This window comes from Porites lutea, chromosome 5 (genome assembly GCF_958299795.1).
Source record: "Porites lutea chromosome 5, jaPorLute2.1, whole genome shotgun sequence".
NCBI classification, from domain to species: domain Eukaryota; kingdom Metazoa; phylum Cnidaria; class Anthozoa; order Scleractinia; family Poritidae; genus Porites; species Porites lutea.
In genome coordinates this window covers 16,466,239-16,537,383 of record NC_133205.1, presented here as the reverse complement: position 1 = coordinate 16,537,383, position 71,145 = coordinate 16,466,239, and the positions used below count along the sequence as shown (strand labels likewise).

The window sequence follows — 71,145 nt, the reverse complement described above, 5'->3', positions numbered from 1 at the left end:
AATTCTTCCCAAGCAGCGTTAGCGCTGAATATTTCACTCGGTGAAAATCACCATGAGACCGCTTGACAAAAACTGTAGCCTAGGGGACTTTCCTAATGGCCTTTTCAAGTGTTTAATCGGTTCCTTTTATTTAGTGGGAATATATCAAAAGATCATTTTAGAGTGTATTTTCTTTTCCCATTTCTCCGAATTGTTGCCCTATCCAAATGCAAGTGTGTGCATAAGGGCCTCTGCAATAATTATTAGCAAGGAGAGGTTCTGAAATGAGCGAAATGTGGCTAAACGTTTACTCCAACCCTTGTAAAATAGCTGAAATAACTTCTTACACTCCCTGTTAAGGATCCCTTAATTCCACCACGGCCCTATAAATGGCTTATTTCCAGCAAACTCTAGCGTTGCCGCCGCGCATGCATTGGGCCGAAAAACACTGGCAGAAACAATACACTGAATTCTACTTTTAAACATTCACTTGTTCGAGATCTTTGTCTTCAATGGGAATTGACAAACGAGCATACAACACTGATAGAAGAGGAATCAGTATTTTAGTGTAAAGTCAACTGCGATTGTGAGGAATATGAAAACCCCAAATAATCAACAATACAACTGATGAGCAATTGTGCTTATTGCTGTGGCAGCCCACCTGCAAGATAAAGACAAGATGACTCTGACGGTGTAAAATCCTCTGCTTTCTCAACAACCTTCGAAATTTTTGCCACATCCACCTCACCACCGTTCGCTATGGTCGTACCCTACTGCGCAGGAAAAGTTAAATGGTATATATAAACTACTACGTGTCAGATGAGAAAAAGAATTCAGCTTAATTTGGAAACGAGCAGAGCTATACGTAAACTTGGCTTCTTAGTTTAATAAAGAAATGTTCCTGAAATGAACATTTAGGAAATTAAATGCAATTTAAAAAGTGACATAATCAGTTCCACATCTGTAACTTTGAAATATGTTTTCCTGCTGTATTTTTCATATTTGAATTGTTGTTGAAAATTACCTATATCATCCCCACTTTCCACTAAATAATTTAGACACCGCCCCCCTCCTCTCTTGGTGTATCACTTTACACTCTCCCCCCTCCCCACCTCCTTGCATTTTGTAGTCCCTAATTGATATAATTTATGAATTCCCTCTATGAAGTCAAGTTCCCTTTAAACTCAGGCACGCGTGTTTTCATTTACTCATTATTTTTTGCGAAAGCAACGAGAGGGCGAATGCACCTCCCATTTATTTCAATTCGTTATCGAAAAGAAAGTGTTAGAGAAACGATTAAAAGGACTTGTTCAGTGTCACGATTGTAAAAAATAGCGACCCACGCGGCCGTGCAACATTCTTGAAGAGCATTAGCAATTTTTGAATACCCTTGTGCCCTAACTCAAAGAAGAAACAGTTCACAGTTTTTGTTGTTGTTTTGTTTGTTTGTTTATTTGTTTGTTTTATTTAAGTTCATCATTGTTGCAAGGAGAGCGATACTGTAAAACTTTGTTTTAACATCATCGGTTTTTCATAGTTAGAGGTTGGGGAGGGTGGAAACCATATCTTTAATGACAAGATGTTTTGTAGCATACAAAATTAAGACCTTATAAGCCGTAAGTTTCTGTGAAGGGGAGCGGGGAAAGGTTGCAGGAGGCGATAAAAACACTTCATATTGCAAGCTCTAAGACATTATGATACTTTTATCATAACGTAGTCAGTAGTATAAAGTTGTCATCTTTTGCTCAAACAATGTTTAAACAATCTCATGTTGAGATGCAACCTCGTCATCAGGGCTCAACCTGGGAACGAAGTTACTCAGGGCTTTTCCCTTTGATGATAAAATTACGTCATACATTATCAAAAAGTTATGGTCCGCAGGCCAGTGGGTCCACAATAAACTTTGACGTGTTATATGACGTAATTGTCAGTTCACCATTGAGAGGAAAGACAAATTAAAAAGGTGTCGATTTGTTAGATATCAAAAATATTTCGACATTCTTTCTCAGTGATCCAGTATATAATGCATATATATAATCTTCCAGCGTTTATTCTCTCTTGTACAAGACCAGAACTTCTCCTGCTGTGCAGTCAGAAATTAAAATGCGACCCCCGGCATTGTGGTTACACCCCATGACCATGTTAGTTTATTAAAGGTTTTCCCAGTGTCCTTCAACGGTGAACTGCTTCACATGACCACTAAATGGGTCACTGACCAAGATATTTCCATGTTTGTCTACACACAATCCCCACGGGTTTTCAAGCTCTCTGCCTGCATTGCTTCTTTCTCCAGTCATACGCAAAAAAGTCCCTGATGAATCGAATACTTTTAAACAGCCGTTTCCACTGTCAGTAACAACAAACACGTTCTTGTAATAGACACAACCTATAGGATAGTGCAGTTTTTCTAGGTCATTGTCTCCAAATTCTAACGTAGGTACACCATCCCGTGTCAAAACCTGAACTCGGTAATTGTTAAAATCAACTACAATAATGTGTGCTTCGCCATCCGTACAAACACTGGCTGGATTCTTAAACTCCCCATACCCTGCCCCATATCGCCCAAAGCTGTTCACATGTTTACCTGAATGCACGTTGAACTGCTGTATTGAAACTCAATCACAAAGGGGCAACTCTAATTTCTTCATAGATCAGTGAAATAGCTGTTATGATGGCATAGGCTGTGACGCTATTCCTGTTCGGTAAAGAACAGCACATTTATAAGCATAGTCAACCTGAACTTCTGTAAAAGAAGCTCTATATTAGAAGAGAAATTATAGGCTACTATGTAAGGCAAAACTCTGAACCAATGCCGGAAAAAATGTTTCCAACTTTGCATTTACTCGATTTTAGTTCAATTGATAGAGCTTAATTCCATAGTGCTAGTGTCAAACGTGAACCGAACTGTAAATTTCCGCGTTGATAATCCGCAAAAACAATACTCGCTGATAGGGTTAACGTCATGGAAACTTAGCAACTGAGGTCGCGAGGTCATGTTAACTGTTGCAAACGAAATTAAAAACTGCCATCAGGCAAAGTCTGTTGGGCGTTTCGAGATGGAGACTCTGCTAAAAAACCTCAAAAAGTACGTTGAGTGTTCGATTTGCTTAGAAAGTTTCACCGAGCCGAAAACCATAGCGTGTCTTCACACTTTCTGCTGTGAATGTCTGAAGAAACACGCGCTTACGAGTCAGAGAGATGGTCAGTTTCGCTGCCCTGAATGCCAGACACAAATAGCCATTCCCAAAGGAAACAGATTCGATCAGTTACCGACCAGTTTTCTGCACAATAGCTTATTAAGCCTTCTCGCTTTTCAACAAAGTGGCGATGGAAGTCAGATCAGCTGCAAAGTTTGCACAAAAAAGAGCGCTGAATTAAGTTATTGTTTCGGGTGCGAGATGTTGCTTTGTCAAGTGTGTCTCCAGGCGCATGAGATGTTTCAAACTACAGCTTTCTCAGGACACAAGGTGACGTCGGTCAAACAGTTTCAAGTAGAAGATTACGAAGCTTTGCTAAAGAAAAAGGCATTCTGCGCTGAGAAGTACCACGAGAAAGAGGTAACAAGGTTTTACTGTCGCGTATGCGAAACTTGTATTTGTCAAATATGCTTAAGTATGGAACACAAGACTCATGAAATAGAGCTGCTCGACAAGGCAGCGGATGAAGAAAGAGCCAAAATTTTGGCGGGAGTTGAATCAATACGACAAAAACACCAAATGTGCAGCGATATTATCCCTCAATTCGAGGAGACAGCCGCCAATCTTGAAGCTAATATCGCAAGGGCTAAACGCCAAGTGTCTCAATCAGCCGAGCAAATGATCGCTGTGATTCGCGAACGCGAACGCGAGGCAATTACCACGCTCGAGAACACACGCGTGTCCCGAATGCAGAAGTTGGATGGCGTGAAGAAACAAGTTCAACAGCTAGAAAAACAGATCAAACAAGCAGCAAAGTTTGCAAGTGAACTAGCTCAGAGAAGCTCGAGTGCAGACATTATAGGAAACAGAAAGAATTTACAGGAAAGATTTGAAGAGCTTCGCAAAACTGAAATGCCCGATCTGCCTGCTGGTTCGTTTGTAAAGTTCGTGTCAACTTGTAAGCTAGATACTTTGAGTCTCGGCATAATAAAATCAACCGAGACAGACCCAAACAAATCAACAATTGAAGGACTGAAACAAACTTTTCAAGCTGGCGTTGAAGCAGAGATTTCGGTTTGCCCAAAGACAAGCGAAGAACAGATCAGTAACAAACAACATGGGGATCACGTTGAGGTTCAAGTGGAACCTGCTGACCAACTGGCAAGTTTGATCGTCAACGAAGGGAACGATGAAGCAGGCGGAAATTTCCAAGTGAAATTTGTTCCTAAACTGCCGGGTTTTTACCACATCTCAGCAAAAATAAATGGCGACAGCCTTTCTCAAAGTCCCTTCACTATCGAGGTACAGGAACGAAAGCTGGAAGTTGATGATGAGTTACACTTGCAAAATCAAACTCTGCAAAAGCCAACTGGTGTTGCAGTGAGTAGTAAAGGATTAATCGCCATAGCAGACTACGAGAAGAACTGTATTCTAATATGTGATAAAGACGGAAAGATTGTGCGACAACTGGGTTGCAAGGGAGAGAAACCTGGGCAGCTTCACTGTCCAACTGACGTGACATTCATCAATGATGATGAGATTTTAGTGGCAGATGAATTGAATCACCGAGTACAGCAGTTCAACGTGCACTCGGCGCAGAACTTTGTAAACAGCTTTGGACGGTATGGGAAAGGAGATGGGAATTTTCACAGTCCAACAAGTGTTTGTATGGATGATGAAGGAGGCATAATTGTATCTGACTTTAACAACCACCGCGTTCAGGTTTTGACAAGGGATGGTGCACCCATTTTGATATTTGGAGATAGCGGCCCGGAAAAACTTAACAATCCTGTGGGCTGTGTCTGTTACAAAAACATGTTTATAGTTGCTGATAGTTTGAACAGCTGTTTGAAAGTATTTAATTCTTCAGGGAACTTTTTGCGTAAGATTGGAGAAAAAGGCAATGCAGACGGACAGTTTTTAACGCCGTATGGAGTGTGTGTAGACCAACATGGAAATATTTTGGTCAGTGACAAAGACAGTGGTCGCGTGCAACAGTTCACTATAGAGGGTCAATTTATTGGGAAAACTGTTACCAAGTTAACATGGCCATGGGGTATGGCTACAATGCCTGATGGTCGTATTTTAGTTTGTGACTTCAGTGCCAAAAAGGTTATTTTCTTGAAATAAGACTGACCTTGAAAACATCCTATTGATATGTTAAGAAAAGACGTCAGACTTTTTATCCAAACTGTATTGATATCCAAGTCTATCAGTTTTAAATGTTTGTATGTTCATTTGAAGGAAAGGTTCGATGCTCTCTGTTTAAATTGTTTAAATAATATCTCAGTCATGAGAGTGATCTAAAACAAATATAAAAAATAGGCAGTGTATGACTGCACGTGGCTTACTGTATAGCTTCAAGTCACACTGTCTTAAATAAGCAGGCCCGTAGGAAGGGAGGGTTCGACGGGTGCCCTCGCACCCCCTCCCCCCCCCCCCTCACAGGCGCCAGAGGTCCACCTTTTTTATTTACTGATTGTGTAGTAAAATGCTGTAAAAGAGGTCACAAGCCTCATTCACCCTTTCCACAAAACGGGTAGTAAGCCACAAAATCTCAAGCAGCATTATTTTTTTTGTAAGTTTCCTATACGTCGCGAGATTTTCAATTGTACATTCAAAAACACAAATAAAGTTTCAACTTGTAAGGAGATAGAAGAAAGGTTAAAAAAGAAGTTGGATATAGGGTTCTTTTTCAGCATTTTAGTGAGGCAAAAGCATTATATATTAAATGAGCATTTTACTGTGAAGTTTTCCCGGAAAATTCCTTTTTTTGTTCGGAGAAAATGAAAATGAATCCTACTTTTAAGAAAAATGACCACTTCAATCCTATTTTAAAAATGACAAATTGATGCCACTCACAGCCGTTTAGAGGATTATCGTTTGCTGTAATAAAACCACTGACTTGTTTTCAGAGGGTTTTTGGTTTTCGTTCCCTTTTTCGCGCGGCCAAAACTGAAAATCCTGTTCTTCAATCTTTCTTTGCTCTGAAACCACACAGAAACGCTTGCTACTCAGGCTAATCCACGAGAACAAGTATATTTCAGTTAAAAGTTCTACGATTTCTTCATACGTAAAAAAAATCAATTTTCAAGTGCAGCATACGTCAAATGAAGTTACAAAAACGGTAAATCAGCAGTGAATCAGTTTGCTCCTCCATTTATTTTCTAGCCTATTCAGGCGTTCATGATTCGTGGGGAAGGCGAAACGAGAAGTGAGTAGAAAAAAAGAGCGGGGGGGGGGAGGGTTAGGGGTGAGAGCGAGCGAAATTAAAGTCCCACGAAAATTAAAGCCGCGAAATTTAATTAGTGACCTATCTAAAAACCTCAGTGTCTGCTTGGAGTCGAGTATACATACGAGTATGATGGTTCAAATTTCAGTTCAACGCATGTCCTTTAATATTGCTCATCATCTGACTCATCTTGCGGAATTTAGTTCCTTTAACACTTCCTCTGTACAGTCTTCAAATTTGCCATTAAAATATATCGTTCAAAAAGCGCAGATATGTTTACAACTTGGAATTCGGCCGAAGTTCAGAAACAAATGGAGTCGGGAAACAGCACTAATAAGATTGAGGCTATCTGTGCTGAAGGACCTGAAGTCCTTACATGCCACCTGGCTGGTGAGCCTTAACAACCACTTGGCAGGCAGTGTGGGAAAGCGGAACATTGCAAAAGGATGGAGCAAAGCGGGAATACCCGAACTTTTTCAAGGGAAGACAACCTTATCACCTGAAGATCCATTTGAAAACATTGCGGCGATCATTATCTAAAAGCTAATTGGCAGCGCCATCGAGTTTATAATTGAGCATTTCAGCCAGTTGCTTGTTGCGTTTCTATTCCGTTATGGTTGAATGAAATGCAGAAATGGAAATTCAAAAAACGAGCCAGTGACGAGCATCAGTGTACTTGATTCGCGAAATTTAATTACCTTGTAAAACAGTGATTGGTCAAAATCGCGAAACTTAAGTCCTGCGAAATATTTTATTCGAGCGACGAAGTCCCGCGCCATATGAAATCCGACGAAGGACTTTTTTGAAAGTCTAAGGCTTCAACTGTCTTACACACAGTCTTCATCAGCGAACTGACAATTTTCAAAGTGGTCAGGTGATAAACTCGTAATGGGTCACTTGACATCAAGGGAGAAAAAATAGCGGGTCTAGTTCACAGTCCTCGATTGGGCAACGGCGTCTGCTGATCAACTGTTGATTTGCTATTGCGGTGACGTAACGTAGACGAAACGCGTGACCCGAAACGCATCGGCCGCGCATAATAATGAGGCCTACGGACTAGGCAAGATTTGCTACACCAGGACATCAGACGTCATCATCCACAGCACGTTGATCACGTAATAACGTGACAATTCAGTTTGCTGGAGAATACTGAGTGGGACAGTCAAAACTTTTTTTGATTTTTGATTGTTTTAAAAAATTTGAGACCTTACGAAAAGCGTTTTTTGTTTTAAACATGACGGGCTTTGCTCACCCAAAAAAATTATGCAAATTAGGCTAAGGGTAGATTGAATCTACCCATGGCTTATGATTAACTGAAACGGGAGATCACAATTCGCGCCTTCATACGACTGAGGTGTTACTTTGGAATCCTCGGTAATTACTTTTTTCGCACTTGCCGACATCCAAAAACACCCGGCGTGGGAATCACGAGACGTGTAAATAAGACATTTCTTGACATAATAAAAAAGTTTTCCAGATACGGACGCGCATTTGTTGCCTTTACTCGCGTGGAGACACACGTCAACTGTTACTTCTCACGCGAAATAGTATTCAAGGCATGGCTCTACCGTAAAAAAACCCAGCTCCTTATTGATCGCACAACCATAATTATAAAAGGCGATAGCAACGAAAATAACTATCACTCTAATGGGATAATCGAAGATCAAGAACCAAACCTTAACGAGAGCGGGGTTTATATCTGTTACTAAAGAGAAAATGGAAATGAAACATAAACCCTTTGCCGACTCAGAAAATATTACGAGAAGCTAAAGTTTACCACCCGAGAAACATTTTAATGACGGCCTATAATCTCTTCTTACGGAAGGAATGAAATTATTTGCAATTATGTCGATCTAAAAGTATACTATCTTCTGTCTATTACTGTGTAGTCGGCAGGAACATTACACAAAACGGCGTCAGCAACGAGGTTCGATGTGATAAATTAAGTTCATTTACTTACCTGTGATAAATTAATGTTTACTCAATGAGAATGATTTAATCCCAGAGAAACTACGATTCCCGAAACAGGAGCATTTGGAATTCTTGGACATCAGTAACTACAACCGACTTATAACAGCTTCATTTTAATAGCGACTTGATTCTGAAATAATAAACCGTGAGATCTAACGCAAAGCTCAAAGGGCACGGCAAAGGGAAGGCAACCAGAGGGTTTGAAGTAATCTGGTGGCCCAATCTTTTCTCCGGCACTAGCCACAGCTGTAGCCACGGGAAGTTAACCCTAAGATTCTATTTTGCTAAAGTAATGCTTTGATTTATTTAACGTACGAATATTGACTCGGTTGTGTTTTACAAACACATTTTTTTGCAACCCAAGCTTCTTAATTAAGCCAGAGAAGAGAAATTTTTGTCGTCGATTTTCATTGACAAAATCATTTGTAAGAACTAATAGACATGTGAGTGTTATAACTTTTCATTTGCCGTTTTACAGTACGGATAGCTCTGTAACAAGCGGCAAGATAATTTCATTTTTACATACATATATTAGCATCGTTTGAAATTAACGAATCATACTAATAATAAAAACGTTTTGATGGTGCTTTCATGATTTTGGTTAAAAGAATTTTGTCACACTGTCGCTGAAAGTTTATCTCAGTACCCAAGCAATAATTGTAACTAAAGTAAATTCTATGTGAATTTCTGAAAGAAAACTAAAGCAAAGCAGACATGTACACTCCATCACCTGCTGCAAGTTATAGCCCTGTATCAAAGAAAAATAATTTTAAATCACTCAATAATGATGTTGATAATAATAGCAATAACAATAATAATAATAATCCGTCATCAGGTAACAATAGCCCATAAATGAACTGACCACCCAAGAGAAACAGAACCAGTTAGTACAAAATCAAAATGATGAAAATTAGGTCCTGTCATCAGATAACAACAGCCCACAAATGAACTGACTACCCAAGAGAAACAGAACCAGTTAGTACAAAATGAAAATGATGAAAATTAGGTCCTGTCATCAGATAACAACAGCCCACAAATGAACTGACTACCCAAGAGAAACAGAACCAGTTAGTACAAAATGAAAATGATGAAAATTAGGTCCTGTCATCAGATAACAACAACCCACAAATGAACTGACTACCCAAGAGAAGCAGAACCAGTTAGTACAAAATGAAAATGATGAAAATTAGGTCCTGTCATCAGATAACAACAGTCCACAAATGAACAGACTACCCAAGAGAAACAGAACCAGTTAGTACGAAATGAAAATGATGAAAATTAGGTCCTGTCATCAGATAACAACAGCCCACAAATGAACTGACTACCCAAGAGAAACAGAACCAGTTAGTACGAAATGAAAAAAAATTATGATAAAAATTAGGTCCTGTCATCAGATAACAACAATCCACAAATGAACTGACTACCCAAGAGAAACAAAACCAGTTAGTACAAAATAATAATGATAAAAATTAGATTTTGCCATTAGATAACAAAAGCCCATAAATAAACTGACTACCCAAGAGAAACAGAATAATAAAGCTAAATGTTTTCTTTAAATTGAAGTGACGAGAAAACAGAAATACCTCACTGTATTGGGAATAATTTGACTAAAAACAAACTTACCTCAAGTCTAATATCACTAATATGTAACTTAAGTCCGTTTTAGTCTGACCTCTACCTTAAAGAAACACAGAATTTACAAGGCCATCCGGTGGAATGCTTTTCTGGCGAAGAAGACCAGTGATCAAACGCACGTGGAAGCGACGTAGACAGTAGCTGGCATCATGCTGAATTCCACTACGGCATCATGAGGCCGATTTGGCGGGTTCAAGTTCCCGCGTTGCCACGTCTTTCAGGAAATCTCCTAAATATTTCATTTTTGGAGAAACCCGTCGGACGGACTCCACATATTTTTTTTTTGAGTGCATGCCAATGCTTTTGGGGGTTGTAACCCTCGACAGACTCGAAATGGGAAACGAAGACTCATACCGTCGACGGTCGCCTTCACTTCAAATGGTTTCGAAATCAAAACCACAGCGCTTTTGAACTTTGAAATTCTAAGGTAGAATATTAATTAATTAGTAAGAATTTAACTCGTTTACATCGCATGATCGCTGCCTGACCCTCAAAAACAAAAAAAATCGTACATGTAGTACGCTGCCGTCCATTCATTTGAGCGGCACTGGAAACAAGTTTTTGCGGCGCTTTGTCACACACGTCACGTCATGTTTCTGACTCGGGCACTCGAGTATTTAATATTTCCTCATGAAATATGGGTCGCTCCTTCAAAAATTTTATCAAAGTGACAAACGAAACATAAATTGCTTTAACGTAATGTCTTTTAAGCCTGGCGTGCCCCGTCCAAATCACCGGCAGTCCGATCTGGATTTGTTTATCGGTTTTACAGACAAACAGTAAGTCTAAATTCATGTAAATTACTTTCTACGAGTAGATGAAGCGAGCTTTTATTTTTAAGAAGGTACATTTCGAATGATCAAAATCTTTTTTATTTTAAACAGAAAGGTCACGCCGCAAAAAAACCGTTGCGTGGGATGCTGGCTCCTCGCCTCTTGCCTCGCGCTCAAATGACGCGTCCCTCGCGGATACTTGGCATCTGGTTTACTTATTATGTTCCGGTCTTAATTAATTTTATGACACCAAGCAAACACCTTTCTATCGCGTACCAGGGCATCAATTTACGGCGCCTGCTGAGATTTTTTTTCTTGAGCAAAGCTCCTCATGTTAACATGTTTGTAACGAAGCTTAAGCCAAAGTTATTTCAGCTACATTTCTATTTCAGAATGAACTTTTTCTGAAATTTAAACGGAACTTACAAAGGGAGCTTTGAAGTGTAACTGACAGAGAGTGCTTCCTGAATGCATTGAATGACAGTCTTTTGTGGGTTAGGTCATGGAAACTTGGCAACTGAGCCCAACAAGGTCAAGCAGAAATCTTCTGGTTGGTCAGTTAAAATAAACTGCTACGTGTTGTTATGAATAACAAGGCTAAAGATTCTAGGAATCGACTAACAATAGAATCCAAGGGTGTGTTTCACAAATTGCTCTCTGCAAGGCATACAAGGCATAGTTTGCTTTGTATTTAATTTTGCGATGGAATCTCTCCTAAAAAACCTCCAAAAACATGTTGAATGTTCGATTTGCCTGGATAATTTTAAGGAGCCAAAAACCATAGCGTGTCTTCACACCTTCTGCTGTGAGTGTCTGAAGAAACATGCGCTTATGAGTCAGAGACATGGCCAGTTTCGCTGCCCCGAATGCCAGACACAAATTGCCATCCCCGAAGGAAACTTATTCGATGAGTTACCGACCAGTTTTCTTCATAACAGCTTGCTGAGTCTTCTTACTGTTCAACAAAGTGACGATAGAGGTGAGATAAGTTGCGGACTTTGCAAGAAAAAGAGCGCTGAAGCAAGCTATTGTTTCGACTGCGAGAAGTTCCTGTGTGGCACTTGTGTAAACGCTCACGAGCTGTTTAGAGATGCCGCGTTCGCAGGACACAAGGTGACCAAAGTCAAACAGTTTCAAGCAGAAGATTACGAAGCCTTGTTAAAGCGAAAGGCGTTCTGCACTAAAAAGTACCACGATAAAGAAGTAACCAGATTTTACTGTCGCGTCTGCCAAACTTGTATTTGCCAAATATGTTTTAATATGAATCACAAGACTCATGAAATTGAGCTGCTAGAAACTGCAGCGGATGAAGAAAGAGCTAAAATTTTGGCGGGAGTTGAGTCGATGAAGCAAAAACACCAAACATGCAGAGACATTATCCGTCGATTAGAGGAGACAGCCGCCAATCTTGAAGCTAACATCACAATCGCTAAACGCCAAGTGTCTCAATCAGCCGAGCAAATAATGGCTTTGATTCGCGAACGCGAGCGCGAGGCAATTACCACGCTCGAGAACATACGCGTGTCTCGAATACAGGAACTGGATGCCGTAAAGAAACAAGTTCAACAGCTAGAAAAACAGATCAAACAAGCGGCAGAGTTTGCAAGTGAAGTAGCTCAGAGAAGCTCGAGTGCAGACATAATAGGAAACAGAAAGAATTTACAGGAAAGATTTGAAGAGCTTCGCAAAACTGAAATGCCCGATCTGCCTGCTGGTTCGTTTGTAAAGTTCGTGTCAACTTGTAAGCTAGATACTTTGAGTCTCGGCATAATAAAATCAACCGAGACTGACCCAAAAAAATCAACAATTGAAGGACTGAAACAAACTTTTCAAGCTGGCGTTGAAGTAGAGATATCGATTTGCCCGAAGACAAGCGAAGGACAGATCAGTAACAAACAATATGACGATGACGTAGAGGTTCAAGTGGAACCTGCTGACCAACTAGCAAGTTTGATCATCAACGAAGGGAACGATGAAGCAGGCGGAAATTTCCAAGTGAAATTTGTTCCTAAACTGCCGGGTGTCTACCACATCTCAGCAAAGGTAAACGGCGACAACCTTGCTCAGAGTCCCTCTAATATCGAGGTACAGGAACGAAAGCTTGAAGTTGTAGGCGAGCTGCAAAGTGACACTACGATTAAGCCAGCCGGCATTGCTGTGAACTCAATGGGAATGATCGCCGTAGCGAACCAAGATAAGCACTGTATTTTTATATTTGATAAAGAAGGAAAGTTTTTGAGACAGTTGGGCTGGTATGGAGAGAATCCTGGAGAGCTGAACACACCAGGTGATGTGACATTTGTGAACGAAGATCAGATTTTAGTGATAGACGTGCGTAATAACCGAATACAGCAATTTAATGTGCACTCAGGGAACTTCATAAACAGCTTTGGACGATTTGGGTACGGATTTGGACAGTTTAACACTCCAAGGAGTGTTTGTGTGGATTGTAAAGGACACATCATTGTAGCTGATTACAACCACCGAGTTCAAGTGTTAACAAAGGATGGTGTCCCTATATTGAAATTTGGAGACAGAGGTCCAGAAAAACTGCAGTTTCCTGTAGGCTGCGCCTATTACAAGGACATGTTTGTAGTTGCTGACAGCGGGAATGGCTGTTTAAAGGTGTTTGACTCTTCAGGGAGGTTTCTACGCAAGATTGGTGAGAAAGGCAATGAAGACGGACAGTTTACAAACCCGTGGAGATTGTATATTGACATACACGGAAATATCTTGGTCGGTGACAAAGACTGTGGTCACGTGCAACAATTCACTATGGAAGGTCGCTTCACTGGGAGAGCTGTTACTAAACTAAATTGGCCAAGTGGTATAGCACAAATGCCGGATGGTCGCATTTTAATTTCCGATTTCGAAGCAGGAAAGGTTTTTTTCCTTAAATAGAACTGTTTTCGAATTAAGAGGCCCTGGACATAAGAAACGTTCGATTATTTCCGGCTAACAAATGATAATATCAGTCAATTTTGATCTGTTAGGTTAAGGCTGCCAAACGTTAATTTAAAACATAATATCGTGGGTGACAAATTTATCCTAAATTTTGGCTCGAAATTTCAGCGATAATTAGTAATTTCAAGTGTGCAATAACGTTCCGTACGTGGCGTCAAAGTTTTAAAATGTTATGAAATTCAATGAAGTGCAGCCAACTCTCTCTTATAGGACACCTCTATCAGACAGACACTTCTCTAGCTAAGATAGCCTGTTCCAGGCTCCGAGATAGTGGTGAAAACTCGTTCAGTAAAAAGAAATGCGAAAAACGCGCGGAAAAATATTTCACTCGTTCGCTGCGCTCACTCGTGAAGTATTTTTCAACACTCACTGGAAAGGTTATTTTCTTAAAATAAGGCTCTTATTGAAAACACCCAGTTTTAAGTTTAGGATCTGTTGCGAAAGAGCTTTAGAATTTTTCTCAACCTATGTTGACATTCAAGTCTATCAATTTTGTTGTTTAATAGGTTCATTAGAAAAGCTCGTTATACTCAGTTGAAGTAAGTGATCAGACCCGATCACGGTGATATACTAGGTGTATCAAATCAAAGGGTGGCCATTAAAAAACAAAATGGTTAAAAATTCTGGAAACTGTTATGAAACAACAAAATCTTTCATGTAAAGAATCACAAATGGAAGTCTGGAAATTCAGTTCTGAGGGGGGTGAATAGGCCAACGGATCGGCAGGTTTTGAAAATAGTTTCGCCTGGATTTCGAATTCAGAGCGAAATTTTAACGAATTTGAAGAACCCGGGCAATGGCAGCGGATTGCGGACTCATCCATTTTTGGGGCCCGGATTTTGGACTTTGCATTTCTTGGGAAGAGAGTTTATAATCTCGTTGCGCTTGCGCGTGGACTTAGCCAGGTGCAAAATTGGTTGCCCTATGCATGAACATTGTTGTTATACCACTTAAATAAATGAATAAAAAGAGCCTCTGTATGATGAACATTATCGAGCATTTTAGTGATTTTAGTGACTTTTTTTGGGAGAGACCAAGCTTTTTGATGGAAAAATGGAGCATTAAGGAAGAGCATTTTAGAGGGGATACAAATACATAATGAACAAAAGCCTGGTTAAATATCGTCTATCTCTCGCAAATACTACAAGCTCAGTTTAAATTTTGAAAAAACTCACAACTCCCTTTCCAGTTATTTTCTTTTTATTTTAATTGCACTTAAAATCTATTTATCGAAGGTCTATCTTTTGACAAAATGCAAAAATGCGGAGAACTAGGGCGAAAGAACAAAAATGGAAATGTTATGTACGATTAGGAATTTGTAACACCTCCTTGGTGAACTAGTACTTTTAACAGTAGTTAAGTTCAATACGGAGGTATATCCCTGATCCCTGTGTGAATAATGATACTCACTGGGATCTATAACAGAATGAGGGAATATCTTTTTCCTCTGTTACGCCTCTTTTATTCACTCAGACAATGTTTCCAAGCCAAATGAGTTGATGGATTGACCTGGTGTTCTCAGATAAGGGAACAGAGGCAAGAGGGCCACTTTTCTAGCCCTTCAGGAAAAAGATTGTGTACAGATAACGAAACTAATGAATTCTCTGTTGTCAACCCTGAATGGGAATATCTTGCTCCACCCTTTGAGCACATCATCTTTGATGATGCCACAGTTGAAGAGAGACACTTTGTGAATGAGGATCAAAGCATACAGGACATACGTGGTACTATGATAGGACTATTTTTAGCTTGTTTCATAAATCAAAGGAAATCTATCACCAACCGACCTCCGAGCTCTAGAAATGACCAACATCTAGTTTCTTCTTATATAATACACCGTTTTCTCAAACATAAAGGTTACAAGAATGGAATAAGGGCAATGGTCACTAGGGGGAAAATGGCATACACATTTTAAAAAAGCCCTTCAACAGTACAGTGAAATACAACCATATGATCACAACAGTCACACGATCACCTCCATATTTAGGCTTAGTCTCCAGCCCTGGCTGTCTCGATGTGCCCGCGGCACTCCCCACCCGACGGCTGGGCGCACGGGCTTGGCTATTGTTAAAATTGACCAACCAGAAGACAGCCCGCAGAATTCTTTGGGCTGGCTTCTGATTGGTCAATTGTAATGGGTGTGGGGAGTACCGCGGGCGCATCGAGACACGAAGGCTGGAGACTGAGCCTACTCCTTATTAAGACCAAAGAAATTTTTTGTCCCAAGCCCAAACAATAGTCTAGTCATTTTCTTGTTGAACTAAGACCGGCATCTGCCATTACAAGAACGACTGCCTTTTGAAATATTCCAACGGCTGCCTTTTTCACAATTTAGCCTTATTGAAATGACCGAGTGAAAGCCTGGTAATGTATTAAAGCATGAAGCAATGAATCGATAATCATAACTGTAACAAAATTCTCTTCACCTGATTAGCTATCAGCAGCCTTAATTCTAGGAATTCCAGAGTAACAGGACGGTAAGTGCCACGACCAAGGAATTGGTCATCATGCACTGGTACTTGATTTTTTTTTCTGGGAAAAAAAGCTCGGAAGATCTTGTGTTTTAATTTTAAAAAAGCTTAAATTATCACAAATTTGGTTATAGTTCCAATTAATAACTGTTAACAGGACTTCATGTTCTACCACCCATGCGGTCTGTGATCATCATCTAGATTAAACAAACTGGACTCTTTCTAAGCAGTCATCTGATTTTGTTAATCAATTATTGCATGACTGCGAACCAAATTGTATTCTACTCAGTCAAGATTACTACCATTATTTATCAGGAAGTCTTGTTAGCAAAGGTTGCTGATTAAAGTGTGTAAGCATTGAAGTGATAAGTGTGATTCCTAGAAGGTTACTTGTCAGAATCAAGTTCTTCTTGTCATTTCACAATGTTTTGGTTTGGCATTTTCCCATTTTTTTAGCCCAGGGCTGGTACAGCTATGTAGAGGGTTTCACTGTACCATATTATAAGAAGTACACATAGAAAAGGTTTGAGGATAACGAGAGTTGTTATAAGAGCTTTAAGGGTCAATGGTGAACTATGTACACCACAAGTGAACTTTTTTTAGAAAATATCCCATGCAAACAGCAGCCCATGCACTAGAAATTACAAATCTAATATTAACAATAATATTTTAAGTCAGCCTTCATGTTTAGGTGGAGTATACCATCCTAAAAATGAGAATAAAACAAAAAAGCCAAATAAATTAATTTATAACAACTGGTATCTGTCCCTGGCTACCATGTTGACAAGCTGTCAATCTACAAATGAACTGAACCGTGAAACACTAATGGTTGTTTAATAATTTGTTTGCTTGTGTGTTTGTTTGTTTTTTTTTCATTTAAGAATTGTAGGGCTTGCAGGAAAGCATTTATTTTCTTTTAGTCCCTCTTGTTCTAGCTTTCTCAACAAATATGCATTGACATGCTTGCTACACAGGCTAGTAACACAGAGGCAGGTGTCAGGGTTTCAAGCAATGGGGGAAGAGAGGCAAGAAAAATAGGGATCTTGCTTCATTCCCACCCAACCCCCTACCCCTTAGTAGATTTGATACTCTTCTCCGAGTTACACAAACAATTGAAACCAAGATGGCCACCTCATACAGTAAGCACTTGATCTTGAAGATCTTACAGGAAAGTAGGGGACTAAACTGAGTATTCTCAGGGACAAACAAAAAGGTTCTTTTCATATGATTGTATACATACAAATTGAAGATCATTCTTACCATTTTTTTCATGGATCTGTACTAAAGACTTAAAGGATTGTTGGGCTCTTACAAGGCTGTAGACACCAGGCTGTTAAAGCAAAGTGAGGAAAAATATTATTAACTTAAAGAGGCAGTGTAACAAAATTTATCAAAATTCAAACAGCGGAAACTCCCACCAAATTGAGTGAAACATAAAAAGCAATGCTCAAAACATTAAAAGAAGGTATAAATTAATCAAGCCTTTAACCAGCAAATTTTTGGGGAAATTTTTTGCACTGCCACTGTCTTGTGAAAATATGCTCACAACTTCTATACTATATACCCCAGGATCATTAACTATAATTATATCAAAATGTTCATCACGGATTTTACCAAGTTTCCAATTTCAACTCTCAGAAGGGCACTTGACTTCCAAAGTTGCTTCATACTATCGAGTCAATCGCCATTACTAGTCATACAAACTTGTTTTCCTTTGCTGGGACATTTATCTTCAGAATTGCAAGTTTTGATCCATGTTGAAGGTCAGGTGAAGAGAATCACACTCAATGCAATTCCTTAAAGCTCCACAGATGACAAAAACTGGATCAAATCTTACAGTTAAAAAGTTCAGTAGACTTGATGCAAGCTACTGCCAAAATCCACTCACAAGTCACAACAACTACTTCATGTAAAAAGCATTGAAGCAGTCCAGGGGTCAAATCACTGAACTGTAGAGAGTGTTTATGCCAAGAGGGTCCTTGCGTACATATACACTATATGTACGATTGCCGGTTAAAGGGTTACCACAGCAAATGCAAAAGGAGGCACAGATGGACAAATTTGAAGTACACTGAAATGGATTGCAATTTTTTATTGTGGTTTTAGAAAACATGGTAGCCTAACAGCAGAGTTTTTCAAAGATCATTTTATTTTTGTTGTTTTTAACAATTGAAATTATTCTAGGGCGATATATTTTGTTTGACACAAAGCTATGATTTTGTCGTTCACAGGTAATTTTTCAAGTTTCATAGCAAAAAATGATGCATAACTAACGTTATAAACAAAAATATATGAACTAGCCAGCCCTGACAAAGCTCCTTTAAGTTTATATTATTTATACACCTGACGCTAGTTGTTCAAAAGGTGGATAGTGCTATCCAATGGATAAATCACTATCCACTGGATAGTGCAATATTGATTTCCCTAATACTTATCCAATGGATAGCGATTTATTTGGTGGATAGTGCTATCCAGCCTTTGAACAACGGGGCCTGGTCCCTGTGGTTTGAAAGGTGGATAACACTATCCACCGGATAAATCTCTATCTAGTGGATAATACAGTTGGACTCCCTAACGCTTATCTGCTGGATAGGGATTTATCCAATGGATAGTGCTATCCACCATTTCAACAGCTGGGGCAGGTTGCAGTTTTAGCTACCTGGGATGACTTCAGAAATTATCTATATTGGGAACTTAAACCGAACAAAAAGACAATTGGCATGGTTTAGTAAAATTAGAAATACACCTCATAGCTAAGAAGATAACAATATTAAGAACATGACACTACTCCTTAAGCAATGCTTATAATGTTGCAGGTATAAAAATCCCATTTACAAAGAGCTTCTATGCAAGCAGTTGACTACTGGGCAGATTACCTTTTTATTATCCTGGAAGTTAATCCTTGCTTTTCCTTTCACAAGTGTAGCAGCTATTTGCATGATAACGGCTTCTACTGTATAGGCACTGCTCCACCCCTACATGGTAAAAGTTAACACCAAACCTTAACAAAAGTGGCAAGGGTTATGAATAAGTATGACTACCTTTGAAGTGTATCTGCAGAACTTAACATCCCCTTATCTACTGATCTAAACATCCCTTTATCTCCTGAATTGGACTTGCTGAGAAACAGGCAATTGAAGACGATGAAATAAAAATTGAACAATGAATGAGAAGGTAGGTATGTTTAGCTTGTTTTAAAACTAGCAATCATTTTGAATGAATAATAAATTATAACAATTATTGGATTTAGCTTTCGCACAATTTGAAGAATAATAATGGTCAGAGCTCCAAAGGGCGTAATCCGTCTTGGCCAACACCCTCCTCAATCTGCATAACTCTTCATTTGATACTAAGCCTCATTTAATTATTCAATTATTAATAATGAAAAATGTATCACGCAATGTTGTGCCACTGTTCGATGTACATGAACCTGTTTAAGAAACCATTGACAAACACCCCAACTTTGAATAAAGGGATGGAAGAGGGGTGCACTGACTGTTCTGTCTCTGAAATAAACCTCATAATTGCATTGTTTGACAAGAGCTCCTCCACAACTTTGTCGCTAAATTCTGATTTTAATTAGTTTAAAATTAATCATTGCCTTATAGCCATACGGATGTCACACAGAAGAGTAAAATCCAGGTTAATGTAACTTGCATACCTGAGGTGTAAGAAGTTCCATGCAAAGTGCTCCTCCACTAAGAACATAACTAAAGAGGAAATGAGAGTAAAAATTTTGCATCATGTACTGAATGCTACAAACTTGCACAAAAACAGGACAAATTAATAACGTGTGTTTTTAGGTGGTGTGGAAAATTATCTATTTAGTTAGCTACTGTGTTGTCCAAAGTACAAAGAAAGTCAGATTTACAGCTTGCCATTCACATTGGTTGTTGGCATGTAGGAAATTTGCCACCATAAAAAAATGGCATATATGTATGTACATTAACGTAGTTGATGTGACACATACACACTACACTGATAAACATAATAAATGTTAATAATAAGTTTCAGCATGGCATTCAGCAATTTCTTTTTCTTTTTGTTTTTACTTTTCTCTTTACGTCAAAGGTTACTTACCCAGCAGTTAAAACTGGATAAATGACTCTGACAAAAGGAGGATCAAATGGAAATTTGTCCTGAAATAAGGAAACACAAGAATGATCATTGTAAAAACATATCACAATAACTTCAAAGATTTTCAATGAATTTGGACAAGGGAAAAAATGTTTGAAGGAAGCTGGGGAACATGCTGTAATGGTACAATGTATTTGTAAAACCTAGACAATAGCAGTAGTCATTCGTAATACTGATTTTTCACCTCTAAAAGGCAAGAAACTGATTACAGTACTTTTAAACCATGAATTGGGAGTTGCTAGTGATAGGTACACTCAATCACTACAATCAATACAACAGTGTAATAGGGCAACATGTAACTTAGGGGAAATTTCCAGGTGTACATTGAATCAAACTTCCTTTATCTACAGATGCTGGATTAAAAAAACAAACATTAAAGTCACTGCAAGGAAATACCAGTGATTTTCACCATTAGTGATATTCCTGGAATTTGATTAAATGCACCACTAGGAGCAAAGATTATTCAATGATGTTACTCACTGTAAATGTCATATTTAGTAAGACATGATCTGTTTCTTCCTGTGCTTTTAACTGCATCAGATCTTTGTGTAAAGTACTATCAGGGTCAACTCTACAGGAAATAAATGCAAATTATAGATTTTTGTTGTAGTATTAAGACATCAAACAGATCTACATGTATGGCATTCATGATTGTTATAAATGTAGGTATTTCAAAATCAAGAAACCAAGGATGCTTCAGAAGGCCTGAAAATAATGTTTTCTTTTAAGAATTTAAAAAGGACATAATGTACAACCATGTGCAATAATGATGAAGTAAATGTAAGACAAACCAGAAAGTAGCCTGCGAAAACATCCGTTTCTCCTTGCTCTTCGCCGCTGGGAACGTTTCACGAGGAGGAATGTCTGCGACTCAGCGACAGAAATTCCATACTGATGACATATAATCTGTACAGAATCCGGTCAGAAGAGCTGATTGGTCGACGGAGTAGTTACATTGTTTTAGCTATTGTTTATGAATGACAGACAAAAGACAAGAGGCCACAAAGGTCAAATGTAAACACGAAGAATCTCCAGCAAAACAGTCAATATTTGTGGAATAAACTCTTCTCTGGAAGAAGCGTTTGAGTTTTGCAGGAGATCGTTGGCAGATGAACACAACACTTTACCAAAATCGACCAATTTGTATTTGGAACCCCATGACTACTGGATTCATTATGTAAACATTGATTTGCGTCATCAGTATGGAATTTCTGCCGCCGAGTCGCAGAGGTTCCTCCGCGCAAAACGTCCTCAGAGGCGAAGGGCGAGGAGAAAAGGATGTTTTCGCAGGCTAACCAGAAAGGTTATTGGACATACATCATGTTCACTTGTAATTTTGGTAATTACTGATGCAAATCTTCAAATATCACATGCAAATGACAGTCGTTAGTCTCTGAAGTCTATCAGTGCCACTTAAATATCTGAAGATTTGTGCATCAAAGAAATATAAGTCAAAAAAATGTACTTGTGTGTCCAGACATGCACAGATCAATTTGTCATGTCTGGTTACTATGTTTGACTGCAGTTGAGTTGCAGGTTTCTCAGAATTCATAGGCCATTGTGTTTTAACTCTACATTGTAGACCACTGTGCCTCTAATGACAGTGATCTACAATTTACAGTTAAAACACAATGGCCTATGAATTCTGAGAAAACCTGCAACTCAACTGAAGTCAAACATAGTAACCAGACATGATCAAAATTTACCAGAGCCACCTTAAAGGGTACAATACACGTTTCACACACCTGATAATCTTTATTGTCCAGTCATATAAATTATCATTGTTGAGAGAGACAGAGTATGTCCCTAGAGAGAAAAGTTCAGTGCTTAGTTCATTGTTTCTTGCTATGGTGGATCACCACCCTGATAGGGGATAAAATAGGACTTGTGTACCTTACTGATACAAGGCAAGAAAAAAATATTTGAGTGGGAAAATAAATTTCAGTTTTCACTTGCCCCCCACTTTATAATATAATAAATTTAACATAATGCATGTAAGTCATAGATTATAACAAAGAGTACATGTATAAGATTAATACAAAATGCTGTGCCAGATACTGTACAGATTAACTATTGGATTTGACCTATGGTGACTGGAGGAATAACACAAGTAAGGAAACATGCACTTGGATTTTACATAAATTCATGCTTTCAACAGTTACTACAGTTGTAATTGTCACTAATCTTGCAGTGTTCAGTTTTGAAATAATTTCTGTCTGGAAATTGTCATTTATCTACACAGACACACTCAGTCAGGGACCAATTGATGCTAATTTCACTTGTCCACTGGGTCCAGCAAACTTCTATTTTTACTTGCCCAAGATCAAAGTTTAGATGCACTTGCCCTAGAAAATCAGACCTGGGATTTTCTTGCCCTGCAATGATATCAACCCCTTTCCCCCTGCCAACCCATGAAGCAAACAGTGGACCACAATAATACTGTGGTCTACTTGTACAGGTATGTATGTCCACCACTCTAATAAGCTACAGGAGTGTGGGATCTTTTACATGCCACAAAAGACCTAGATCAATGAAATGACATGAAACAAAGAACTTAGGCCTATCACTTCTACAGTGTAAGAATCACATTTCAGTGGAAATCACAGTCATAACAGTATACAGAGGAACCTTGATACATTGTATAACGAAGGGCCAAGGGGCTGGCAAAATTTTTTCACAATAACAAGGTTTCCTTAGATCAAGGTTCTTTTTCATATATTATTTCACTATTACTCCAGGGTAAAGAAAATCGTTTGTTATACCAAGGACTTGTTATATAGAGGTTCATTATATTGAAGTTCCACTGCACATATATTCGCAATTTTCAAAATTCACGTAACTACAATATACATGTACAAGTATGTACAGAGGATGTAAATTACTGAGATACATCATAACCTAAGGTACCTCTTTTGAAACTGTCAGACCTGTACACATCCCTCAGTTCTTTCATTAACCTGTCAGTTGCTTGAACTGAACCACATACTGTTCCCTAATGTAAAAGAAACAACAAAAAAATTTGAAATAAACAATCCATAACTTTTAAATGATCTCTTCTTATACGGTTGTATTACAGTTCTTTTGGATAACAAGCAACCTGTGTTTTTATTGTTTCAGAACTTAAGGTTTTTCTTAGACGTCAATCAAACCATTACCATAGCATCCAATCACGGCTTGTCAAATATTGGGTACATTTCCACCAACATTTAATAAATTTTATTATTAAATGTTGGTGGAAATGTACCAATTTGTTTTCATCCTCCTATATCTGAGTTTCTTCTGGATTTGGAAGCTCTATATGAACAATTTCACCTTGGCAATCTAAATTTGCCTTGTTTCGGTAATAAGAAGGGAAAAAAACTTGAGAGCTAAAACTCTGAAGCTCAAAAGCAATGAATCTTGGAACAAAGAAACACCCAAAATGGATCAAAATCCACCAATCCCAAATCACATGACCTTTTTAACCTGTTGAAGTAATTTTCTGTTTCCTAAGAGCTCGGCAAAGATCTGTCTGAATCAGGCAGAACAAAATCTGGACAGAACAAACTCAAGTGCAAATTTACGACTGTTGACTAAACATTCTGAACCACTGGGCAGAGCTTCTTTTATGTTGTTGTAAATTCAATAAGTTTTTTTAACAGTGTTCTAGGCCGAAATAACTGATGGAGAAATCAGAGAATAAAATTTACTTGCAACACAAAGTCGGCCCATTTTTGTGCCAGACTGTTGCCTACTGGAAATCCTGCAAAATTTCCTAATTCATCTTCTTACACTCTGTCAGTTGAAAGACTGTTTATTGCACTGACTAACCTTGAGATGGTCTTCTCTCCTGTTCACTCTTATCCTTTCCAATACTGCATAGTTAGCTGCACCAATCTCCTGAAGATCTTTGTTAGAATCTGTCCTGTTTAACATCAAAATAATGCATCAGTAACTAATAATTTGTATATTTACATGACTGACATGACAACAGTCTTTTCAACACTTTCTTGTCACTAGGGAGCTTTTTCTATTGGTCAAGCTAGCTTTTTCCTCAATTGCACCTTCAAAATTACCCTGACATGAGCTGGTGGAAAGGTCTCTTTCAGTTGATAGCCAGCTCTTAGCAACATATCCATGGTCAAATACATGTATCTGAGTGCATGTAGTTTGAAAGTTACATAATGAGCTTTCAATGTAGTGCACAAAAGAAAATACTGTCATTACAAATATACAATAAAACTTACTCTGTGTCTTCCTCCATTTCATAGTTATCAGAATCTTCACTGTCCTCATGCCCCTAAAAAAGATGGCTAAAATTGTCATTCCATGTATACAATCTGCAGCTGTACATGTATGTATACAAGTACACTACATACTACAGTAGTACTACACTAGATACACTGTACTGCATTACTCAAGGCATTCAACAAACCCTGGAATTTGAAAAGAGTACGCATGTTGACTCAAACTTTTTTAAAAGCTCCTTTGGTTTACAGATTATTGTGTTGATATTAAACAGCATGACCACAAATGATATTGACAGGCTAATACTGAATCATGCTGTGCGGGGTAAGGCTTGAGTAATGTTGCATCTCTGTCAGACGTTTCCCTTTACTCTCGCTCTCCATTTTGATTTTCTCTTCGCCCTTCCCCCCAGAAACGCCAGAAACTAATACCAGAAACTCAGGGTACTTGATTCCAAGCATTCATTTATAGTACCGCTACCACTAATAATAATAATAATAATAATAATAATAATAATAATAATAATAATAATTATTATTATTATTATTATTATTATTATTATTATTAATTACCTTATTAAAAGGGGTGGATACATGTAGCTCGGTACTGTGTATGAACAGTTGTATCTTATACAGCACCAGGAGCCAGGAGCAAGAGACTTTCATGTACTTGTGTCAAGGCGTTTATTTTAAGAATGATTTGATGCAAATTTAGAATATCTTTTGAGTTCCGGAGGAACCAGTCTGACAGCCAAACCTTCAGACCCAAAAATTGTATTACAATGTATTTGCTCTTGTATTGACGTTTTGTTTCCTTTTTCACATCTTATACAATTATAACTTTGAATGTACTCAAAGATGACACGGAGGAATCCCATCCATTTTCGCAGGAAAAGGTGCTGTTATTCAAGTGTATCTAAAAATAAACTGGTCTGTAGAAACACCATGACATAGGCTTAGAATGAGAGTTGCTTGCTCCAGGTTATAAGCTCCTGACAGTACCTCTTCTAAGCCTTCATCTTCGCTTTCATCATCCTCTTGTGACGTTGTAGAGTCTTTCATCTCTACATCTTCCTGAAAATGACATTTTAAGGAAAATGAGTGAAAACAAGACAACAAAATTAGAGCACTTAAACCTGTGACCAGGCATATAAATGTTCAACTGGAAGGTCATACATGCACCTTCCAAGTTAGGATAGGAGTGTGTACAATGCATACGTACCCTCGAAGCTAAAATAACACCTAGAGTATGATAGGCCATTTCAGAGTTCTGAATTATTTCTCTCACTTCAAAACGAGGTTAAGTGCAAAGCCTTTCTTGTAAAAATTTTGCTTGCATGGGAATAAAGAAACATTTTCATATCAATAGCATCGTACTTAGCCTCCCTTTGAAACAGATCCTTGGGGCAACTTTGAAAGGGCATGTATACATCCTGGGGAGGGGGGGGGGGGGGCGGGTACTCCCCTATAAAAGTGACGGGGTGCTTGTCGTACCTGTTAGGGGTTTAAATTTGTGGATTGGTTTCAAAAAGTCCTTGAGAAGAAAGTGTTAGAAAGTTGTTGTTTACCAATTGAAATTTGCAGTGCCAGTTTTATGTGGTTGTTGTTGAATTGGTAGCTCTTAGGGGTGAAAATGAACTTGGGACATGCCCATGAAACAAGATTCTGGTACATTTTACAGGGCTTGATGTTGCGACCTGTGGGGTTGTCAATGCGACCAGCTTTTACTCAGTGGTGACTAAATTTTCATGCCTGGTCGCCACCCTGGCCCCCAAGATAGGTGACTTTCCTCTTTGGGAAAACGTAAACTAATGATAATCTGTTATCGTTTACAAAACAAATGAATAGCTAACAGTTTTTCTAACGCTCTTACATTTTGCCCAAACGCTCTAACGGTTAGGCCTAACCCTCTAACAATTTGTCTAAATGCTTTACCGATTTTTTCGAACACTCTAACCAAGTGTTGTTATGATCTAACAGTTGGTCTGTCTAACGTTTGATTTTTACTTGAAAGAGGATAGTGACTAAATCACAAGTGATGAATTTGACGGAAGTCTTCTCAACTTCCGGGCAAATTGATCGCAATTCTCAACAGGTCGTTCCGTGTTTCTCCGTGAATGACTTTTAGCACATCAATTTAAAACAATTTCTTTATGTCAAACATGTATCTCGATTTTGGACTTGATAGCAGATTAGTCTGATAAAAATTAAGTCAATCGAGAACGAATGGCGCTTACCTCTTGAGCTTCTTGTAAACATGCAAATTTCTGTTGAGCGTAACGACCCAAATAAAAGCTCTGCCATATTTTATTGACTTCTTATGAGGTACCGTTGAAAGTCATGAGAAGCACCCAATGTCAATTTTCGGAAAATATCTGTTTGGAAGACGATTTGAGATCTAGAATTTTCGGAACATTTATTGAAAAAATTTCTTGCTTGCCGGCCTCTCCTAGGATTTGCGACCAGCTGAAACCTAGTATAATTACCCATTTTTAATGCATTTTTACCCTAGAAAGGTCACCTGGAATTTTCGGGAGCCTTTTTTCTGGCTGAAATTTTCCAGAGGTAAGTTTTGACCCACATAATTTTCGGATCACTAGACTTTCAGCTAGGAAATCCGAAGAGATGAAAAATTTTTAGGGGATAAAAATATGCCCATATCTACCGTTTAAATACTAAGATACATTCAACAATGCTATGTTTAAGTGGTTTTGAACTACATTCTCGATGGGTACCCCTGAGTCATGCTGTTTGTCTAGCAGACTTGCAAAATCAACTTCTTTGCCCGAAAACATTAGCAATGTTTCCTTTTTCTTGAGACTTTCCATCATGTGCTAGGCAACGAAATAGATCAAGTTTCACTGATGTTCATTTCTGAACATGCAAATACATGGGACGCAAAACAGATGTTTGCAGATTTTGTTCTTTAATAACCCAAATAAGTTTTTTTGTGATTCTTAAAGTTTTTTTTTCTCTCAATGTGTATTCCACTGCGTGATTTACACTTGAGAGTGGACTCATTTTCCCAAACACCAGCTGGTAATTGAGCCCCGAGGGAAAACTGTTCGAAAGAAAGTTCAAAGGAAGTCTAAAGCATTTTTTTGTTAAAGCTAAATAAAAGATGTTTAATTAAATTGTATACCATTAATTCTTGAATATAATTCTTGGTGACTAGAATACTTGTTCTGGTGACCAAAAAAAAGTTGCGCACTGTTTTAGGGGTGTTCTCAAAATTTTCTGACAAACATTCCCATCACTTTATAGGGGAGTACCCCATTGGGATATGCATTGAACAGTGTAGCTGTAGTTTTTCTCTTGTTTTGGTTACTAAAGATGAGCCCCAATACAAAATTAATAGAACAAGGAAGCTTAAACTACACTGTAGGAAACAATGCAAAAAAGCAAAGAAAAAAGACATAGACAACTCCCTTTAAGTTGAGGTATGCAAGGCTACAACCAGACATTATTTAAGTTTGCAGGACTCCAAAATGGTATGCAACAATTTCACTAGGAAAGATAAATGGGAAAAATCTCAGAGGGTCCCTCGTATTTAAAAAATTACTTCCTCTGAAGCATGTTGCTTTGTGGTCCTTTCTTTTGTGGGAAGAAGGAAACTGCAACTAATGCAGTTTTATTTTCTTAATTAGCAGATTATTTTAGCTGTTTATTCATTTGTTTATCTATTTATTTTCATTCATTTTATTGATTTTGACGCAATGGGCAACCTTTGCTGAGTACAGCCACAAATAAATGTAAATACTAGAATGCTAGAAATGGTTTAGATGTCTGTATAAAACTAATGATGCAATAAATTTTTATTGTATCATTTTGAAAAAGTCACAAGTATCCCTCCAGTAATTACAAATCAATAAAATTTCAGAAAAACTACATTACAACTGTGTGTACATTTTTAAAAATGCATGAATGGATATGTTGTAGAAAGGTGTTCAAAATTAAACAAGCTTTTATTTAGTGCAACAATACAAGCCAACATTATGTATGCAAGCACACAAAATTATGCATGTTAGTATGGCACCACATAATGAACGTCAAGCCGAGTCATTCAATGCTTGTAAATAGCCATTTAAATTTCTCAGTTTGATCAGTGCATTTGCAAATATCTCGGTGCATAAAAGCCTCTTTTGATGCTTCTGCCTCGAAAAAATATAGTTACTTATTTGCGTTCTGTGGCTCACTTCCGGTTAAACACAATTTAATCCTTTCTTTTGTGCTGCCGTCGGGACAAAATGCCTCGTTTCCACACGGTTTTTCACGCTATTTTTGGCACGCTGTACCACTGTCGCGTCAATATAAACAGCACTTTTCCTTTTCACTTTCTCGGGAAATCAAGTACCAATTAACAAGAAAGGAAATACAAAACCTACCTGTATAAGCTGAACCAGATCTAGACTTTCAATATGCGGTGGTATTGGTACATTTTGCCATTTGAATAGCTCCTTGACCAAGTGCTTTGTCGAGCGAAGTAACTGCAAACCAGATGGGAAATGAAAGCAAACGTCACATAGCCAAGTCATTGAGAACTAAGCTTCGAAACATTTAAATAAAAAAGATCATTTGAAGCAGTAAAATCAAAGCAGGCTTACCAAATTCGGCGCAGAGGGCTCAATACAGCTCAAAGACTCGACAATTTGAGTGATTTTCGCGTCTTCACTCTCCGCAAACCACATCGGCGGCGGGTTGGGATAAGATTCCTTTTGGCAAATGATAAATTCGATTACAATAAATCTCAATGACACTATTCAATACCTTAAAGAACCACTAGCAAGTACAAAACATAAACGAACGACTTACATAGATATTGCAGTGAACTACGTGCTCGCCATTGGGTGCGAGAAATCGGTATGTCACTTCATCCAAACCATTGGCTTCTACACGGAGATGTTCGTGGTCCGAGCCAAAGGTTTTCTCTAGGATACTAAGCTCCCTTTTGAGCTCTTGAAACTTGGACATTTGCCCTGCCCAGGCAACAGCAAGAGCTACTTTATACTGGGAACAGTTTCCATCAACAATCAACTTCCATCCCGCAAAAATGAAAATTCGCGTCTTTGCGAGAGCCGCTGTGTACAACCGCTGACCAGTTATTGATACGGAAAAAACAGGGAAGGAGGGACATGGGCGGAGTCACTGAGGGCTAATCGGAGGGGTGCATTGCCCAGAGGGAAAAACACAATTTCGGGTAGAGGTATGTGCTTCCCTGATCTTGTTTACGAAACATTACCCCTGCTTAGTCATACAATAAGAGCTGAAGAGCCTTAATCTGTCCTTGATTCACTGCTGTCGATAACAACTGTTATTTGTAGGATTGCCATTTTCTCATTCAGTAGCCGAGAGAGCTCTCGTTTGACGCTGAGGGCGAGTATTATCAACAGTACAGTGTGTGAAAACGAAGTGATAGTATAAGAGAAAGAAGCATGAAGACAGAGACTTCAGCAGTTTTCTAAAAAATCAAAGTTAATTTACAAAATACAAAACTTGGCAAGTTCAAGTGAATTTATTACTGCTAAAAATACTGTATATCAACACAAAAGCAATTAACATATCTAAGCTGCAACTAGGACTGGATTCCCTTGAAACCAAAAGGAGATTTCTGGCATATACCAGATACTATACTTTTTCGAAAACTCGTTTTTTTTGTTTTGTTTGTTTGTTTTGTTTTGTTTTTTTTTTTTTTTTGCACTCTTAACTAGAAGCTGGGTAACTTTCCTAACTTAATCCGTCCTTTCTCACTGAAAATTGTGTTAGACGGTCCTTTATAATCAAAAACAAAGAAGCAAAATTACTGAATGAGCCCCTATGGACGGGCTCATAAGACCCCGTTCACTAAAATATTTTTAGTGTGGGAGTTACTATTTCGGTATGATGGATAATAGTCAACAGCCAGATCTAACATCTCTTAGTTTATCGCCTTAAAAAAACGGCCTTGATCAAAGCTGCCTGTCCGCAGACCGCATAGGCGATAAGCGAAAGGTAAAACTTTGGAAACAACTAAATCAGATTCGGGGATGTAAAAAAGCGAACTAATAAAACTGAAAAATATTCTGTAACTGAACTTTGGAAGCGTAACTGACAAGGAACTAACTGTATGCGGCAGGCCTGAACAGCGCTTAATAACAATACGCAAACAGCTCAGTGTTTCGCTCTTACGCGAGTTCGTACTATTGACTACCCCGGGTGACTACCGTTGACTATTGCTGTTATTCTATAAGTTTCAACCTGTGATAATTATATTCCACAAAACCTCTAGGGCTAACCAAATTGGGTCCTTATGTTTGTATTCAAAAACTGTAAAGCGCTTTTCAATTAGGTGAAGAAATTGATCGATTTAATTCTTCCTTTTGTTGTTGTTGCATAATCGGGTAAAACAAAACTCATGCCAGTTGAATCCAATATGACCAAAAGCTGAACCCGTTTCAAGACTGAAAACAATTCCAGGAGGCTAGAATCAGTATTTAGGAGAAACGCTGTAAAGTAATTAGAAATTCTGACTGCCTTTTAGCTTCGTCCAGAGCTTCTTTTTGAAACCTTTCTTAACTGCTGGGTATTACTTATGAGTCAATGCCCCGGGTTCAGAGCCTGGCTTGAGGTACAGACTTCCCAATGATTCGTTCATTGGATCGCCGCGTCTGTTTTGATTGGACAGGGCAACCTATCATCTTTTCACTCAGTTGAAAAGCGCTTTTCTGAATTATATGAATTCTATATATTGGTGATATATAATACTGCACAGCAGTAATACGAGTAGCGTCCAAAAAAAGTCGGACTTCTGATCTGTCGAGAACAATTTAAAGGGCTCATAACTTCCGATCGTATTTCGGAGCTTTCGGTTTCGCTTCGTTACCGAGGACTCTTCTCACCGATTTTCACCGCCTGTTTCTAGGACAGAAGCCTGCGAACCTAGACGTATTTCTGGCCGTCACTTCAACGGAAATACGTCCGCACTCACAAGCTACAACGACAGAAGTTCAACATTTTACTGATGTTTGGACTTAGCTACAGTTAACAAGTAAACAGATATATGATATCTAACGCAACACCTTATCCAGCCAATGAGCTGCTAAGATGGTACTAACATGCCACCTCAACATGTTTTTTCTGTTCACACACATGAACCAGGGAAGAAACACCCCTGGAGATAAGGTAGTATGTGCCACCCAAGAAGGGTATGGTGTATGACCCCCGTTGATCTGAAAACACGTATAGATTTTGTCAGCTTATGATTGCCTAATTTTGCCCATCATGATGGTCTAAAAATGGTTAAGGTTTTTGAATCAAAATATGACATTCGAGTTCAAATTTTAAAAAAGTACATATATATATATTGCTTTGTTGCCGTTCTAACCAACGCGAAGATGACATCATTTAGGCCTACGTAAACTTCAGTCGTCGCGAAGAAATGGATGTGGAAAATGGCACGTTTTGGTCTGAAATCAGGGTATGGATTTGGAAAACCCAGGTGGCACAGCCTCACCAAAAATTCCGAAGGGCAGAACCTCCCCGGCAAAAAGAGGAAACTGAGTTACATTGTATGAACTTAAATCTAGCTGATTTTTTTTAAAAGGAAAACCAAAAATACATATGTGTCATTCCTGATTTCATCTGATTGTGCTCTCCACACAACAACTTTTATGCAACTCCTAAAAACCTGTTTGCTAGATTTTAACGCTAAAGATTCCTTGACCTAAAAGACACGCTACTTATTCTTCATAAATGCATGTTACGAATACTTAGGTTAAATAATCAAAGTACCCAAAGGCGGGAAACATACAGTGCAGTAATAATGAAACTGGCAGCATATAGCCGCCGAGGGCTAAATCACGCCTATTATAGGTGATTATAGCCAATAACACAGACCGCCAGTGCCTGAAAAGAACTTTAAAAAAATGCTGTATCGAATTTAAACATACATGCATTTGCATCGGACAAGTATGAAAATCAGATATATGGATAGAATTGTTCGTTGAGAGCATGTATCAGCAAAGAAGTTTCGGATAACTCTTCCCATTTGGTCCTTGTTCATCTAAGCCGCTTATTTAGCGCTAGAGTGTTTCTGTTTTGTCAGCTAGTCCGTTGAAAATTAATATCTAATAATGGAATGGAAGGAATACTATGACAATTGATATCATGACAAGAAAATAACGATTTAGTAGTCATACGTAATAAGCCTCGTGCAAACGTCAACGCGACGCCCAAAGCAAGTTGGATGAACATGGGTTTTTAAATCACGGTTAAAGGAGCTCTGTCACGATTAAAATAATGGGAAGTGTCAAAATATTTTTTTCGTAAAATGTAAAACACTCGAGAGTCAGCACAGTCGAATCACTCTGCAACGGCCACTTTGCAAAGATAGCGGGCCCGGTAGTACTGAAGTGACGTGGTGCGTTGTAGAGCAGTGGCCATTATGGGGACCAAGAGAGGTGAAATATGGAATGAATGTTTTTCGTAAAAGGGTAGGTCAATTTTTTGTTTTATTTATTTTTTTTTTAGTGGCATACTATCATGTAAGACAATGAAAATATGTGATGGAATACGAACCAAATGGCTCGACAAAGCAAGTAAGGCATAGTTAGCATACATTGTTTTTACATCTTCGCTTAGGGTCTCTTACGAAGAGGTTATTTTAGAAGGAAGGTGTGTATAATTGACCGGGTTATGGAGAAGTGGCTGTTGTAGAGTAAATATATGGACTGGCTGGCGAAACAAAAAAAGCTACAACTAATTAAGTACATTAGCATAGACTTAAAAGGACAATCATGGAAAGTTTATACTAAATTTTCCAATTAACTCAAAGATGCACGAATCGTGAATTAGCTCCTGTAAGTAAATTTAAAGTGACAGGCTTCTAAACCTTCCTCCTGGCTTGCTCCGCAAACGAAATGACTGGCTGATAAACTCCTTGCTTCGAGTATCATCAATCAGAATGACGATAACAACCAGGCGGAACTTGTTTCGTCTCTGGGAGTCCACTGTGGACAGTTTGTATACTGGTACACCATGCTTTGTGGGTGACTCGTAGATGGAGTCTAGATCTACTGTGAAAAAGTGCTGCAAGGAAAATTTAAGTGAAAGTTAAACGGAGGAAGATTCGGCCTGAGAAACAGCAGACATTTCGTGACTCCACCACTAGTTTCCCCGCGAAGTCTGAGAAACGAGCGTAGAAAAATTCCTTACTGACGATAACGCGGCACTTTACAAAGATCTGGGTAGTGTTTCTGATTTGTGGAAGCCAATTTTCAGGCAATCTGAAGCACTACCAAGATCTGGGCATAGTGACACGTCATCAGTATGGAATTTCTGCGCTCGTTTCTCAGACGTCATTTCGCGGGGAAACCAGTGATGGCGTCGCCAAATGTCTGCCGTTTTCTCAGGCTAAGGAACCCAAGATTGGAAGAAGAAAATTTCCCTCTTTTTGCCGTCTTTAGAGTATATGGAAACTTTTTAAGCTGCTACTAAAACTCTTCACAACGATAAAAGAAATCTCCGGAGCGGGGCCGCGCGATGGATCAAACAAATGTCTTTCATAACAGATAACTTGAATGAGCTCTGAAATGAGGTGATCCATTTTTTCCTGTTTGCATAAAGACAATTAACCTGAGTCGAAACTTCAACTTGAAGTTTGCTATTTGATTTTCAAATTTTCTCGTTACTGTAATTCAGATCATTGATATTACATCTCTTCTAGGCTTGGTTCACTAATTATGATGGGCCGTCAACCGTTTACGAAAGGAAATATTCTGCTTCGACAAAGAAAAAGCGTATAAGGCTAACAAAAACTGAGTGAGAAAAGCAAGTGTTCAACAGTAAACCACGCTGCGAATGAGAAGCAATACAAACAAACAAAAGTAGTTGTGCAGGGTTCTCTCTCCCTCTCTCTTGCCTCGAGGCACGAAAGAGAGCCCTAGGGACGAGGTTGAAGAAGAACGTGCGCGCTCACGAGTCTCAGATTTTAATCTTATTTCCAGGGTCTCCCTTCTTCCAAAATGACGAGACACCCTGGGGACGAAGTTGTCTTGATTTCTTTCTTGGTAGGATATCGATTGACCAGTATTCCTTTTTCTGAGCTGCTTCTTACTCCTACGCTTCAGCCGTATTTACGTTATTTGACAGCTGTCACGTGATCTTACGTTCGATCGCCCGTCCCGTCCACTAGTTAAGTGTTGACTGGATATGAGACCTCACACTTACCCAGGCGCATACGCGTTGCACAAGAATCTAATCACAGTGCTGACAGGGAGGCTCGGATGGCTAAAAGTTAGTTTTCAAGTCATGCCGATTAAGCGTGTATTGATGAACGTTTAGTCATTCAATTTTCTTCAAGTCTGACTTGAAGTTGTATTATATTGCTCCCCAGGAAGCCCAGGATAGCGCACTCGTGGAGTAAGTTCAATTTCCGACCGCGCCCTCGGGTCTGTCCGCTGCTTCCTCGGGTCTGGGCTCGTTCTGGCGTGGTGTCAGTTCCCGAACAGCTGCTGGTAACTGAGCCTTAGCCTCGTTCCCAGAGTCTTCTCCTACCTGTTTCTGATTGGGCCCTGGGAACAAGGTTAATTGAGCGTAGCATTGGCGATGACGCAGACAAACTAAAATTCATGAGAGCGTAAACAATTTGATGAAGTAACAACAAAATTGATAAGAGCCCAAAGAAGATGACCAAGGCATAGAAGATGGAGTGTGACGAGAGAAAACCCCGGCAGGCCTTGTTCATTACACTAAACACACCTGAAAATTAAAGAGGGCAAGAAGCATGTGCGGGGGGGGGGGGGGGGGGGGGGGGGAGGAGGGAGGGCATTATTTTTACGAGAGAGTTGACAGCACTCATCTCAGAAGCCACTGTCGCTGTTGTAGCTAAAATATCAAAAGATAAAATACTCGCTTCATCACGTTTTACTCCCGAGAAGGTCGGAAGCTTCCGCAATAGAGACATAAAATAACAGCATATGACAAATCTAACTTAATGACTAAACCACACTGAGAAAACCTAATCAATCATGCTCGCATTTTATTTTATCTAAGGTTAGGTAAACGCCCATTGCTATATTTTACTATCGTCTTCCGCTCGTGGCTAATTGGTAGCCTTTCTTCCTTTAGTGCTGTCACGTGCTTCAAGTCAGCGAACAAGATTTTGTAAGAAATCGAATCTGAATAAAAATAAATTATTCTGTTTTTAGCTTTTCTCTATTTTCCTAACAAAAACTGCTTTGAAACCACTGTTCATTTAAAACTAATGTCAATCGCCACTACTACTAAGAGAATTGAAGGCAATGTTACACGAGACGATTTGCAAAGATTTTTAGCCGTTGGAACAATGTTGTGACTACTCGAGGAAATGTCAAAACAATATTGCAACGCTGTGTCAGGCTGTGTTACGCTGAAATGTACGCTATGAATTATTCCGTGTAACAGCGCCTTTACCAACTTACAACCACGATTTTTAGGGCAACAATGTTGGAACAATATGTTGGAACAATTTGAAACACTGTTGAGTGGCAGTGTTGCGCTGAAAATCGTAGTTGTGGGTATGTCCCGTGTAACATTGATTAAGGTATTACAATATGTCCATTACCTGATGCGGTAGATACTTTCCTGGTTGAGACTTGAGGCTGACCCTTCCACACCTGTCCCCAACCAGGACAGCAGCATCAGGGGTCCTTTCCACGTATACTTCAATGGACTGGACTTGCGGACCTGCGGTGTACACTCGAATCTTGATTTTACCGTTCTCTACTCTCTGCCTCGACTGCCGGTTTGCACGTGACTGAGTTTTCTGATAGACAGGCTTGAGATCCGGGAACGTGACACTGATGTCGCTGTCCTCGATAGGTCGCCATGGTGACTGAGAACTACAACTGGTGGGGGACGTGGGCTCAGACTTAGTGCCTCCTTCAAATATTGAGTCTTCAACTATGTCTCCTACAAAAGGCAAGGATCATGTTTAACTTATTACTCACGGTGGCCGGGATCTAAGGAGCTCCAATTGTAAGATACTTGGAGAAAAACTTGACGGCCAAGAAGGATACCAAAAATGCTAAATACAGAATGAGGAATTGGGAATCTAACGATTTTCAATTGAAAGGATATAGCTCTGTATTATAATGAGCAACATCATGCCCCGAAATTGCTTCCGCAAAACATTGCAAGTGCACGATTAAAATAAAAACGTAAAGAACAAAGAATAACAAAGACGATGATTTTTTTTATAACTGATTTTACTCGACTTCATTTGAATCAGAGGCTTTCACCTTTAAATGCCACCGTCAACACTCAGTTTTCCTTTTCCTTTGTATACCGTTATTGATGCTTTGAGTGTAGAGGGGGAGTGGGAGGTGATAATTAGAAGAGAGCCTCTTCTTTGAAATGGGAGCTTAGTTACTACATTAAGCCTCAAGGCGCTAAATCGCAGGGAGGAGTTTATTTAAAGAGGGCGCTAATTTGAGCATTTACTGTAACAACAAACCAACTATGCGTAAGGGTCTCTCTCAAAGTCCTTTTCGTCTAAGATCTAGAAAGTTGTGGTAATTTCAAATCCTTTTTACTTCTACACCGTACATTCATTTATTTTCTCTCAATTGAAGAACGATTGGGGGCTGCGCTTATTTAATTTTTTCCGCCTCGAGAAGCCGCTTAAAAATCCGAGGATTTAAGGAACCGCACGGTTAATACTATTAAGTAAACGCACACACATGGGGTGGAGCTTGGACTTCTCTCGCGGGATTATTGCCAAGTATGCTTCATAATAAGTCTTAAAATAACATGGACTGTGAAATCATTGTGACATAACCTTAAAGTACGAATTGCTTGCTCCTGGCCATTAAAGGGCTCCCGATTCTAGTAACAACTCGAACGATGCAAAAGAAGACCGCTTTTGAATAACAGCTGCCTGCACTTCGAAGAGTGTGTCATTTTATTTACCCTACCCCACGTCGTTTCACCAGGGGTGCCTAGCTAGTTGTGGCTTAGTTTGTGGTTTCTATGTCGCAAAATGACCGTAAGCCAAAATTTCTGATTGAAGGAGATGAGGAAATAAATTGGTTTTGAATTGAGAGAAAACTTGATCAGTATTTTTTTTTTACGTTTGTGGTTCTTTGTGCTAAAAGCTCGTTAGCGTATGTCTCGTAGCAAAAGTAACTACATTACTGAGCTTAACTTACTGAGCTTACTATATTACGCACAATCTGATCGCTGGACGGTCATATTGTCCACAGTTATCGAAGGCACCTAAAGTGATGAATATCTCTATGGAATTTTTAACTACCTTCTAAATTGATTTCTTATTTTTAAACCAGAACTTTCTAAAGAAACTTGAGAATGTTAGGATATTGGACGACCACTTTTTCGAGAGATATTTCAATTAAGATAAAAAAAAAAAGAAATTCGGCCCAGATAGTTCTTTGGTCTCATCTGTCAGTCAAGTAAAAATGGATAATGGAAAACTGGTGCAATTCCGTAAATGATATGAATTCATAGCTATTGATTTTATTGTGTTTATCGTGATAGTTAACCCTCCGAGTATACATCAGTGGAGTCATTACGTATTATTCCATTTTCTTTTGGAAAGGAAATTAAAAAAAGGAAAATAGCACAATCATCAGTATATCTTAAAGTGCATTTAAAGGGGCTGTGTAACGGCAGTCCAGTTCATAAATGTCCCCTGAGCATTATTTTTGAAGCTGCAAACAGCAGAGATAAACTTTGAAAAACTGTTAGGCTGAACAGTTTTCAAAAATCCTAATTTCATTCTGTTTCAGTCTTCTTCAGTTTTGCCCATCCGTGGCATCTGTTGCATCTGTTGTGTTATTTTAACCTTCCTTTAATGTTTTAAGCGGTTATTTTTATGTTTCTTTTAATTTAACGGGCATTTTGCAATAGCCTAATTTGGCTGAATTTCGTGACACAGCTCCTTTAAGTACTTTTCGATCCATGACATGAATTGTTGCTGATCGGATGATATAAAGTGATAGACGAGGCATCAGCCAACCTTTTAATGGCTTATTATCATCATTACCGGCCCTCTCAAAACGATTCTATAGATTTCATGTTATAGAGTTTTAGCCAATTTTTAATACAGCCATTTATAATACAATTTGATCACTATTATCCATTAATTTTAATTTCAATAGTTTAAAAAGACTTCCACGATGTTGCTAAAAATAGACAAGACTGCCCGTTTTTAAACAAATCCAGTCTTGATTGAGTCGAAGCTACTTTTCGTGAAACTTCTATGAGGGACCTAACTGCAGTTGTGGTACTCGGAATAGACAAATTACAATTCAATCCGCCAAGGTACCTTGATTCTAAAATATACTTCTAAAATGGAGATGAAAAGTTGGAAAAGCAAGGATCTTTTAACGGCTTTTTTGCAAGAGATTGTTTTCAAGGAGTTGTTCCGAAATGACAAATAAGTTGAGTGATTTTCGAGAACTGAATTAACTTTTTAGAGTAAACTGAGCCCAAAATAAGTATGGGATTTAATTTCACTTCCCTCGTTCTGTCAATATGGTTAGATGTCATGCCAGTTAAAAAAAAAAAAGGAAATTCGCTGTAGTCACCTTTCATTTCAAAATTTGGAAACTCAGTCGCGGCCAGCTTTGCTTCTGATTGGATGGTAGAATTAAGCTGACCCCAGTGGGAATAATTTTGCTTTTCGCTGGTCCAGCTTCATTGTTGCCTTGAAATTCTTATGAAGTTATATAGCGTGATTTCAACTGCTTGTCACGTGACTTATAACTTCCTGTCTCGCTGAAACGCCTAATGTTTTGCGCGAGAAAATAATTCAAGGATAGGCAGTGAGGCATAAACGTTTCAAAATGCTTCCATTAAATTCAGCTTCCATTACAGTAATCCCCGCAATTCACAATTTTTCTTCCGTTCTTTTGAGCCTGAACGAACAACTTACCGGTGTAGATCTTTAGTTTTGTAATCTTCCGGTGATGAAAAAAAGGCGCATCTTGATCCCTGACCCACTACAATCTGTATATAGTTTTTGTCTTTTAACAGTCTGTTTTATCTTCCTTCCTTACGTTCGGTCTGAATAATTGAAGTTTGTTTATTAAATTTAATTTGCCGCAAACAAGCATAAGCTACGCTTTACAAAGGCATGAATTCTTCCGAAACACGTCCCTAGCGCAATCAACTTTGATGATTCTATGCTAATTAACATGCGCCATGTTTTGGGTCCTACAATTATTCCTTTTGCATTTCTTTGCATATTGCATCCGTAGAAAATTAGCTCATAACAGCTTACCTTCTAGCTTCCAAGGCAAACCTTGTGAAATTAATTGAAAAAATAATTGCAGCTTGAAATCTAAACATTCCGTCTCTCCCACGAGGCTAGATTCCGCAGTTTTCAGCGTATATTTTTCCATGTCTGTAAGATGCAAAGAAAAAGTCTGTCTCTAGTCCAACGAATGCTGCAACCAAGTCTTTCACTCCAGATTTGCTGCGATGGCAAACGTTAGTCGGAATTAATTGTTTAAAATGTCAATTTTGCAGATTTTTGCCATAAGCTTTATCTACCTTCCAAGTGTCGTTGACGTAAATACCAGCTCAAATAGTTTGTGGCTTTTTCCTTCCGTGTATTTTATGTCCATTAACTCTTCGTTTATAATTAACTCTCACATAATTCCCCAGCATCAAGTGTAGCAATTATTATTACAGCTCAGTGGAGAGCCACAGTGGGTGGGAACTATCTAACTAGATGTAGAAAAGATTATTGATTGACACCTGTGAACTGTGGACTGCTCCTTACGATTGGCTCATTTGTATAAAAAGTGAATTTTTTAGAACAAGTTTGAAAACATTGTGAGCTAAACTGATCGATCGATATGAAGTTTGTCACCATAGAAACTATTCAGGGTTTTTCCCTCTTAAGTCTTCCGTTCAAAATGACTGAAGGCTCGCAGTTTTTTTATAAACTGAGCACAACTTATGCAATGTTCAAGCAAATGCCATTCAAGGTGATCTATAGCATTTTAATATCAAAATATCAATTGGAAAATATTTTGGGTAATCGAGAATTCACCTCGGTCAAGATTTTGAACTCGCGCCCTTAGTGAAAAATAACGGCAAAATCAACAGTGGCCTTTTCATGACAGATAAACACCTCATTAATGCAACCGCGGTTACGTCACACTTTTCACGGTTCATGTAGCACATACAACACAATCTAGACTTGTGAAATAAACGGATTGAAAAGGGACTTTAAAAGTTTTTGAATAAAAGATTATTATATCTCACTAAACGAAATCTCGATTATGAAGCAAATAGATACCGACTGTTATAAGGCAAACGTGAGCCAATGAGAGAAGGATCGGGAAATAACACAGTTTGTGCTATTTTAATTACGACTTCCCGTTTCAGCAGTGTAAACAATGCTGGAGCGCTGTAAAGAGGTCTTGGGGTCAAACCTCCCTTCGTTCAGCCGAAGCCAAGAACAAAATTTGCACTCTTTGTGCATTTGAAATGGCGCGTGGATCTTTTCCTGGTACATTAAAGGATTTAACGAATTACTTCTGGTACAGATAGACTAGTAGACTCTTACATGAAAGAACGAGGTTTGCCAAACACAGGGCAAAGAAAATTGTAAAAAAAAAAAAAAAAAAAAAAAAAAAACCTATGTAATTCAAATTGAAAAGTTATGATCGAAACTAATTGTTTAGTCCTCTGACTAGCTTTTTCAGTTCAGTAATATTTTAAGCCATGATCCCTTTTTTTTTAAACTCTGGTTGATTTACTTTATGTGTCAGAAAAAAACTAGGAGTTAAAGAACTCACGGTGTATGTCACGCTCGTCCAATTTAACAAATGTACTTTGAGTCAGCGTCAGCGGGATGGCCAAGAATTGAAGCTCTTGTTAAAGGAGCTGTGTCACGAAATTCAGCCAAATTACGTAATTACAAAATGCCCGTTAAATTGAGAGAAACGTAAAAAGAACCGCTTAAAACATTAAAGGAAGGTTAAAATAACACAACAGATGCCCCGGATGGGCAAAACTGAAGAAGATTGAAATGGATTGAAATTAGGGTTTTTGAAAACTGCCAGTTTTCAGCCTAACAGTTTTTCAAAGATAATGCTCAGGAGACATTTGTTTGTCTCGAATCTCTGATTTTGTCATTTCCATGTAATTTCTTTGCTGACTTTAAGTTCCATAGCGATTGAGGGCGAGTAATTAGCAAATTAAACATAATGAACTAGACTGCCGTGACACAGCTCCTTTAAAGAAATGAGAAATGACACGATTCATGTCTGCTTTTTTTAAAAAAATATTTGTAAATACAATGTAAAACAGGAAGATGTTAAAAGTTTCAATGTCTTCTGATTTGGTGCCGCGGCGTTTATTGAAGGGGGCATTTAATCAAAAGCGACGTTTAATCGAATAAATACTGTATATGTATAGAATAAGATAGATAAACTAAATTTCAGGAAGCTGAGTGCAAAGAATCGCCGTCAAATTGAAGTTCATCTGTTAATCTCTTACCCAGACCTCTCGCGGCCAAGAGATTTTCAGTGTAAGACAGAGGGAGATCTGGGTACGAGATCGACTATAAGCTTTTTTTTTTTACCCTGTGAGAATTTTTGGCGGGGAGGGGTAAATTGTTTGATAATCCACACGCTAGTGTGGAAAGAAGCTAAGATATACGTCTCCGTACTGGGACTAATCCGTGTTTATTCAGAGCCTCATGATACTAACGTACAGAGGACTGCTGATGTGTTGTGTGGCATGGTGTTCATTTTGCTATGATTCATGAAGTTATCAACATATTCTTTTTGTCACCTATTGAAAAAATAACTTTTTCAAGTTAAAATCATACTTCAATGAAATGTGATGTTCCGCGCCATCAGTTCTGTGTTATGCGCCGGCAGCCTTCGAACAGGCTTCCGCTTGTTCGAGTCGAAGCCTGCTCGCAAGCTAATGAACTTAACTGGTTACAAAAAGACCGAAGCATGAAGTATGATTGCCAGAGAGCTAAATCTAATGATCTCTTGTCCGACTTGTTTTGAATTGTTGGTTGCTAGTCGTGCACACGGTGCTTAACTTTTCTTCCCAAAAAGCCTAATTATGTCAAAATCACACCCAACTACCAGGACCTACCAAACAGTTCCCCATTGACCATCCTTGCAGAAAGGAAAACCAATCACAGCACTTGTTCGATCAGATTATTACCGATTCTGACTTCTTCATCTAAGACGAAGTGCTGGTCTTGACTGTCAGATCACATACTGACAAAAGCACAACAACACTGACGCTAGATATTTATCGTTGTGTTGATTCCGTTAGTGCTGAATCTCTGCGACTTTCTTCCCACTCATATTTTTATTTCTAGCACGCTCGGAATCCATAAGCTTAAATTCTTATATAAATAGTGATATATTATACTGCATCAGAAATCAACCTCAGTCGCCACACATTGAAATTAAAGTTACCGAAATACCGCTTGAAAAAAGGCTCAATACCGCAATACCGTAAACCTCAATGTCTCCCCTCCTCCTCTTGTACCTCGTTGGGCAGCTCACACTGTGGTAATATATATATATATATATATATTTAGTATATACACACTCAGTGATCTTGGTAATTCAAGCAATCTGATTGGTTAGCTATCTCGGACTATGACGTTATATTCACCGCGCTAGGCGGTGAATATAAAGCCGAACAAAATCGCTGTCGTGAACTGGGTGTTTTGCCAAAGTTTCAAAGTAAAACCTTTTTGAAAATACACGAATATCCAAGTGCTGATGACTTTGAAGGCAAGAAAGGACTTCATGGTGTTTAAACAGCGTGATTTATTGTGAAGTGGTTTACTTTAGCTGACTTTTTGTACGCTCGAAGCTATGTTTACCACTTCAGAGGAAAACGAGGTCGCTTTGTCACTGTTTTGTGATTTCGGGATTTTCTCGCAAGACCAATTTTGCCTATAAATAGAAGTTAATTTATGGAGAAGAGAGGAAGGCAAATAGTTTCGAAAATTGTACGTGCCAGCAAGTTAACAAGGCAAAGAACTTTGGAGATAAACAACGCTCACCTTGATCGCAGCCGCTGTTGACAGCATTTGCAAGAAGCGACGAAGAAAACTTTCTCATTCACGGTGAGTTGACAGAAACAAATAAAGCTCTAGATACTTTTCTTCTCAGAATTAGGTAGTAATTTAAATTTTCGGCGTTTTCTTTTAAACTGTTGATGCTAAAGCTTACAAAACTCGATACAAAAGGATTAAAACTATCATTTGCCATGTTTGAAGATACTGTAAAGATCTAACTTTTGCGCATCCACTGTTTACGGCTTCGTGTTCACGCATGAATTTTCACCCGTCAATCAAACTAATCGTTTTTGAATGGTTTCCTTTCTGATTCTGTTTAGATCACTTCGTGTGAATATACTAAAACAATTATTCACCTCAGGCTCAGTTAATATTGTTGAATAATCCCCTCGACTTCGTCTCGGGGATTATTCAACAATATTAACTACGCCTTCGGCGAATAATTGTTAAATATATATATTTAGTATATACACACTCAGTGATCTTGGTAATTCAAGCAATCTGATTGGTTAGCTATCTCGGACTATGACGTTATATTCACCGCGCTAGGCGGTGAATATAAAGCCGAACAAAATCGCTGTCGTGAACTGGGTGTTTTGCCAAAGTTTCAAAGTAAAACCTTTTTGAAAATACACGAATATCCAAGTGCTGATGACTTTGAAGGCAAGAAAAGACTTCATGGTGTTTAAACAGCGTGATTTATTGTGAAGTGGTTTACTTTAGCTGACTTTTTGTACGCTCGAAGCTATGTTTACCACTTCAGAGGAAAACGAGGTCGCTTTGTCACTGTTTTGTGATTTCGGGATTTTCTCGCAAGACCAATTTTGCCTATAAATAGAAGTTAATTTATGGAGAAGAGAGGAAGGCAAATAGTTTCGAAAATTGTACGTGCCAGCAAGTTAACAAGGCAAAGAACTTTGGAGATAAACAACGCTCACCTTGATCGCAGCCGCTGTTGACAGCATTTGCAAGAAGCGACGAAGAAAACTTTCTCATTCACGGTGAGTTGACAGAAACAAATAAAGCTCTAGATACTTTTCTTCTCAGAATTGGGTAGTAATTTAAATTTTCGGCGTTTTCTTTTAAACGGTTGATGCTAAAGCTTACAAAACTCGATACAAAAGGATTAAAACTATCATTTGCCATGTTTGAAGATACTGTAAAGATCTAACTTTTGCGCATCCACTGTTTACGGCTTCGTGTTCACGCATGAATTTTCACCCGTCAATCAAACTAATCGTTTTTGAATGGTTTCCTTTCTGATTCTGTTTAGATCACTTCGTGTGAATATACTAAAACAATTATTCACCTCAGGCTCAGTTAATATTGTTGAATAATCCCCTCGACTTCGTCTCGGGGATTATTCAACAATATTAACTTCGCCTTCGGCGAATAATTGTTAAATATATATATATCAGTATATATTTTATTTTAAAAGTTAAGCAACACTGCAGCCGATTGTGAGTAGGAAAGTTACTGATACAAATTTCTTGGATTCTGACTAAAATTATACAACCTCTTCCCCAACCTCGTCCCTCATCCTCGTCCCTCGTCCCCCTTCGGGGAGGGAAAATCCCTGGGGACCAGAGATCTCATCCACACGCATCGGGATATTTTTGAAAACGGAGATTTTCTTCACCGTTTTCGAAAAAAAAAAAAAACGCTTCCACAGAGTCTTGCGGTCGCGTTTGCAGTTGGCAGTTCACGTTTGAACGGCAGGAAGCGCTTCCAGCCGTAAGTGATTTACTTCAAGGTTTTTGCCACTAAAAATTGTACAGCCTCACGTTTAAAGGCACGAAGTAGCTTTCTATATCCGACTGCGACGTGCTAGTTAGATTTTTGAAACCGAAACAATGAAATTTCACACTTTTAAGGCGATAAAACAAACACTTTGACTTGACGAAAAACAACTAGGCGGGTCAAAACAACGAACGCCTTGCTAAATTCAAAAGCCAGGCAACCTGAAACTGCAAACTTCTAACCGCAAACTGCAGTTGGACAGCCTCCTCCTCAGGCGCTGCGTTTTTCTCATCGTAGAGGCGAGCGCGAAACGCGAGTGACTGGTGATGAACTGCAGGGGACCATGGAAAGGGTACAGACGCCCGTTGTCTCCTTCCCTCCTTCCTTTGCGCGCACATTTTCATCGAGAGAGAGATGTCTGGGTACGAGGCAGGCTGTTGGAGGTTTCTCAAAGGTCTCACGATCAATATCAGGAGCTATATTCGGAGTAGGAGCCGACCCCAAGCACGGGGTCCACGCGGTTCCATCGAAATAGCCAAATGTGCTATTTTTAGAACAAACTGCGCCACCCTTGAACGTCACAAACTCGCGGGTTCCGCGCTAATTTGCGCGGCTCTCGTGTGGAATTTCGGGAGACGGGCGATCGTTTTGCAACTTTATTTGAATGCTCTCTGGACTTTCCAAGTGCTTCATATCTCGATAGGCAATGCATGCACAGTGGTAGAATGAGCCAATGTTATATAAACATTATTAGAAATACGTTTATCGCAAAAACTTCGCGAGGGGAAGATTAATAACAAAAAATATGATTAATAACAAAAACGAAAAACGAAAAAAACGAAAAAAATATACAACAAAGAAAAATATAAACAGCTTAGCTAAAAGTCGAACCTGGACCATCTGCAAGGAAAGTGGGCTTCTTGATATGTTGCAGTATTTCGAAAAGATTTTATCTGCAGTTGAAAGCCTTTGTTCTCTTCTACAAGGTGGAGTATAATTTATGGGTGGTGGCGCTGCTTGAGGCCTGTGACGTGACTGACGTCACCAAACATGGTCGCCATCTTGGATTTTGCTTGACTTGAAAAATTACACACATAAATAAGTACTTTGCTTCATTTCATTCCCAAGATTTACTTTTATCGTTGAGAGAAGTTCATTTTCACTCAAAAATAGCTTGACCATCGGCTACTTATGATGTCATATCTTGTAACAAGAGTAACTGATTATCACAAATATTGTCTCAAAATTCGCGTGAGTGAAAAAAGAACAGCTACTGAAAACGTCACGGGCTGCAATTTGACGGTCTAACCTTAGAAAAACGTCAGGGGGGGGGGGGGGTAGCATCCCCCCTTGTACGTCCGAGGGTTAACTTCCCCGCAAGTTGAGTTGTTTGTCCTTTGCTAGTGACGAACGAGGGAATGGAACAGGACCGGAATCTCACATCCAGTTAGATTATAATTACGGCGAATGTATGGTGCAGGGTCAGGACTCAAGATTCCAGTGGGGGTTGCGCACAGTCGAAAATTCCGAAAATTCTCGTAAGTTCCGATCGATTGACGAAAGTAATATGAAATCTTACTCTTCACGTATATTAAGGCAGCGAACTCCTTTAAATTGGACCTAAAGTTTTTGTCAGCGCTATTTCGCTAAACGAATATACAATATTTATTTCGTGATTAGTTGCCGCCTTGTAAATAGATCTCAGGTCATCATCGCTAACGTGAAAATGTGGTTAAAACGCATTTAAACAGACATGGGGTCAATGAGAGTTGAGAAATGAGACCGGTCACCCCCCGAGCAGAGCGATCTTTTTGTCTTCTTCTTGATCGAGGACTGAGAAAAGGAGGCTCTGAGTGCCTGAACCGCGTCAAGCCTTTTAATTCGCCGCAGCCCAAACTTCTGGACTAGTCAATCTCGCTTTCTCTCATCAAACTGGCTTTTTGAGTGCGAGCATCCATTTATTGATAAACCGATGATTATATTTGATCTAAGCTGAGTATCAGGCCCACCTTAGCTGGAGGAGGAGTGAGAAGGGAGGCTTTCTTTTCTCTCTTCCTCGTAATTTCCAAGAAAAAAAAGGGAAAGAAGAAACAAAAGCCTGATACTCAGGTTATAATTGAGCCCGCTGTACCAAGCGTACGGCTATTAATTAGGCCTAGGTTCGAAAATGTATCTTAACGCCGCGCATTCAACAATGATCTTTCTCGATTCATGCAGAGTCTTAGTCTCGAGTAGTCACCAAAATGGAGCAATTAAGCGAAGGTAAAGCGACAGTGAAGTACAATTAATTTACCTGCGGGGGTGTAGTTGTTTTCTGTCTTCCTACGAAGTTTCAACGTCATCTGACCCGATGGTGTAGTCATTCTTGACAATTGACAACTAATTCCACTTGCGACTTTGAAAAATTAACATAATTTATTAACAGCTTGGAGCCTGGCAAATGCCACCAATCCAAGTGCGGAATGTTGAAAAACAATGCATTTTTCTTCCGCACATTTCTAGATCTCTTGAGAATTAATCCTCGCTAGAACAAAAATAAGCCTAATAATTTCATTCACCCCCGGGCTGTGCCTCAGGCCTATGACCCTGACTTGTGTAAATCTTGAAGGGCGTTATCCCCTGATCTTTAAGGTATTCTGCTGGCGGATAACTGACTGTGTCCTCGATATACTAATTCATTTAAAATATATCTCGGTTTCTGATTGGCTTAAATCCCCTGGGTAATTCTTCATAACCACCTACCGTTGCCAAATTTGGAAGATGTTTGCTGATATCCTGGAAGGAGTCACTTTACGGTATTGAACCATTTCACTGTTATGTCATGAGCTTAGTACCCTAGTCGCTGAGTCATCGTGAGGCTGACGTTGACCTTGTTTTGATCGGAAACTCCTTCATTTTCGTATGGACCGAAACAGAGAAGGCAGGATAGCTCGGTTATTTTTCATTCAAAACTGGAGATGGCAGAACATTTGATACGTCTTGCGAATATGAAATAGCCGCACTACTGCCAAAGTATATAGCAAAAATAAGATACTATCTCGACAGATAATCATGGTTTGAAGAATAAATGCGCATCAAGAGCCGATTTCTAGTAATCGCCTTTTGATGAACTGCTGGAGTAAACATCTCCTCCTAGTGAAACTGCCGCGTAACAGGCAAGTTTAAGAAGATGAGAACTTTGCATAGATCAAGGTAAGCACATTTTGAAGAGGGAAATATTTTGAATGAATAATTACTGAAATAAACCAATCATTGGATCCAGTTTTTGTACAATGTTAAGAATTATTCAGATTTCTGAGGCTGTTATCGGCCACGGCAGTGCATGATTTTTCATATTATAGTCAGCCTCATCCAATAATTGCTGGTTACCATTCATTCAATTTCTTTCTTCGTTTCTGATTGGCTTAAATCCCCCAGTTTATTCTTTATCCACTTAAATGAATTCAATAGTACAGGATATCGCCAGTAGCCTACGTGGCAGGCGTTCGAAAAGGAGGGAAAAGGGATTTCGGGGGCAACAGGCTATATCGCCAGAAAAAGGGACAGCAAAGGAAACGCCCCGGGGACGGGGTTTTTCCGATGGAGCTGGAAAAAAAGGGTGGAAACTGAGCTGCACTACGGCTTGAAATATAGCAAGGACAACAAAAATACTACGTAGACGAATGACAACTGTTGTCTGTACTTGAAGAATGTCTGCTACCAACATCATATTTACCTCATCGATCGTCATAAATTGTAATCAGATGACACTCTGCATCCATCAGCCAATCGAGATTAGAATACTCACATGCCTGGAAACGTTGGTGATTGAACATTATAAATCGACAAAGTTGATCGATCGCAGTACGCAAAAATAAATACCACACAGCCGTTGAGATTTGTCTCGGCAGAAAAGGGCGGGAAACAGTTGTCATGGCTACAACCGTTGCGTTGTAGTATAGAATCAGGGTTTCAGAGTAATGCACTTGGTATTGTTTAGCTGATCAGATGTCCTGTAAATCCTACGTCCCAATATCCGTTTGCGGTTCTTTGCAGTTATTGTTGTTGATTAAAAAACAAAACAAAACAGATAACAAACAAACAAACAAACAAACAACAACGACAATTACAACAACTGCTCGTTTTTCGTTGCCAGGAACTTAATGAATACTTTCTCTTCCACAGTGGCTCCCAATTGTTTTTAAATGAAATAAGATAATTGAAACAAGTCCCCCACTCACCGTCTTGCCTTCATGTGACACAAAGACACCTCAGGGGATCGAGGAGGGATAGGGGGTCGATTGAAGCGCAAACATACAAACAGAGCACTGCTATTCTGTTGTTTCTCCGAAATGTACGTACATGCATATAAATTTTTTCATGTATTTTATTCCGCAGCTACCACAGTTTTCTTTGGTACTGGAACATTAAAAACAATAATAAATCTGTACAGTGTTGTCATCTTTACATATCTTTACATAACATATCTTTACGAAGTATAAGTTTAAGTTTAACATGAATTTAACATAATTCACATAAACTTTTATACCTAAAAGTACCCGGTTTCTGGAAAAAGAAAGAAAGAACGAAAGAAAAACAAAAAACTAAAAAGGAAAATACTAGCATATCTAATCGTTCGTACATACCGACACTCCAAAAGGGAAACGTGTGAAAAATAATTATTTACATCCTTTAGCCTTGATTGTTTTACCCGACAAATATATTTATGTAATCCTGGAAAAAAGTTTTTCTGTGTTAATGATATTAACTGGGCATTGTCTCTGAGACTCTCATTATAATTACTATTATAAGTAATATTATGAAGGAACATTTTCTCTTACACTACTCTCAAATAATTTGAAGCAAAGTACACAGGGAAAGAACACGAAAGTGATGGTCAACTTGCGAAGTACCAATCCCGTTTTTTAAGTCTGTAACGCGGTTTCAGTGGATGACCAAGTCTTAAGAAAACTGGTAGAGTTTTTTTGTTTTCATTGTTGTAAAATTCAACTGTAGGTATATTTTCTAAATTGAGTGACGATGCTCCATTTATATTTTGCTTTAAACTGAGTATATTTCTCAAGGAATTAGACAGATACTGCTTACTTAACACTCTTTAAAATGACCCAAACGGTCTACAGTCTTAGGGAGGGCTGCATCCAAGTATTTATTGTACTAAACGCTTGCCTGTCCTGGACCTCCCTTTTAAAACACTTCGTAGAAGTGAAAGTTAACCTTAAACTGTATTAAGGTTAACAAAGGCAAAGCTTTCCATAGATCCAACTTCTTATTTTCTGACGTCATTCGTCACTTTAGAAATGAAAGGGAAGCTGGGCCGTGTTAAGTTTCGAAAAGACTATTGGGACTGTTTCTGGGGACAGAGAAAAGAAATTGGCCAATAGCTGACCGGCACGTCACCAGTAACGACCCCAGAAGTCTTTGCGCTGGTTAACTCGGCCCACTTTCTCCTTCTCGTTTCTAACGTGGCGAATAGCGCGTGTTTTACTTACTTTGGCCTAAGTTCGGATTGCTACTAGTTTCTAAATAAATCCTTGCTATTTTACGGATTCTTAGACTGCGACTAGTCTCTTTCTCTGTCTAGTTTACCAAAGGGAAAAAATTTCGAGAGCCGGCGAAGCTAATTTACGTAATTATATATATATATATATATCAGCTCGCCAGTCTTGAAAGTTTGAGGAGACTGGGCACCATCTTTTTTGGCCATTAAGGTGATGTTACACGGGACGATTTGCAACGACGATTTTTAGCGGAAGACAGCGTTGCAAGTGTTGGAACAATGTTACAGCTATTCGAAACAATGTTGCAACAATGTTGCAACATTGCTGCGAATCGTCCCGTGTAACATCACCTTTAGGATTTTGGGATTATTAAACGATCCAAGAGATCTCAGCGCCCAAGATGATGCCCAGTTTCTCAAACTAACATATTACTGGCAACAAAATTATTTTTTGAGTGCAAGTGCAACCATACAAAGTGATCTCCCTTTTTCTGGCGCCAAAACGTGCTTAAACTTGACAGTAGCAGTAGTTTGAAATGTTTTCACGCGAGTAACCGAAGAACTAGCAAAACGAGCACACTGTTCGTTCCCTTCGTTTAAAAGTTGCCCTTCAGTTTGCCTTCCAAACAATTTATACTTTTTATAAATGCCTTTCAACAAATGTCTTTCAATAAGGAGAAGACTTGGAGCTTCTCTTGCTCTTGAGCAAAAATGGTTCGCTGTAGAATGGCTGACTTCTGCGGCTGTTAGCATACACGACATACGCTACAAGCCAGAAACGATTCCGCCTGTCGGAGTCCACAGTAGAAAGTTTGTACACAGGGAGACCAGTTATCGGGTTATCATACACAGAGTCGAGATCCACTGAGAAGTACTGGTCCTGTCTTTGATAGTTCTATGGGGAAAGAAAAAGCGTAGAAAAGAATGTCAAGTTGAATCACGTCAAAACAATACAAGAAAACCATCACAAGCAACATCACAACATAAGCAATTTTAAGATGCTGTTTCTAAACACATGAAAAATCTAAAATCCTAGACTATTAAAGCTATTAAGCAGAGCTTTTATCGGAAGTAGCATTCTATTTCGCTAATAAGTTGGCTCCAGTTTTGAGCCTGAGGATAAAACAAAATGAAAACATTCAAAGCGAAACTGTATACGCTGATTATGGTGCACAAGACAGGTCTAATTTTGAGAATTTGTTGAAAGTCTGAAAGTGTAATTATTAGAATGAAAGCTATTCCTATGTCGTATACAGTTTAACTTTGTTCTGGCTTCTAAGTCTGCGAATAAAATCTTATCATGGGAAAAGAAAATGACACTTTCTGAGTGGTACCTTATGCAGTATTAATGTCAATCTGATTTAATTTGTAAATAATTGTACAGAGTAAAGTTTGTACAACATTGAACATTGGGGAAGTTAAAGCAAACTATTTCAGTTAATCGACCTGACACTTTGAAAATGGCTAATTAACCATGACACCGAAACGTTAACGTTGTTCGATCTCAGATTTATCCGCGTTACTTTCAGTATTTGTGTCTGTATCGGAGGAGTACATTCTGAATTTGGCTCTAACATTTGACACTGTGAATTAATTCTTATGGTGTGGGTTCTTTAGACTACTCGTAGTCTATCGCTTCTTAGATTACTAAAGGGTTTTTGCTCTGTTCTAACTAAGCACAATCCCTCATGCCTATATTATATCAGCATAAGTAACAACTTAACGACAAAAGAATTGATACCTACATCAGAATACATAAGGTTTTCCATTTTGAGCTTGAGGGGAACTCTTCCATTACTATCACCACAAAGTACCGCGGCTTTAGGCAGTCTCTCCACGTACACTTCAACTTTAGCTATCGGGTGGTCGGTCGTCACTCTCAAGTTGATTGTACCCCCCTGAACACGTTGTTTCGACTTTTTATTCTTTCGGCATTGCACTTTCTCGTAGCATTTCTGTACGTTGAAAAACATCACCTCCTCTCTTGGAGCTGAGTGTACGCGCTGAAGAGGAGGCATGTCGGTGTAGCGAATAGCCTGGGGTGCACATGCTGCCCAGTTCAAGAAACCGTTCGTAGGTAAATCACTGTATCTTTCGCAATCCTTTGACTTGGGCAGTTGCTGGAACGGCTTGATGTCTCTAAACGCATCCAGGTCGCAATCTATGAATACAAAGTACATGTTTGATTTGTTATTATATGAATGGAGGATGTTTTCTCGTGCGTGAATGTCAAAATACAGGAATAGCAGCATAAAACATTCAGTGACACTTTATCCTTAATTAAACTACATTAGTCAGTGAATTTTCCTTCCACATTTATCACCCATCGAATCAAATAATCATCACGAGGCATCAATTCAAGAAACCTAAGAATAATGTTAAGTTTTGAATACGTTATTCAAATGGACTGACTAATTTAAAGCAATAAGGCCAGAAATATAAAATGTACAAACAAACACACCAAAAAACTGTAAAATTGGCTAGTTTTTTTCTTCGCTATTAATAGCGTTTAAGCGTACAACGAAAATTGATAATTTAAAAACTTGTCTGCAACCATTACAAATCACGTGTCGCAAATTCTTAATGAACCGAAATCGTGGACCTAAAAGTCATAACAACGCCACGCCGAGAAAACATTGTTAGCACTGCTTTGCGACACACTCACTTAAGTACACACCGTGTACTATGTTATAAGCGAGATGAAATTATGAGAAAAAGTATCACCTTTTAGAAACATGCGTTGTTTAGTAGGGGAAAGCTATTGAGAAAAAAAACTTGTGTTTTGCAAAGAGAGAAAGAACTGTTGACAGGGTCAGTCTTCTAGGAGAAAGACAGGAAGTTTTGAAAGCTTATGGAACCGGAAGAGGAAGGACAAGAAAATGCTTTCTTTGGAAATGAGATAATTAAATATCCAATCGAGTTTTCGTTGTTTAAAAGGCCAGATATTGTCAAGTTGAAAGAAAATTTGAGTTCAAGTGTTCACTTAGAAAGCAGTTTATGAAGATTGGTTTATACAGAAAAGTTTTATTGTTGTTTGCTTCGAACGATTCAGAGGAAGTCGTTCTGACCGGATATGATTCAAGTTCCGGTGCTCAATTTATGAAGACAGGAACAAGAAAAATCAGTCGCTATATGAAATATTAGTATGATGAGAATAAAAACTAACCTAATAGGATTTCACATTCTTCAAATTGTCTAGGCAGATAAACTGTTAGACAGGCGAATAACGATACAGAAATCTAAAGAACGACAAATCGCCCAGAAAAGACTTCCGGTAGAGGTCATCACACACGCGGAAAGTTTACTACGCATAATTAAGAATGAACTGAAGCGAGGAAAATCACTGGCGTTTCAAGTAAACAGAATCTCGGAGCGGGTAGAATACAAAAAAACAACAAAAGTATACGAATCTCTAATAAAACAGTGCTTCTCTGATAATGAAGAACTTTATGTATGTAAGCAATGATGAAAAACTTTAACCATCCAAGCTGTTTTCTGTTGAGCGAATGCAGGCGAAGTAATACAACTGAACAATAGCTAACATCTGTATGATAGGCACCTACAAGTTCAAAATAATTTAAAAATAAACGCGCTCTTGAAATCAACTGGAAGATGATGATGATGAATAGAGAATCGAAATGGCCTGTAATTTTTCTTCTCAGGTTAGAAGAGGTTTGGAAATGGTCAGGCATTTAGAGAGTGTAAACCCTGTCCGTTACTTCGCCAGACAGCTTATACAGTACAACAAAAAGCATAAGTAAAAGTATTTACTCGTATCTCCACGAGTGTGCCAGCAACGGAGCAATTGGTATAAAATTTATTCCTCGAAGATTGTTTAATTTTTAAGGCAGAGAAATGTATAAGAGAAATCTGGCCTTCTGTGAAAAAGAAAATTATTTTCACTTTATGTGAGAATCAATAAAATCAAGTAACATCTAGAACTGGTTGATAAGATCATGGATAAAATTATCTAGCTTTGTTATTTGCTTTTTAAAAGTTAGACCCATCTTTTAAGAAAATGACTAATCGCCCTTTTCTCTTAATTTCGAGCAAGTAAAACCCAGAAGCAATTTTTAAATTACACGGCAAGTTACCTCCATTTTCATCTTCAGTGAGATCTTTCATCCCTCGACCTTAACGTTCACGAGTAAAGTGCAACTGATTTCAGGCCGGGTTAACATGCATAGCCTAATAAATACAAAATGCTGCGGAAATCATTCTGCAGTCTTCCTGTCGATTGTTCATTGACGCATAGAGCCAGCCGGGGTCAACTCGTTGTTTAAGTTGAACAAATTCGTTGTTTAACACTGAAAATTTAAGATTTTATTCCACTCAAGCATTATCACGCCATGACCTTTCCAAAGTTTCACGCAATATAGCTTACAAAACTCGAATAATAAAATCCTTTGTTCAGCTTTCACTTTTAATTAGTAGAAGTCAAGGTTGGTCTATCGAGCAAAACAAGAACTACCGGAGTGGGAGTGGGAGTGGGAGAGAGAACTATTGTAGCTCTGCTCTCAACCACAGCTACCCATGGCCGAGACGCGCCGAGAAGTCGCTCGGAGGCTGTCTCGTCGTCGCGAACATATCCGAACACATGCTATTACCCGGATCAGCGTTCGAACTCTCCTTGACGAAGAAAAGGGGGAGAACATAACCGCTATCAAATCAAGTTCATTAGTCATACACAGGTCTTGACGCTGTCGTTTACAAAACAGGAAGTCCCACTCAATGAATGCTTTGTACTCAGTATCACTGATTCAGAGAGGTCAGCACAAGAGGAAAATGTTTAAATTAGAAACAAAATCCAAATATCCTATTCAAACTCATTGTAAAGTCAGGAAAACTTTGGATACTATATTACTCTACGTGAAAAAAAAAACAATAGAATTTTCCTGTTTTAAACTACACCTAGAACTCTCTTTCGAAAAGTGCAAGTATCCTGACCGGATATTGAAAAGTATACTTTGTCTGTTGCTATCTATGATGTAAACACTATTCCTGTACGAGGCGAGCAGTGAATAAAAGCTACCCTCTCGGATATTACTCAGCAATATTCAGTCTACTTCTAGAGTGTTGTTAATTGTCTACATAAGAACAAAGCTCTAATCATACTTCTAGCAGTAGTTATTCATTACGATCATTAAACTGAAAGTAATTCATAGAGGTCTTTTCGTTTGTTTGGTTGGCTCTTTTTTTTTTTGCATTTTGCGTCATAAATGTAACAAGCGCTACTTTGTAAAGCTCTCTCATAAGTGCACTCAGTGTGAATTACGGTTCCAAAAGACGTGTGTCGAGAGCTGAAATGAGAATCATCAAGCAATACCGTCTACTATACCACCTAGTATGTAACCAGCAGAAGCTAGCAGAGGGCAGAAGGGTCATTATTCAATTAATATTCAAACTAAATCTTTGAGATGAGTAAGGTTTCAAGTGTAGAAATGTTTGCAGAAGCCGCGGCGTACTTTTAGCGTTTTTGATTGTTTTTACTCAAGGGCGACGTTTACTTCAAATTCATGACATTTCTTTAATCTCTGAGAGCAATTAGGATAAATCATTTTAAAAAATTACGTAAAAAAGAAAGATGTTAAAAGTCCCAAGGTCTCGCTTTTTGCTGATATAGAATTGTTATTGTCTGAATGGCGACAAGATTACAAACTGTTGTACCGAGGTTTTTCTTATAATCCTCAAACAAACGCCTGATTCTTCTGACTGGGAGTGCCGTTTATTAGTAATTTTGCTTCCATCTACGGCGCTTAATGGAGTTAACCAGTTATATAACATCAAAGGTTTAAATTCTGGATGCTTGATTCAAAAGTTACACCGCGGGGTGACCAGGGTAAAAGTGCAGAGTTAGAGTTCCGCTTCTTGGCAGCGCTCAAACGAACAACGCGGGATGACCCTTCCTTTAGCAATTTGACCATAGCATCAATTAAGCCAGGTGTTGGCTTTCAGGACTTAAATCGGAAAAATTAACAAAAAATGGAAAGAAAAGGTCTCATTGCCACGTAGGCTAGGAGCTAGGACAAGTTCACCACGTCTTAAAGTACCGATCTTCCGTAATTTTTCAGTGAGATTCCAGATTCCAGAAAAAAGCACTAGCCGCAACTATTATTTTGATTTTTTTTTATTATTTCCTACAAATAGAACTGTAACTGTTTATACTGGTAAATTGGTTATGAATCTTTTTATATGGTAGCAAAACGCGATAGTGACTGATTTTCAGGTTCGATTGAGGCAGCAACACAAAATTCTACCAAATCAGTTGTATACGACCCTTCGACAACTTAATAATAATAATAATAATAATAATAATAATAATAATAATAATAATAATAATAATAATAATAATAATAATAATAATAATAATTTTATTTATATAGCGCTAAAATCCAATAATTGTCCAAAGCGCTACAATGTAGTATTTGATTTCGAAAGGGACGGATGGCAAATTGTTGTTGCTGGAAAGTTGAAATGTACATGTTCTAATTTCTGTTCTTTTCATTCTTTTGATGATCCCACTGAAGAGTTGCGTCTACCATTTTCGAGAATTCTGCTTGTTATATGTTAAGTACTACTTCGGCCGTTTTCTTTATGTGGTCTTATCTCTGTCGGCTGCGTCCATTTGCCATTTTGACTATTTTATTTTAACACAGTATTTTTATGGGAACAAAAATGTAACATACCGAGCAGCATATTCTGCGGAGTGGTTTTGTTCACAACTCTCTCTATCCACTGTCGTTCACAGTGGCAACATTTAAGTCCGTGGACGAAACGTGCATGTCTAGTGAGATAAGGCAATGAAACCTACTGCGAAAAGATCCTTCGGGGAGACCCAATGACTGTTTTCTACAAAAGATCTGTTCAAAGAAGCAAATACTGCCTAGAATTTTCTACAGTGAGAACAGCTGAAAATTTCTAGATGACAGTTCCGTTCATGCACGATTTTCAAGGCATTCAATAAATTGCCAACGATTTTCTTAAGTTGAAATTTTCACATGTCACTCCACTTTCACTTGCTATTATTCGTAGAAAAAAGGAAACCTTAAAATTTCGGATTCGAAAATGTGATGGAAAGAGGAATCATAGAAAAATTCTCACCAGTTTCAAACCTTTTTAAATTGCATCTAAATTTTTCGCGTATGACTGAAGCCTTGCAAATTCGAAAAGGTTCGGTTAAGTTGCCGAAGGATGACCAAACAGATACAAATTCAGAAGACTTCACTTTCGCTGTAGCTGGTCTACATCTGCACTTATAATTTTGGGCCTACATTTTTGATAGTTTTTTTCTTAGTAATGCTCAATTTTCCTTTTCCCACTTTTACATTATTCACAATTGTAAATAGTTTTCTATCGTGGACATATATTTAGTTTTTAATTTGTAAACAATACAATAATAGTTTAAGATTGTAAATATTACTTATTTTTCTGACACTTAAATAAAGATTGTTTATTAACAGATACAAATTTTATAGCGCCGCTTAGATTGCATTTTTGGGGATCTGAAAGTACCTAGCATATCCTAAAAAGCGTTTTCAATGTATATAGGAAAAATCCGTCAAAAATTGGGTGCCCCTGATCCTATTATGGCCGTAACCTTTGTTGTTTGTAGGGGTTAAGCTGGGATTACAGCAAGAACTAACTAAAATTGCACCACGCACCCGCACACAAAAGTATCTATGTCCCTTAAACGCTTTAACAGAGAAACGATACTATCTTCCTTCAGCATTTTATCAAACCACAGTCTGATAACTCGACAGATTCCACTGCAGCATCGAAGGAAATAACACCAAAAGAAAACAGGAACTCATTCTCTTCAGCTACATCTGTGTAAAAATTCTCAAGAAGTAGCCGTCTTAACGCTTCGCTGGCGCTCACAAATTTGTGATATTTAAGTAATAAGTACAACGGTACAACAATCGGTTGGCGACTCGTTAAAACTGTGCACAATCCATCTCCTTCTCTAAGATTTAAGACTCTCAAGATGTGAAAAGCGCGTTCGAAAGCACTCAACACTGGGCTAAAAACTTCAGCTGCGACTTGGCCTTCCGATGATGTTCTCGAACGACCATTTGCCATCTTTTTTATACCGAAGGGACATGCATAGTAAAACAAAACCTAAAAAGCTTTTCTAGCCGCCTTTTTAGTGGCTGTGCTTTAACACCTCGAGAGTGTATTGCAACAAAACTGTTTGCTGTAGCGATGAACTGGTAGCTCGGCGTCGCCCCCAAGGGTTACCCCTAGGAAGTCTTGGTGGGGGTGTGCCGCCCGGTTCTTTAAATCCTAACCCTATTTTAGACCAAACAATGTCATTTTTCACACCCGTTTTCAGACCTGGTCCCTAAGAAATCATGCCATCATTACATAGATTAGAACAGTAACAAAAAAATTTCTTACAATCCATTTCCAATTCGCACATTTCACTTTCTTACTTACTCATTTGGAATTGAAACGAGTGATACGTTCATACGCTCCCGTAGTGGTCTTGAATCGGGTATGGTTTTCGAGGGAAAAACGGCGCAAAAACCATACCCGTTGGGGCGGCACACACCTATATGGCATATATATGGGGTACCCCCCGGGGCTTCCCAAGTTATGGCGACGAGCGTCCAAGCTGCAAGTTATAGTGACGTTGAAAGGTCGTCGAAATTCGTCTCTGTTTACAGAAAGCATCCTTTTTCGCCTATTTTTCTACCGAGGGCTATAAGGCGAATTAGTTTCGGTACAAAGAAAACAGTGGGCCAGTGGTCCTGATACTTTGAAGTGACTTGACTGTAGGAAATACCATTGGACTAAGTATTCTATTCGCCTGTTAGGAAGCTTCGACATGTTACCTGACTTTATTGAAAAATTAAACTACAACGCTGAGCTTACTTTTACTTTGACTCGGACTTAGCGAGATTCTTTGGCCTGTGAGGCAAACAAGTAAAGAATCCTGTCTTCTTCAGAGTGAAAAGTGACCATAAGATTAGGCATTGTGAGGCTTTAAACATTTCTCTGAGTCAAATCTTTCAGTTTTAAACGGACGCGTATTTTCTCGTAGCCCATTAAAGATTTGAAGATTAAGGACTCCGGAAATGTGGCGGGATATACTCAGGATTTACGTGACTGTAGTACATTAAGTATTTTCTGTAGACAGAAAAAAGGAACAATTAAGCAAAGTTTTCTCAGAAAAACCAGAACCTAGTACGAAGTATACACCCAGAGGAGATGACGTATGAAGCAGGATGTTGTGGAATACGGACCAATACTAAACTAAGACAAAATCTGCTCGGTCAGCAATGAAACTTGAAGTTTGTAAACTAAAGACGCAACGCCACGAGTGCTCTAATTTCTTCGTTTTCTTTGATAGCAGAAGTATAGTTGTTCAATTAACTGACAGAAGAAAAAGGCATTTTAAGTTGGTACTGTTAAAGTTCTCCCATTTAGTTAGATGGGCGCCTTTGCGTTATCGACAGCTTTTAAGAACCTTGTGTCAGTCGATTCCTTCATCTCTCACATTTTGTTTTAAGTATGACCTGGAAATACATATTACTGTTTTTTGATAAGCAATAAATGTTCAAGATTTAATCCAGTTCCATCAGTCTTCTTGTATTCTGCTCTAGTTCAACTATTGACCACTCTTATACTCGATGGGGATGTACATGATCACTCTACTACTTCGTTACATTCTTGTTTTTTGTGTTTTATAAATTAATTAATCACTACATTGACCTGAAAAAGAAACAACCGCGTCTGGAGTGAAACAAGATTGAAGTTTTATTACAGTCGCTGACGGCGACGAAAGCAATGCTAAAAAAAACGATGATCGTGAAGTTTAACCAAAGTCAAAAGTTCGCCGGAACCACAATTATTGCTGGAAGGCAAGTTTATTTCTTAACGTTAAAAAACCCGATTTACACACTCAAGGACGTTATAATAGGCAGTGATTATGGTCACGTCCCTTCAACCTTCGGTAAATGGAAATGGACAATCCGGACTGACAAACGACAACAAGTTTCTATAAACCCAAATGTTTTGACTTAAGAAAATAAAATCAGTCCGCCAGGAAACCGTTATCACGGGAAAAATAACATTCAATTTTAATTATTTACCAACACTGATTGAAATTGGCGTTTCAGAGGAATCGGAAGGCAGAAAGAAACCCAAAAGTCTCGTACGAAAAAATTTCTCAGTGCAGCCCGTGGGAGGCGCAGTCAAAACAACGACAAAAAAAAACTTAAAGTGTTCATCGACGGATAATTCACAAAATGTCCAACAGCGAGAGAAATTTGTATCGAATTTCTCAGGAAGTAGTACTTTGGACTACCAAAAAAGGAGCAAACTAACGTTCAGTGGTAACACAGCTTTCTTGTGGGCGAGGAGTTCGATGGATTCAAGACAAGATCGACAACGTGCCGACTAATCAGTTTGAAAATTAGACAACAAATTGAAAATAAAAGTGGCTTACTCAACTTAAAATCCAGGCAGGAACTTAACCTGAGCTATAAAATGCCACGGATTAAACGAACGTCTTGAATAAGGGGCTTTGCTGAAGACATCGTTACGCCGTGGTTAGGTCAAGTTACATACAAGTCTGCCACCCACGACACATTTGACCCGTTGCTTTTCAACAGACCGGAGGTGTGAGTACCTTAAATGGGCCGGCGGACAGCGATAAAATCGTAGAAAAAAGTTCTTTCTTTGAACAATTGCCTCCGTTTCTTTTATGTCTGCTTTCAATTTTCCCTCGGAGCCCTCAGGAAACTTGAATCAAAATAAAGAATAGTCACGCATGTGAATGCGGTTCTGCACTATCGGCCTCTGCATTGTCTTCTTCTCTTTTTCGTTTTACGTTCAAGAGCTTCAGATCAAATAAACCGAAATTTCTTTCACTATTTTTCAAAAACAGTTCGCCTGCTCCTTTTTTTCGAAGGATGAAAAGCATCTACACTGAATAGAAAAACCTTCTGAATTGAGACACAAGCTCGGCATGTCAGAAACATAGCAAGAGCACAAGAAAATCTCAACAATACTACGCGTTTTCTTGAAAGATAAATTTGCGCAATTTTTATCACACTCAATTAACACAAGATACAATACTCACCATGAATAAAATACTTCTCCAATTCTGCAATGTTCAAAAAACCTCCAAGACATCCATCTTCTAATTCCATCTTTGTTTTTCAGAAATGATTTAAGATAAAATATCCGATTCAGAGACAAGGCTAACGGCCTTCAGAAAAACGCTATTTTATGCTGCTTAAATGATTTAGGCACGAACTTTGGACAGAACGTTTTCAATGAACACGAAACAGCCAAGAGCTTGAAGATTTTCAGTGCCTTCTGAAGCCGGTCACAGTTTTGTGGAGTCAATCAGAAATAGATGAGCTTAGGCATCAGCCTCTTCCGATTTATATGCTCGTTTTTGTTGATTTGATTGACGTTTTGTTTAATATTATGATAATAAGCATAATGGGTATTAGTATCACAGGAAGGTTCAATTATCGACACGTGTGCCTGCGAAACTTTGCCAAGTTTTGCTAAAAAAAATTCTATAAATTCGTCCTTCAGCTCTGGCACTCAATTCAACCATAATGTTTCGTTCTTTTAAACTTCCTCTAAGTTAGATACAAACAGAAATAATCTCAACTTCAGTAATATATATTTTTTCTCTCTCTGGGGAAACGGTTCCGCTTAAATCAAAATTCACTCAACCGGAAGCGACGACGTAGCGCTATTATAAATAAGCGGTCGTTTGCGTGACAATAACAATATTTCATGGATCAATGATTTAAAATGTTGATTATTCTAATTCTGGCCACTCCGAAATTCAAATTCTTGACTAAGGAAGAGACACAACAATTTATTCTTGTTGAAAGTTTCTATTCCAAAAAATATTCAAATCCTTGTTTCAATGCTTTTAAGTGACACGAAATATATAAACAAGAAAAAACGTTTACACAGCCATTATGTGGCGATGTCGGTAACCCTGAATCTTGACTGCAAGTAACCTCAATATATTAAACCCGATGTTAAATCGTCTCGGAAGGGAGCGGCCTCGTATGACCGGAAACGCCACGACTACCACCAAATAAGGAAATAAAAAATTAAGGGTGTGCGTGTTTATAGAAGACCGTTAACTTCAACCACTGGCCTTTCCTTTCTTTTTCGTTTTACTTTACCCACAAAGCTGTCTTTTGGGTAGATGAACTAGTGCTCTAGCTAAAAGAAACTGAGGAGGGTAAACTCTACGCTAGAGGAAATTAAACGAAGTCAGCAAGCTAAACCGGAACACAAAGAGTGAGGGACTTTCCACGGGACACCATGAAAAATTCTAGGCTTGCCCGCCAAAAAAAAAAAGAAGAAAAACCAAAACAATAACAAGTGATCTTAGGGCGTGTTTGCTCGGGGTAGAGTTTCAAACTCGACCACAACAACACTGACATGATATTCTTTTAATCAAATAGCGACCGGAACAAATTAAGACAATGATATGAGCGAACAACAACGTGGTATTAAGGCCAACGTTTCGCATGGCCAAGAGGCGGTTCGCTCCGTTCCTTTAATATAGGGTATCTCGCATTTTAAAAATATAAAACTTTTAAATCAGTATTTACAAACATTATTTTTATCTAAAAGAAATTTCTTTTTCGAAATTCAGCACATGCAAACAATCCATTCACGATTATCAAACCCCGTTATATCTTGTGTCGGGCCAAAAAACACCCAAACCTGCATGAAAACTAAAACCAGATAATATTCGGGATACAAACCATACAAAACACTACATACTCTCATCTCAGTTCAAGGAAGGCGTCCACTATGCTATGAAGCCTGTTTGATTGCTCAGACAAGCTTTGGTCTCTGATTTATGCACTCCACTAGTGACTTAGAATAAATATTTTTTCAGTGATTCTACTCTTTCTCAGGATCGTTAAAATCTTGACTGCGGTACTGAAGGCTTATACTGAGTATCGTGTGACAACACTTAGAGTTTCAAGATTCCGGTCGGTCAACAGCTAAAATAACAAACCGCATCGCAGATTCAATTGCAACTTAAACGTTACTTTAAATCGCTTTCAGCCGTTGCTTGAACTTTAAACTGTCAAGAGAGATCAGCATCTAATTTCTCCTTAAACAACACTGCTTTTAAAGGCCCTTGAAGTAATGGAATCGATCTCCAAGCAAGAAAAGAATTGATTGTTAAACAATTTCTCCTCATTAGTACTATTGCTAGTGTATCAAGAAGAGTGTGGAGAACTGAAATGCTAATATCAGTCATATTGGGGACAGTTTTATTAGTTTGATCCAAAGTATAGGTCAAAGGGAGAACGTGAAGAACGTCGCTTGGACTTTTGAAGTCGTAACCGATTGTCATAGACATCGCTAAAGTAAATGGTTCAATATCTAAAATCCTAGTGAGCAACTTATGGGTAGTTCCTTGCGCAGGAAAGGGTGTGAGTTTAAAAAAGATATGAATTTGGCCATTATTTCCATAGGGCCATTAAAAATCGATCAAAGGATTTTCGAAAGTGTTGATCGAAATTGAGGAGAACGGCCCCTTAAAAGAACGTTAAAAATTAACACTAAAAATAAAATGCAAAAAAAATAGAACGTCAACACAAGCAGGAAAATCCTTTCCGAAGCCGTGACCCAGACCAGGGACCCAGATGTATTTCGTTTTTCAGTGATTTTACTGACGGCCGCCGTTGAAATTTCCTGCTGTGCTCCTATTTACTGGTACCATGTTTTAAACAGGATGTGCAAATCCTCACGACGGTATCACTGACACGTTTTTTAAAAGTAACTTCCTCAGTTAGCTGAAACACGAGTTGCCAATCTCATTTTCATTTCCAAAATAGCGGGTATGCTCAAACAATTTTCATTTTATTTAAAAACAATACTCGAATGTTTCACTTCTTAAACGGCGCTAAATGGGTGGGGATCTTCCACAAAAACAAAGCTGCCAAAGTTTTCAAAATAATTTCAACTACATTTAAAAATACCCGGCCACTTATTTGCATGTCAACAGAAAACGAAAGTGCCTAATGTGTTATATTCGTTCGAAAGGTGCAAACAAGGGGGTCCGATATTAACAATCTCTGCAGCTACTCCTCTGTTCTGCTGCCTATCTTGATACACACCCAGGTATAAGACCACACCGTTTGACCTCATATCTGGTATTACATAGTTACCGCGTAAAAAAATTGTTTGTGTTGCTGTCAAGAGTGGTTTCTCCAGTTAAGGACTGTTCATGAACTCCAAGATTTTAACGTCTTTCCTTATGTAAACTAGTACATATATGCCAGCAAGTCTTGTTCCCGTTTACAAAACGGATTGCCTTTATTGAAAGTGAAATTACTTTAACAGAACACTCGCTGAGCGAGTGGGTACCTTTGGGTGCAAAAAGTTATGGGAGAGTCGATCATTGTGCTGCAGTAGATGCAGTCTTAATATCCATATTTTAAGGCATGTCCACGAAGTGTGTTTAAAGTTCGTTCATTCCAACAAACTTATGCTTTTGCTGGTCTTCCCGCACGTGTAAGATATAGACCAAAATGAAAGAGCATTGGTCGGTCGTATTTCAGTTGCATCCTAACATTCTATAAAACGACCTTGGTTGTGAATTTGTTAGTCGCTAATACTTAAAACCGCGATCAAAATTTCTGCGAACAAAAGAGCATCTCGGGCGGCTGGGTAGACTTGCTACAAGTAAAAGGCTAACCTGAATGATTTTTTTAAAAATCTACTTTCTGTAGCGTGACAAGTACAATTATTACTTATTCTCTGTAGATGCAATTAAGGGTAAGGGATGAGAAGGCTTTTAGGAATGTCATTGAAACGCTTTTTTAGAAGGTGAAATTTTAGAAATTTTATCTTTGGCGAACATGTTATTAATTTTATTCCCGTGACCTTTGTGTTTGAAAGCCTCTTTCAATCATTTTTTTTTAAGTAGCTACTTAGAAATGTAGGCTAAACTAAATTTTGCTTTTGCTGCTGTTATTGTTCTTTTTAGAATTCGTGTCGCCGTTGCCATTTGAATGTGTGAAAGACTTCAGTCTATATAGCTACCGTGTGACTCGCTAGGAAAAAACTTTTGTTACCTAGTGAACTCCAAGGTCTTCACTCTCCACTGGGCTCCAACGCCTGTTGTGCTACTTTTAAAATTTCTCGTTCATTCCACCTGAAGTCACTACGTGCAGAGCAACAAGTAGTTAACTAGTATCTTTAATGATTATACGACTTCCTTATTTTAAATATTTTAAAGCCGTTTCAGAATCCACCTAGGGATATACAAATACAAATCCCGAGTGATTCAAAACCTATTCCAAAGAAAAATTGTAAACGCTCGACTCTGTGTAAATATTTATCGTTGTATGGTTTCAATGTGGTTTCCTTTCTCTCATATCGAAGAGTTTATGGCTTTCCACGTGAAAATGCGTTATGGGCGTCTTAGAGTAAAAAGGGCGGAAAATAAATATACCACCCTTTACGCGTAATTATTAATTGTTTCTGAGAAAACTGGGAAGTAAACAAACAATTCATACACAAAATGTTTATATTCGACTGTTTATCTTCGTCATATGAGTGCGTGAGTCAACAAATGCGGAAAAAAATTAGACGTTCGTTACTCGCCCACCCTTTCCGGTGTAAAAAAGCGGATGAAGAAATACAGAGATATAATAATAAAATTAAAAAAAACATGGATAACAAGAATAAGTAAAACTATGCCGTAAATTTGACATTCTAACTAGGAAAATGTAATCGAAACTTTAAAAATATTGTGGACTCCGTCCCGATTACGCCGGAGCCCAAATTGACAGTTCAACAGTCAGAGCTAAACTGATATTAGAACAGTTAACATTTGAAGTCTGAGCTATGTTTGACCCAACTGAGTCAAGTCGAGGAAGTCAATTTAAAGAAAGTAATGCCCTCGGACGGAAAACCAGTCAGAAAAAAATGTGTTCGAAAGGATTTCCGTCCCAACGGTTTATTGCCAAAAAGGTTTACGATATATTAATACTTGAGTAAATAACTGAGAAATTACGGCGAGATTAAACATCTACAAAGGAGTAAACTTGAAAGATACAATAGAATATCGGCCTAAGAACTTTCAGTATTTCGATAACATTTTAACTCCAAAGATTATGTAACTATACAGTTGCCTATTAATAAATCCTTTTAAATAATCCTCACAAACATTTCCTTTAAAGTTGGCTAAGTTCGAGGTTCCTTTTCTGCGCTGTGCTGCGATCAAACGGTGGTGTTCTATAAATTTAACATTATTCAGACCTGAAAGAGTCAATTTTATATCAGACTTACTCAATATATTTTAGTCTAATACCACGTATGCAGTGTCGAGTTCAGAGCCAACTACTAGGACATCAGAGGCATCGTTTATAATCAGCACTATCGGATACATTTGAAAACAGCTCGACGAGCCAACAACGAGAATGAGAAAGTATCTAGTGTCTAGTAACTAAGGAATCTTTTTTAAATATATTAAAGAATATCCCTTATGAGTGTTTACGTCAGACGAGTAAATTTCACCACCAATCAAAATATAAAGTTGCAAAGTTTTAAATGAATGAATTCCCAAGGCAGTACTGTTGAAAAGAATACCCACGCACAAAGAGTGCAAATGGGAAGAATTTTGCTGGTAAACGAGGCCGTGGCGGTGAAATTTGCTCGACCGACGTAATCACGCATAAGGGCCATTGTGAATTGTCTCTAGCAACTAGGGAATCCTTTCAAGCAAAAAACAACTGAGGGATCGACTTTCGAAAAAACAAATTCCATCTTATCTCAAAAACAAATGTTCCTCAGTCAAAGCTTCTGTAAAAGTAACTACCAAGAAGTACGAGTAATTTTATACTCCTCTTGATTCTTGCTTGGCCGCACCCCTGAAAGCTCATAAAAACAGAAACCCTCTTATCTAATTTAAGGGAAAGGAGAAACGCCTTTATTATGTTTACAAAGCTTGAGGTTGAGATATCCCAACCTCAAGAGTGTGATTCTTTGTCAAGGTAACGGTCTCAAATGACATTGGAACCTCTCCTCTGAGAGACCAAGGAACACTTCCATTCAGGGGACACAAAAGTTGGTCCCGGAAAAATAAAATGTCCACAATCTGTTACCTTCATTGACGGGACACCTCTTTGAAGGGTAACGGGATACTTTACATAGATCCCAAAATGAGGTTTAACCTCCATTAAGGGGACACCTGAGCTCCTCAAAACGCGACTGACCACAAAGAGATAGCCTATCTCACACAAATCGATTTACTGCTCTTATAGGAATTCAATACACAATATCTCAGAAATAAGTTACCCATCATCTAGCTGCTGCAAATAATGACTGTAGCAGATTACAAGGCATTCAGGGGACACCTAACTCGGTCCTGAGGGTGTCCCTTGAATAGAAGTTCCACTGTATAAAAGTTTACAAGGGAATTTTGGAGACCACCATTAACGAATTAGCAGACCCCGGTATTAACAGTTTAACTATTGATAATATTTTTCTTGGCATCTTTGGTCGTTTGAGACCCATATTAGGGAGTTTTAGTCGGGCCATTGTCCAGCTGTATACTATTTCAGAAACTGATATTATGGTCTCGAAAATGTTCAATGGTTACAAACTTGCTTTCAATAGCCGGTTATTCGTAATGTTCATCCATTGATAGGTTTACTTTAGTTTGAAATAGAGTGGTTTTCGTTTGAGTGTCGTAAAACCAAAACCAAAGTAATTACTCTGGCCAATCACATAGGACACAGACAATACATTGAACCAATCAAAACTCGAAGTAATTACATGTGGCTGACGTAAAGCGCGGGAAAATGCATGCGAGCGCGTCACAATTGGCTTTGGTTTTACTTCTGATTGGATGAAAAGGTGGCGCGAATCTTTTAAGCCAATCGCATCGTGTAGAAAGTGCAAAACCAATTACTTTTCGACACCCAAATGAAAACCGCTCTAATCATGTCTGTTATTCAGTTTTTCTAATTAGGTACTAAATAAAGGAAGAAGATTACGTTTTGTTCCAGCGTCAACTTCTGAATAGTGGTTTGATTAACCTAAAACAGCGGGGGGTGGGGTAGGGGATGAGAGCGAAGGAACGTAAGCACTAGAAGCACTAGCATTAAGTTCCTTCCTCTCTCCCTCTCCTTCTCTTCTTCCTTTTTTTTCGCGCACTCTCACTTGGCACCGCGCTCAACATGCAATCTTAACGCCTGGAACAGACTAGCTAACCCATTAACAAAAAAGATGCTTGGCAATTATTTGATGAAGCTGAGTAGGATATGAAGAATTATGCAAATCGCCCAGTCTTTACAAGATTTTCCTGTTGCTTGGCAGTTTCAGGTCTACTATAGCAGACATTCTTCAAATGGCAGTCTTATTATTCTTGCGACGCTTTAAGGCAGTATTTTGCTTTCACATTACGTGTGAAATCTTCCGCCATTTTCTCAAGCTCTGCCAAAACATCATCTTTGTCAGGAAGAAGGGTAAGGGCTTCGGGAAGCGTCCCGCACATGGAATTTACTATAAGTCACCCCTACTCCTATAAACCCTGCTGCATTAAGGGAGCGAATCAGCCAGACGTTCAGATTGTTTAGCGCATAAAAAAAATGGAGCGAGCGAAAAGAAAATGGGAGACTGGGGAGAGGGCGGTCTCGCCAGTTTTTAACTATTTTTGATTTGTCGCCCGCGCACTGCTACCTGAACACTTGGAACAGGCTCATTTAGGGCTATATTCACACTATACCGGATAGCTTTTAGTGCCGACACAAAAAGCTACAAAGACAGACACGATATAGTACGATTACCTTACTACGGACATATGACTCGCCGCTTTAGAGTTCAGCGCGGCGCAGCTTCGCTCCGTCACAGAAACCGCGCCGAAATCACCGTTCTTTTGAGTGAACAAAAGCCCTATTCGGTGTCGGTGTGGTTTACGTGCCGGTGCAAAAGCTTTTCGTTATAGTATGAACACCTATACGATAAGCGGTACTCTACTCTAGAGATCGGTGCGGGGCAGTTTCGCTCCGTTACAGAGATCGCGCCAAAATCACCGTTCTCATGTGTGAACAGAAACCCTATCCGGTATAGTTGTCGCGCCGGCGCAAAAGCCATCCGGTATGGTGCGAAAATAACCTAAGAGTGAAAAGTAAGCATGATTTTCAATACAACTTTCTTACCTGAATTCCATCGTTAGCCTCTGTCGGTGTGTCCTGTGTGGTTTGTGGAGTCATCTAAAGCGATTCCTCCTGAAGCTTCAGTAAATTACGACTTCTTTTATGAGGACGAATCCTGACATTTTTTCGCAATCAGTTCTCTCGGTTATTTCTAAACGACAAAAATGTCATCAAGGTATAAGTACCGCCAACATAACGTTATCGACACAATATTTGAACGAATAACTTAGTACGTGGCGAGAAGGGACAGTATTCTTTTCACACATACGTTCTAACTGGCTATTCAAACTGGGTACCTTATTTTGAAATTTTGAGCAATCCCACCATCTGTCACAAAAACTATTGCAAAAAATATTACAGAATTTATGTGCAAATTTCACAGTAGACGACTAGTATTGATATGCTGCCATATTGTACCCCGCACTATAAACTTATTTAAATTATCTTACTGAATATGGCTTTTTGGCATTTTAAACTTATTAGTTATTTTAGGTAGTCAGTACCCTTTTTAGTTCATTGATTAATTTAACAACTTGTAAATAACTATGATATTCTGCTTTGGGAACAATAAATTGTTGTTGGTACTCTTTAGCATTTGTGACTGATGCTTTCTTCACACAAGTCAATAAAAGTCCAATAAAAGATAACTATATACAAGAAGTGCCACGCACATATATATTAATGTGTTCGAAACTTTACCCAAAGTAAGCTGTTGTGTGTTCTTCTTAAATTAATATTTTTTAAAATAGTTCTTCTTTTTCTCTTTTATTATTACTTTTTTTAATGCGCGTGCAATTGTGCTACAGAATCTTTCTGACCTGTAATATATTTCTAGTTAATGCCTATGCCAATTGGCTGCCTGGCTCCGATAGCCTCTATCGTCACGTGATTCCAGGCAGCCAGTACTCTAAGGCATGGGGCAAACGTCGAATCTTAGTCGAACTTAATTCGTCGAACCTATTAATTTGGTTCGACTCCAGCATCCATCGACTCCAAGTTCGACTTACCAAGTCGGGTAATGCGACAGTGGTTCGGCGTTGAGCAAACGCCGTTCTTAACAATCAATTACAAAATAATTTATCAAAAGGTGATGGACTGCGCAAACGTCACAAAAATTACGACTCCCTCATCTGCCAAAAGGTATTTCCCCCCCTGACGAG

At 38.6% G+C, this 71,145-nt stretch overlaps 6 protein-coding genes across 10 annotated transcripts in view; 3 read left to right on the top strand and 3 right to left on the bottom strand.

Moving 5' to 3' along the window:
- LOC140938830 (uncharacterized) overlaps positions 1–205 on the top strand; it is an 11,212-nt gene extending 11,007 nt beyond the window's left edge. The window contains exon 2 of the mRNA XM_073388358.1: positions 1–205. This exon is cut by the window's left edge and continues 767 nt beyond it. Coding sequence (XP_073244459.1) covers positions 1–22 — 22 coding nt within the window. The 3' untranslated portion in view covers positions 23–205.
- A 2,791-nt stretch (positions 206–2,996) lies between these two features.
- LOC140937433 (E3 ubiquitin-protein ligase TRIM45-like) lies at positions 2,997–5,246 on the top strand. Its single transcript, XM_073386988.1, has one exon. It carries the CDS (start codon positions 3,036–3,038, stop codon positions 5,244–5,246), a length of 2,211 nt encoding a protein of 736 aa, XP_073243089.1. The 5' UTR covers positions 2,997–3,035.
- A 6,121-nt stretch (positions 5,247–11,367) lies between these two features.
- LOC140938832 (E3 ubiquitin-protein ligase TRIM45-like) lies at positions 11,368–14,808 on the top strand. The gene has a single exon (XM_073388360.1). It carries the CDS (start codon positions 11,430–11,432, stop codon positions 13,626–13,628), a length of 2,199 nt encoding a protein of 732 aa, XP_073244461.1. The 5' UTR covers positions 11,368–11,429; the 3' UTR covers positions 13,629–14,808.
- Positions 14,809–14,873: 65 nt separating this feature from the next.
- LOC140937616 (ubiquitin-conjugating enzyme E2 Q1-like) lies at positions 14,874–29,621 on the bottom strand. The gene is made up of 14 exons (XM_073387168.1): positions 29,338–29,621; positions 29,130–29,237; positions 28,911–29,012; positions 25,528–25,599; positions 24,526–24,578; positions 24,110–24,203; positions 23,207–23,291; positions 22,045–22,105; positions 20,780–20,870; positions 20,243–20,301; positions 19,824–19,872; positions 19,039–19,137; positions 17,423–17,492; positions 14,874–16,868 (listed from the first exon to the last, which is right to left on the bottom strand). The coding sequence occupies exons 1-14, from the start codon at positions 29,494–29,496 to the stop codon at positions 16,837–16,839; spliced, it is 1,134 nt and encodes a 377-aa protein (XP_073243269.1). The 5' UTR covers positions 29,497–29,621; the 3' UTR covers positions 14,874–16,836.
- A 397-nt stretch (positions 29,622–30,018) lies between these two features.
- On the bottom strand, positions 30,019–42,670 carry LOC140937618 (uncharacterized). Of its 4 annotated transcripts, XM_073387170.1 has the most exons (4): positions 40,054–40,205; positions 39,782–39,976; positions 36,104–36,450; positions 30,019–33,588 (listed from the first exon to the last, which is right to left on the bottom strand). In XM_073387170.1, the coding sequence occupies exons 2-4, from the start codon at positions 39,900–39,902 to the stop codon at positions 33,370–33,372; spliced, it is 687 nt and encodes a 228-aa protein (XP_073243271.1). In that variant the 5' UTR covers positions 39,903–39,976; positions 40,054–40,205; the 3' UTR covers positions 30,019–33,369. The 4 variants fall into 4 exon arrangements, with proteins under 4 accessions (XP_073243271.1, XP_073243272.1, XP_073243270.1 ...); XM_073387171.1 differs by lacking the exons at positions 39,782–39,976; positions 40,054–40,205 and adding an exon at positions 42,628–42,670; XM_073387169.1 differs by having other exon boundaries at positions 39,782–40,195.
- Positions 42,671–50,207: 7,537 nt separating this feature from the next.
- On the bottom strand, positions 50,208–62,181 carry LOC140936628 (uncharacterized). Of its 2 annotated transcripts, none has more exons than XM_073386125.1 (3): positions 61,897–62,181; positions 52,556–52,971; positions 50,208–51,705 (listed from the first exon to the last, which is right to left on the bottom strand). In XM_073386125.1, the coding sequence occupies exons 1-3, from the start codon at positions 61,964–61,966 to the stop codon at positions 51,478–51,480; spliced, it is 714 nt and encodes a 237-aa protein (XP_073242226.1). In that variant the 5' UTR covers positions 61,967–62,181; the 3' UTR covers positions 50,208–51,477. The 2 variants fall into 2 exon arrangements, with proteins under 2 accessions (XP_073242226.1, XP_073242227.1); XM_073386126.1 differs by lacking the exon at positions 61,897–62,181 and adding an exon at positions 54,905–55,119.
- Positions 62,182–71,145: the final 8,964 nt, after the last annotated feature.

Bases quoted from the DNA above. Each gene is read 5' to 3' on its own strand.
- LOC140936628 (XM_073386125.1), bottom strand. From the start codon at position 61,966: ATGGAATTAGAAGATGGATGTCTTGGAGGTTTTTTGAACATTGCAGAA. The intron at 52,972-61,896 runs GTGAGTATTGTA...TTGTATTCATAG, and splicing joins GGAGAAGTATTTTATTCATG to ATTGCGACCTGGATGCGTTT. The intron at 51,706-52,555 runs GTAGGTATCAAT...CTTTCCCCATAG, and splicing joins AAAACCTTATGTATTCTGAT to AACTATCAAAGACAGGACCA.
- LOC140937433 (XM_073386988.1), top strand. From the start codon at position 3,036: ATGGAGACTCTGCTAAAAAACCTCAAAAAGTACGTTGAGTGTTCGATT.
- LOC140938832 (XM_073388360.1), top strand. From the start codon at position 11,430: ATGGAATCTCTCCTAAAAAACCTCCAAAAACATGTTGAATGTTCGATT.
- LOC140937616 (XM_073387168.1), bottom strand. From the start codon at position 29,496: ATGTCCAAGTTTCAAGAGCTCAAAAGGGAGCTTAGTATCCTAGAGAAA. The intron at 29,013-29,129 runs GTAAGCCTGCTT...TCTGGTTTGCAG, and splicing joins AGCCCTCTGCGCCGAATTTG to TTACTTCGCTCGACAAAGCA. The intron at 24,579-25,527 runs GTACTGTCAGGA...CATCTTTTTTAG, and splicing joins AAGATGAAGGCTTAGAAGAG to GGGCATGAGGACAGTGAAGA.
- LOC140937618 (XM_073387170.1), bottom strand. From the start codon at position 39,902: ATGGAAAAATATACGCTGAAAACTGCGGAATCTAGCCTCGTGGGAGAG. The intron at 36,451-39,781 runs GTAAGCTGTTAT...TGCCTTTTGTAG, and splicing joins TTTGCCTTGGAAGCTAGAAG to GAGACATAGTTGAAGACTCA. The intron at 33,589-36,103 runs GTAATGGACATA...TTTTCCTTGCAG, and splicing joins GAAAGTATCTACCGCATCAG to CACTTTTTCACAGTAGATCT.